At 33.0% G+C, this 72,089-nt stretch overlaps 1 protein-coding gene across 1 annotated transcript; it reads left to right on the forward strand.

Annotated features, from left to right (window-relative positions):
- Positions 1 to 7,447: 7,447 nt before the first annotated feature.
- On the forward strand, positions 7,448 to 40,095 carry LOC120173942 (copper-transporting ATPase RAN1-like). The gene is made up of 11 exons (XM_039180968.1): positions 7,448 to 7,525; positions 7,739 to 7,901; positions 33,990 to 34,345; positions 35,637 to 36,251; positions 36,538 to 36,967; positions 37,163 to 37,488; positions 38,219 to 38,277; positions 38,373 to 38,715; positions 38,820 to 39,020; positions 39,108 to 39,365; positions 39,613 to 40,095. Exons 1-11 carry the CDS (start codon positions 7,448 to 7,450, stop codon positions 40,087 to 40,089), a joined length of 3,306 nt encoding a protein of 1,101 aa, XP_039036899.1. The 3' UTR covers positions 40,090 to 40,095.
- The last annotated feature ends 31,994 nt before the right edge of the window (positions 40,096 to 72,089 follow it).

Below are 72,089 nucleotides of genomic sequence, written 5' to 3' on the forward strand. Positions count from 1 at the left end.
TCATTTTTTCTTTCAAGAACACTTATTGTGCTCAATTTTATTATTCTTGAGTGTTCTTTCTTAGTTCTAGAATTGTGCAAACATCTTGCCTTGAGAGGTTTTTTGTAACTTTGCGAAATTTGTATTGTTCTCTTTGGGAGAGAGTGTTCTCAAGAATTTGGGGTATAATTCTTGAGGGATTTGTAAGGTTACTCTTTTTCCTCAAAAGAAAGACAAATTAGTGAATTTGTGGAAAATCCTTAGTGTGGATAGCTAAGGTAGTAGACGTAGACTTTGGTTGAGAAAGTCGAACCACTCTATATTGCTGTGCAATTATTTTCTATTTTCTGTAAAAGTTTCCACCAAAATTTTTATTGTCAATTCACCCCCCTCTTGGCTTCTTCGTTGATCTATTAACTCAACACATACTATTGGTATTGATACCCCTAGTATCGATACTACCCCTTCAGTATTGATTTTGTTCCTCCGATTTATATAGTATCGATATTGTTCTACTAGTACTGATACCCTTTCCCAGAATTCACCCATATCACTTGGAATTTTACCCAAAACTCACCTAAATCTCATATTTTTAACTCAATCAAACCCTTAAACATACTATCACTTATCACACCCAACTTATATCCATTAAATCCCCTTTAACATCTAAAATTTCCACTAGAACACTTAAAACTAAAAATCACACCCACTCTTCAGACATATTTCCAATCCTTTCTAATACTTCAAATACCTTATTTAAACATTTGACAAATCAAATATGCCTTTAGAATCCAAATACTAATCAAATTTCATCAATTCCCTTAAAAACCCATTTTGCTAATTAACTCATTGATCCCATAGTTTCTAATCATCTTTAAGCTTTCTTAAGTTTCTATACAACCTAAAGAATCAAAACCCAATAAAAATGCATTAAACTACGAACTTAAAATTTTTCTCACCTTGAAAATGGAGTTCACGGTAGAAAAATGAAGAGAAGATGAATATAATGCTTCTTGTTATACCTTAATTTTTCTCGGTCAACATTGGTCCCTCTCCTCCACGTGAGCAGTCCCAACCGAGCCTCGTCACCAATATTCCAAAAGCTCCAATGGCCACGGATTCCTCCTTATCAGCAATAACATATATAAAAACAGAGAAGGGAGGATAAAAACCGAAAATAATGCAATTTAAAGAAGGCCCCTATTTCTTTCATTCGGAAAAGAAGACCGAGAGGAATACAAATAAAATCATCTCTAAAAAATGGGAGATTTTTGGGGGGAGCAACCAGAAATTGAGGGAGCATTCATCAACAAAAAAAAGTACCAAAGGGATGTAACAGTGAGGGGGAACCAGGGAAAAAAAATTGTAAGGGTCGCTGGCACACATCTTCCTTCTGTAAATCGGGAACTTAATTCCACATTTGAAAATCAATGTAAACACAGAGGTTCCTTCTTTTCAAGGAACCGAAATAATACCAACATTGGAGAAGGCTTTTTTCTCTCTTTTTCATATGTTTTCTTTTTGTGTTTTCGAAGTAAACAAAATAGGAAGTAGAAAAAGAGTTTTAGTCGGTTTACCTTACTCGCCGGAAGTGTTGTCGTTGGTTTCGTTAGAGTAGAGAGTGGGGACCAGTCATGTGAGGCTAGAAGGGATGAGAGGGTTAAGAGAGAAGCTGAAGTGTTTTGGTTCATTTGGGTTAGCATGTGACCTTCTCTGGTCAATGTTGGGGGTCGTTGAGAGGAAGAGCGCCACAAGATTGTGGCTAGAGCGGCGAAGTGAGTTTTGGCCATGGTTTTTGGGGCCTTGGTCGAGTGAAAGAAAAAGGATATAAGGGAAGATATGTGTTTTAGGTCCTATAGACCTTTGGGTTACGTTCACTGGTTGTTCTGACGTCGACCGAGTAGTAGAGCGCCACCATAGGAGCGGTGGCCGGTGAAGTTTGGTTGTGGATCGGTGAGGACAGCGACTGCGTAGGTTGAGAGATTTCAGGCTTATTGTAAGTTTCAGGTTGAAATTGAGGTGAAACAAAAAATGTGGCGTAAATACTTAAACTTTAGGGTTTAATTGTTATTAGGTCCTCATACATTTATCGCTTTTTTACATTTTAATCACCTGCAAATAATCTTTTGGTCCTCCTTATTTTCCCCGTATTTTTATAAAGAGGTCACATATTTTCTTTTTTTTATTGCGATTTGGACATGCTGATTTCTTTCATTTTCATTTTGGCCCATGTTTGGTGACTTTTAGAATTCATGATCTTGCCATCAAGTTCTGTGCGTGTTACACTTTAGTCATTAGACTCAGTTATCTAAAAATTTCATTTATCGCACATTCGGCATGCTATTTTGAAGACTTTTATTTTAATCCTATGGATGTTTGGGGTTTATCCCGGTTCTAGTGCTCACAGTTTGGTTAAGTTCCATTTTAATCCCTCAGTGTATTTATTTCATTTGTTTATCATTTGGCATTGTGGTCCATTTGTCTTTAATATTTGATGCTTCAATCCTTTATGACATCAACAAATATAAGCATGATTTATTATTTTGTACACATTGATTGTGTATGTGCTGTATGTTGTAACTTAGGATAAAATTATATTATTTTACTAAATATATATGTATGTTGCGCAAATATTTTATTTCGTGTGGTGGTTACCCTTTTTTGCGTAAGTTAATATTGCTGGTTACATGATATCATTTTTACATGAGATGTATGTTATCCTCACGAGCATAACTCGACTCATATCAAATAATTGGATAAAGGGTAGTACCATTTCATTTTAAAGTCGTTATGAGGTGATTGTCTTAACTTATTAGAGAACCACTTCCGATGATTTTAACTGAAAGTGTATCCCAACATGAAACCCAAAAAAATGATTCATCGCCTAAAAATTGGGAATGAGAGAATAAGAAATATTCGTGCATTTAAATTCTTCAAAGAAAAGATTGTTAGAACTTATCTAAGGTCTGATCTCGACATTTTTTAAATAATCGAATATTCTTCTTCTTTCTAAAAAAGATTGGTACTTTTTAATTTAATTTGTTTTTGTGTATTTGAATATTACGATGGAACTGTAATATTTCTTTATTTTGATTGGAGTAAGAATTGATTGCCTCAAGGTATGAGGGGTCGTTTCTTATCGATAGGAAATAATTAAATATTATTAGGTTTTATTTTAAAATTCATAAAGTGTTGTTTTATGAGATCATATGTTAAATTAAATTCGAACTTGTGAATTTCAATGCAAAGACAATTAATTAATTGATTACGTACCAATTTAGGATTTGTGGGGATACTAATCTTTCCCACGCATAACCGAAACCCGAACTCGAATTTTGGTAACGCATACCATAAATTTGTCGTTTTAATTAATTTTTATTTAAAATGACAAAATGTTTTTGGGTACCCAATCACACCCTAATCAAATATTGGTGGCGACTCCTCGAACCATATTTTATTTTATTTAAAGGGAATCCCAATTTTTTCGAAACAATAGATTTTTAAAATTACATTTACTTTTTTTAATTAAAAATTAAATATAAAAGGATTATTAAAAATGTGTTTTTTAAAATTCTATTTGAAAGATGAAAATCGTTTAAACATCTTGGCGACTCCACTGGGTACTTTTTTAGAGAGTCAGACCGATAGTCGATTATTTAATTATCTTTGCAAATGAAAATTACAAGTTTGTTCTAATTTTGTTTTTGATCCCTTGTTTGGTTTTAAATAAATCTTTGTTTGCATTTTGATTTGTAATTTGATTAATTACTAAATAGTTTTATTGACTTGTGTGTTAATGTTTTCAGATTAATTGTGTATTGTAAAAGGAATTTGAGGATTGATTTGTGTGATTGTTTGTTTTTCGCTTTTCCTAACACACTACACAGTTGAATTATCATAACATAAGCTAAAACCCTTCTCTTTCCAATTTAAGTAGGAGTGAGAAATTACTCCCTCGTGTGGTTTTCACCTCCGCATGGGATAGTGAATCCCTCTTGGAGCTCACGCCTTATGGTCCTCGTGATGGTATTCACCTCTGCACGGACATAAGGAGGTGTGTTCCCTCGAATTGAACTTGATCCAAAAGCTTGTGATGGGATACTATTGAGGGTCTAGTAGCCCAAGGGGGCACTGGTAAGGTCAATTCAAGAACATGCTACTCTAGAGCCGAACCCATCATATAGTGAACTTAGAACCCGAACCTATGTATAGCCTAGCCTGAACCTTAAGAGTCTTGTGAGGAGGGTACACAAGGAAAAGATTTTTGAGTCATTTAATTTTGCTTTCCAAATAAATGTATACGAAATAGAAATCAAGCGGTTCGGTTTACTTTTGTCGAATAAGCAACCGAACTAGATAGCATGAGGATAAGTTTTTCATGTTCAAACAAAGCATGGGGGTAGATATCATGTTTGGGTAGGATTTGCTAAAGCATGATTGGGTAGCCAGCATGTGAGTGTAGGATTTATTAACAAATTACTATCCATCATTAATTTCTTTATGTTTACTAATTGATTTTCTTTTGTCTTTTGTTTATTTCATTTTTTCATTGCACTATCCATTCCATGGTGTTGATTCGTGATCTATGTCCATATACAAGGCCAGTAATATGGAACGAAAGGTTCAAAAAGAGGTTAAAGATAATGCAGATGTGCTGAGATAGTCTGAACAGTCCCAACTGACCAATGGAGATAGTTTGATGCCAGGATATGTGTCAAATTTGTTTGGTTACACCCATATTAATGTACGTCAGAATGATTTGAGCGAGCTACAAGAAATTTGGGGAAGATGGGAAGCAGTTGATAACCAATTGTTTTATTAGTTATATGACGATATCTTTTATCTCTTAGATGTTCTAATTGACCAAAATATGTTTAGATCCCTTGCGCAATTATGGAATCCTGCTTATAGATGCTTTACTTTTGGAAGAGTGGATCTGACACCTACTATAGAGGAGTATCGAGCTTTGATTCGTTGTCTGAGGTCCCAAATGAAAAGAATATACACCAAATTTCCAAACACTCATTCTTTCAAGAAGAAATTACTCCTGATGACTAGAATGAGCGAAGAATGGGTTGTCAGAAACATCAAGATGAAAGGAGGCAGCGAGTACATCTCTTAGACTGCTCTGAAAGAAGTAATTGATCATCATCTTGATAAGAGAAAGAAGTTTTATTTATTTACTTTAGGGATTAATGGGCTCATTATTTTTTCGAAGGTACTGGGGTATGTAGATGTATCAGTTGTCGACTTGTTTGAGAGATTAGATAAACACGTAGATCTTGTTCCAATCATTTTAGCCGAAACATTTCGTTCTTTAAGTTCTTATAGACGAGAGGGAGAATGACACTTTATAATCTGTGCACCCCTGATGCTAGTATGGATCCTTAGTCACTTCAAGCATGTTGAAAGAGCATCAGTACGAGTGTTTCTAGATGGGTTTTCACCTTTGAAAGATTTCCTTTCCAAAGAATGGTCTGGGGGTTTCACCAAAGATAAATGGATGGTTATCTTCAAGGATATCAGAGATGGTGACATATTGTGGTGAGCTTCATGGAATGTCTCTTCAGATATACTATACAAGTGTGGAGAGCGAGACTGAGTTTGTTTTCTATGTATTTAGGGTTTTGTAGCGTATGCACCTCTTCTAGTTTCTAGGCAGTATGGGTTAAGGCAATTCATTCTAGAAATATGGGATTTGTCAGGGTTGGAGTTTGCATTCAAGGGAGAACAATAAAAGAGTAAAGTCAAAAGAGTTGCTGATGCATGGAAACAGACTCGTCGTGTAAATCTCTTCACCTTTGGTCTGAAGTTATCTCAGGAGTACGAACAATGGAGAAGCAATCGAGTAAATGATAACATCCCAATGGTTAATCCCTGAGAATATTCAGCCTACGGAAGAACATATAAGAGTGGTGACATCCCCGCTAGAGCTAGCTAGGCACGACTTCGAGGTGGAAAGAAAGTAGTGGAGAGAAATCTTGCAAAAGTTAGAGGATGAACTATATCAAAAATAGGTGGAGATTGACATTCAAAAGAGTCGAGCTGATCAAATTGAAAAAGTTGAAAACAACTTTGACTGGACTTCGATGATCTTCAACTATCCTACCAGCAAATGATGAAAGCTCATATGGCTTCTAGCTCAAGTAAATCACCTCCTGAATAGAGACAAGAAGTAGAAAGCCTAAAGAGATAATCTTGAGAAAGTAAAGAAGAGTTCAAGCAAAGTAGGCATCAAGTTAAGATTCTATCGAAAGAAAAAAGTTCCCTAGAGCAACGATTACAAGAGAATAAAACCAAAAATGAGAAGCTAAAGGGGAAGATTTTGAGTTTAGAGGCTGTATTACGACGATATCGAAGTTGGGAATGTAGCTCGAGCTGTGGAGAGGTTGAATGTTTAAAAATGAGCTTGAGGCTATGGTTTAAGATTTTTAGAGGCGGGTAAATATGCTTCCGATAGTTCCTTATGAGAGGGTTATACAGTGGCGTTATCATTGGAGCAGGCTTAGTCTAGAGTTAAACAAAGAGATGACTTCATCGCTAGTTACTTAGAGCATGCTCAAGGAATAACTCAATATTTAGTCAACTTGTCTCATGAAGCTGCTACTGTAAGTGAAGGACTGGAACCCGAAACTGAAGAAGCCCATAGGATCATGGAATTGCTGGCACATATGCAACAGTTCCGAGAAGTAATGAAGATCTATATGTGATATGTTCCGACCTTGTAATTAAACTTTGTTTCTAATATAAAAAGTTGTTCTAAGGAGTCGTTCCAAGATCAACATCTTGCATTTTGCATATGTATTTTTATTTTTCACAATACATCTCAATTTCTGCACCACATTTGTATTCATTCATAGTCATATATTTCATATTAATTAATAAAATATCATAATTAACAAAGTATGACAGAATACTAGAAATTTCCTAGCATCCATATAACAACATAAAGAAAGCCATGGATGACAAAATCGCTCAAATTCAGAGAACTCAGCTAGAGATACAAGACAATATGAGAAAGATGCAAGAATATATGTTCAATGCTCAGAAAGAGATGTTTGCTAAGTTTGCTAGTCTGCTTGAAGAAAGGAGTCCTGAGCATGGAAAAAGCCATGTGCCCGAAACTGTAACTGAGGGACCACTTTACCCACTTGGGTTCACCCCGGATAAATCTCAGAATATTCAAGAAACACCCGTTCATACTGGGAAAGTACACATCAATCTAGTCAGTGCCTCTGTGAACTTATATCCTGGATCTAGTTCACATCATGAAGAACATCAACATCACCAAGTTCCAGATCTTGATGAAGAAGCTAGGTTAGAGCAAAACAAAAAAATGGAAACAATGGAGAAATCTCATGAGGAATTATAAGATTAGTTGCAAGAAAAGTTGACTAAGTTATAACAAGATATGAGGAATCAAACATCTAGTTCTTTACAAGATGTATCGAATTAAATGATCTAGGTGATGGCAACCAATGCTGTTGATAGAGAGGAAATTATTGTTAAAGGATACCAATGTCATCAAAATAATATGTTAAGAATGGTAAACTACCTTGGAGCGTCCCACCCAAACCTAGGGAGGAGCCTCATTAATCATGAGCAGTTTGAAGCCTCATTAATGCCTCTCACAAAGAACTAGAAGCAAGAGAACTCATCATGATCCCTGATTTGGTCATCCACATGAATTTAGGGTGCCTAATTTTGAGAAATATGATGGCACTAGTTGTCCTCTAATTCATCTGAATTTTTTTTGTAGAAAGATGAAAGGTATTTAAATGATGATAATCTTTTGATTCATTACTTCTATGATAGTCTTACTGGGCCAACTGTAGTATGGTATAACTTTTTGAAGAAAGAGCATATCAAGATATGGGTCGATCTAGCTGATGCTTTTTTGGGACAATATCGATATGTCAAAGGTTTAGTCCCAAAACATCAAGACCTTCAAAGAATAAGGATGAAGGCTACTAAAAGCTTTAAAGAATATGCTCTAAGATGGAGAGGAGTAACATTACAAGTTCAACCTCCCTTGTTAGAAGAAGAAATATCATATATGTTTCATGATTCTCTTCCTACTCCTTTCTTTGAGTTGATGTTGGCAAATTCAATGAAGGACTTCAAGGATCTTGTGACAAATGGGGAGTTAATTGAAAACGTAATCAACAAAGGAAACTTAAAAGTCCTTTTAAAAGCCTAACTGAGCAAGAAGAAAAAACTGTTGAGGTGAATGAATGTCACGCCCAGAGCTCGCACGGCCGTAAAAGAAAAGAGCAGCTAGTCGCTCGAACCGACCAAAAAAGTCTCACGATTGAGAAATACTCTAAAAGGGCTCCAAACCTTTATATTAGATTGTACCCCCATTTTATTAAAGGTAAATACCTCATACCGAGGCCGGTGAAAGTGCCACCAAACCCTTCTACCCATAGTTATGATCAAGATAGTGTATGTGATTTCCACTTGGAGGCATGGGGGCATTCTACGAGGAATTGTAGGTAGCTGTTGAAGGAGATAGAGACACTTGATGAAAATGGGACGTTGACAAAAGAATTGGTAGATTAGTGGATGACAGATATGATTAAGGCATCAAAGGACAATATGTAGTACCCGTTTGGGTCAGGTGCCACTGCATTAGATATGTAATGGGACATCCTAATTAGGAAGAAGTCGTTTCATCCATCATAAAACTTTATTCCATTTGCAGTATCTTGTTTGAACTTATGTTACTTTAAATATGGTGAGCATTGAATCAAATTTGCAACTGGAAATTCTTTGAATATCAACTGAATTAAATTTTTTTAAAAATGATTAGTGGTATAAATCTTTGACAAGGTGACAAGATTGAAAACTGTATAGAGCAAGGACCCTGGATCTTACCCCAAAGATACACTCGAACACCATACCATTCTCTTGCAGGGAAAGATATAGTATTCTCCTCTCATAAGGGAATAAACAAGAGGCTTGGCATTCGTGTATGCATAGGAGTGGACAACATGAGGCATCTTTTGTGTATGACATTACAAAACTGACTAGACCACACTTTTATTGAGGACGTTCAATGATGATCATAATCTTCACAGATAAAATAGTCGAGTAGGTAAATATAGTTTAGGTTAGTTACTTGGAAATTAAACTCTAAAGTTGAGATTTTTTTACTTTCAACAACACCTAGTCTATAACAGGTTCTTCTTAACAAGCTTAAGAAATTGAATTAGTATACCCAGAATGTAATTATATATATACAATAAAGCTTATATATTCCACTAAAGCAATTGGTTATAGAGAAAACTAAAAAGCCCTGGCTTTATGAATAGATTGCATTCAAACCATGACATTGCTCGGGTACTTGGCAGTTCGGTGTTTGCTCCATTGTAATTGTCAAGTCGAAGACTTTGTAGTAAGATGAACCCTTCAGCTAGCCCGATAAAGATGATTATAATATATATATATATATACAATAAAGTTGAATTCAGCTAGCCAAACAAAGGAAAATTAAATCAAATCTAACTAAATAAGGAGTTTCGGTAAAGAGGGACTAAGGGAGTTAAGGAACACTTGTTATAGTCAATTTCACACGAGCACTCAGGAATTTCATTTTTAGACTGATATTTTTGCACTGCCTTTGTTAGAGGAGTCTACAAAGCTTAAACAAATGAAAGATTTCAGAGAACGAAATAGAAGTGTTCTAGAAAGTCTAGTAATTGATTATGCTAGTTGCGTCATTTTGTCCGCATCCGATTAAAATACCAATCCAATAAAGAGGGGCATGTTGCAATATTCACAAGGACCGAGAAGGAAATGACATTTTGGTGGCCAAAACCTTAGAAAATAGGAAGCCAACCCATCAATTATGATACTTGTCAAAAAGCTATAACTCTGAAAACATTAAAGAGCTATTGATTATTTTAATATTATGTGAACTCATGTTTATAATTTGATTCGATTATAAGACTGAATTAAGGGCCAATACTTTATAAAATTCTTTCATTCTTTGATTTCTAAAATAAGAGAAAAGAGAAAAACATTTTCAAAGAGGACAAACTCAAATGTGAAAGTCCTTGGAATAGGTGAAACCCTTTTTGCCTCAATCAGGGAGAGAGAATAAGCGATGCTAGAACATGAAGCACTCCACATTCTTGAAAATAAATAGTCCAGAATATCAAAAGGGGTAGAAAATAAAACTTGTCTTCCTCATGACATTGTTTGTAATTCATCTAGAAGAAGATGATTGTCTTATTTGAAAGATGCACATATCACAACTCATATAAAAAATGCAAGACATTTTTGTTAGAAGCATTAATCACTACTTAAATGTTCATAATGTTTGTGGCATCACAAAGAGAAGTCCTCAATCTATTCGATAACACTACTGTTTAGTGACACCAGATTGAGACATTCAAGATTAAGATATGTTAGCACGAAGGGAGCCATGAGTACCCACTTTAGGGCATGACTAGAAACCCAGATCATGCTGAGATGACGAGATTCATACCAAGAAGACATTGAGAATGAGTCTCACAACTTGGATTGTTAGGTGAAGACCATGAATTTGAGTACAGCTTAACTTGTAGAGGAAACCAGTCGAGCATCAATTAAGAGTAGAGTCCTGGAAAAATAACTCTAACAGCGTAATTGAGTCAAGGACAGAAAGGGCCATCAGAGTCATATTTCCGACCATAACAAGAATTCGAGAGAGAAAACACTTCTTCTAAAATCAAGACAGAAAACAAAGGCCCCAAGATGATTAGGAAGATCTTCATAAGTTGCAAGCTTAAAATTATGAGTTCCTACATTGATATCTGAGTAAACCCTAAAGAGAAGTGATCAAGTGGAACAAGACCGAGTTCCCTACTTTGAAATCAAAGAAAATTGAATCACCATTTATGCATTCATACGACATCATTTGCATTAAAGAAAATGCACTACATTGATACATTTAATTGCATTCGCATTTCACATATAAACACATGTCTCTTATAGATATTCTAGTGAAAAGAGAAGATTCATGATGTCAAAATCCCCACAAGTGAGAGATAGAACTCAAACCTCATATACAGGGAATCATATTTAGAGAGGTAGAACCTGAGGAACACAGGGGGCAATTCACAGAAGAAACATTACTTTGAAGGGCATGTTACCCGACCATTAAGTGATATTAAAAAAATGAGAAAGACATTTCCAAAGTTTCCCATTTAGTATTTTAGAAAATGAAATTTTTGAAAAGTAAGAAAACGATTTCCAAAGTTTCTTACTTAGTAAGGCCTTCGGGCCATTAGTAAGTTATTCTAGCACGATGATTAAATCATTCGGGTCATATGTAAGTCTTTCGAGCAAGATGATGAGTTCTTCGTGCCAACCACAAGACCTTCGGGCAGGATGTTTTCAGGTGATTTTCAAAATGATGAGAAAGCGATTTCCAAAGTTTCTCATTTAGTATTTTTAGAAAATGAAATTTTTAAAAAGTAAGAAAGCGATTTCCAAAGTTTATTACTTAGTAAGTCCTTCGGGCCATCAGTAAGTCTTTCGAGCAAGAAAATTAAATTCTTCGGGTCATCTGTTAGGCTTTCGAGCAAGATGATAAGTCTTTCGGGCCATCCGTAAGACCTTCGGGTAGGATGTTTTCACATGAATTTAAAAAAATGAGAAAGTGATTTTCAAAGTTTCTTACTTAGTAAGTCCTTCAGGCCATTAATAAGTCTTTCGAGAATGATGATTAAATCCTTCAAGTCATTTGTAAGTCTTTCGATCAAGATGATAAGTCTTCGGGACATCCATAAGACCTTTGGGTAAGATGTTCTCACGTGGTATTCAAAAAGATGAGAAAGTGATTTCCAAAGTTTCTCATTTAGAATTTTCAGAAAATGAAATTCTTGAAAAGCAAGAAAGTGATTTCCAAAGTTTCATACTTAATAAGTCCTTCGGGGCATCAGTAAGTCTTTCGAGCATGATGATTAAATCCTTTGAGTTATTTGTCAGGCTTGCGAGCAAGATGATAAGTCAATCATGCTATCCGTAAGACCTTTGGGTAGGATGATTTCACATTAACTTTTAAAAAAATGAGAAAGTGATTTTTAAAGTTTCTCATTTAGTGTTTTTAGAAAATGAAATTTTTGAAAAGTAAAAAAGCAATTTCCAAAGTTTCTTACTTAGTAAGCCATTATCAGTACGTCTTTCGAGCATGATGATTAAATCCTTCGGGTCATCTGTAAGTCTTTCAAGCAAGATGATATATCCTTCATTCCATCCATAAGACTTTCATACAGGATGTTTTCACGTGATTTTCAAAAAGATAAGAAAGTAATTTCCAAAGTTCCTCATTTAGAATTTTCAGAAAATGAAATTCTTGAAAAGCAAGAAAGTGATTTCCAAAGTTTCATACTTAATAAGTCCTTCGGGGCATCAGTAAGTCTTTCAAGCATGATGATTAAATCCTTCGAGTTATTTGTCAGGCTTGCGAGCAAGATGATAAGTCAATCATGCTATCCGTAAGACCTTTGGGTAGGATGATTTCACATGAACTTTAAAAAAAATGAGAAAGTGATTTCCAAAGTTTCTCATTTAGTGTTTTTACAAAATGAAATTTTTGAAAAGTAAGAAAACAATTTCCAAAGTTTCTTACTTAGTAAGCCATTATCAGTACGTCTTTCAAGCATGATGATTAAATCCTTCCGGTCATCTGTAAGTCTTTCAAGCAAGATGATATGTCCTTCGTTCCATCCATAAGACTTTCATGCAGGATGTTTTCACGTGATTTTCAAAAAGATGAGAAAACGAACTCCAAAGTTTCTAATTTAGTATTTTCAGAAAATAAAATTTTTGAAAAGTAAGAAAGTGGTTTCCAAAGTTTCTTACTTAGTAAGTCCTTCGGGCCATCAGCAAGTCTTTTGGGCATGATGATTAAATCCTTCGGGTCATCTGTCAGGCTTTTGAGTAAGATGATAAGTCCTTCAGGCCATCTGTAAGACCATCAGGTAGGATGTTTTCACATGAATTTAAAAAAATGAGAAAGCGATTTCCAAAGTTTCTCATTTATTGTTTTCAGAAAATGAAATTTTTGAAATGTAAGAAAGTGATTTCCAAAGTTTCTTACTTAGTAAGTCCTTCGGGCCATCAGTAAGTCTTTTGAGCATGATGATTAAATACGTCGTGTCATCTGTAAGTCTTTCGAGCAAGATGATAAGTCCTTCGAGCCATCCATAAGACCTTCGGGCAAGATGTTTTCATGTGGTTTTCAAAAAGATGAGAAAGTTCCAAATATTCTCATTTAGTATTTTCTTAAAATGAAATTCTTGAAAAATAAGAAAGAGATTTCCAAAGTTTCATACTTATAAGTCATTCGGGGCATCAGTAAGTCTTTCGAGCATGATGATTAAATCTTTCGAGTCATCTGTTAGGCTTTTGAGCAAGATGATAAGTCATTCAGGCCATCCGTAAGACCTTCGAGTAGGATGTTTTCACATGAACTTTAAAAAAACTGAGAAAGTGATTTTCAAAGTTTCTCATTCAGTGTTTTTAGAAAATGCAAAGTAAGAAAGCGATTTCCAAAGTTTCTTACTTAGTAAGTCATTTGGGCCATCAGTAAGTCTTTCGAGTATGATGATTAAATCCTTCGGGTCATCTGTAAGTCTTTCAAGCAAGATGATAAGTCCTTTTGGCAATCCATAAGACCTTCGGGCAATCCATAAGACCTTCGGGCAAGATGTTTTCACATGATTTTCAAAAAGATGAGAAAGAGATTTCCAAAGTTTCTCATTTATTATTTTCAAAAAATGAAATTTTTGAAAAGTAAGAAAGTGGTTTCCAAAGTTTCTTACTAAGTCCTTCGGGCCATTAGTAAGTCTTTCTAGCATGATGATTAAATTCTTCGGGTCATATCTCAGGATTTCAAGCAAGATGATAAGTCCTTTGGACCACCCGTACGACCTTCGGGTAGGATGTTTTCACATGAATTTTAAAAAAATGAGAAAGTGATTTCCAAAGATTCTCATTTAGTGTTTTCAAAAAATGAAATTTTTGAAAACTAAGAAAGCAATTTCCAAATTTTCTTACTTAGTAAGTCCTTTGGGCCATCAGTAAACCTTTTGAGTATGATGATTGAATCCTTTGGGTTATCTCTCAATCTTTCGAGCAAGATGATATGTCCTTCGGGCCATCTATAAGACTTTTGGGCAGGATGTTTTCACGTGATTTTCAAAAAAATGAGAAAGTGATTTCCAAAGTTTTTCAGTTAGTATTTTCAGAGAATAAATTTTTAAAAATTAAGAAAGCGATTTCCAAAGTTTCATACCCAGTAGACTATTTCCAAAATTGGTAAGTCCTTCGGGCAATCAGTAAGCCTTTCAAGCATGATGATTAAATCTTTCGGGTCATCTGTCAGGCTTTCGAGCAAGTTGATACGTCCTTCGGGCCATCTATAAGACCTTCAGTCAAGATGATTTCATATGGTATTTGTAAGAAAATGAGAAAGAGGTTTTCAAAATTTCTCATTTAAAATATTAAAAAAATAATAAAAAGAAAAAATAAAATAATAATTAAAAGAGAAAGAGAAAGAATAATTAAAAAAATAAACCTTCTGACATGCTACTTACTAACAGATGTGTCTTTCACAGGACCATCACATGTAGGAGGAAAGCAAAGATTCTTGGGTGTGGAGAAGCACATCAATCAATTAATAGGTTTTGCACACGTGAGATTGGGGCAAATCAAACTAGATTTAGTCTTTCTTAAGAACAACGAATCAAATTAAGTTCAATTCAATCTTCCCTGGAAAACAGCGAAGTGAATCGAAATTTTTCGAGATATGATTACCCGAAAGGGTGAAGCAGATTAAGTCCGACCTACCTTGAAGTTGCAGTAAAGATGACTAACCTTTCGAATTCCTTAGAACCGAACCCAATAAAATTAAGCTATCTTTTGTATTTGCTTTGTTATTGTTTCATAATAACAAGCAAAGAGGGGAAGCTATTATACCTTAATTTTACCCAAGTCAACATTGGTCCCTGTCCTCCACGTGAGTAGCCCAACTAGTCTCAACCTAGCCTCATCACCAATATTTTAGAAGTTCCCCCCGAGCTGGCACTGATTCTAGAAACGCCAGTTGTCCCTTCCCTCAACAGCTCCAATGGCCATGGATTCCTCCTTATCAGCAATAACATATATTCAAACAGGGAAGGGAGGATAAAAATCGAAAATAATGAAATTTGAAAGAGGCCCCCATTTCTTTCATTCGAAAAAGAAAATTGAGAGGATTACAAATAGAATCATCTCTAAAAAAAGGGGAGATTTTTGGGGGGAGAAACCAGAAATTGAGGGAGAATTCATCAATAAAAAAAAAGTACCCAAAGGGATGTAACTGTGAGGGGGAACTGGGGAAAACAATTGTAAGGGTCTCTGGCACACATCTTCCTTCTGTAAATTGGGAATTTACTTCCCCATTCGAAAATCAATGTAAACACATGGGTTCCCTCTTTTTAAGGAACCGAAGCAAAACCAACATTGGAGAAGGTTTTTTCTCTCTCTTTTTTATATGTTTTCTTTTTTTGTGTTTTCGAAGCAAACAAAATAGGAAGTAGAAAAATAGTTTTAGTCGGTAACTCGCCGAAAGTGTTGTCGTCGGTTTTGTCGGAGTAGAGAGTGGGGACCAGTCGTGTGAGCCTCGAATAAATGAGAGGGTTGAGAGAGAAGCTGAAGTGTTTTGGTTCATTTGGGTTAGCCACTGACCTTCTCCGGTCAATGTTGGGGGTCATTGAGAGGAATAGCGCCACCAAGATGGTCGCTAGAGTGGCGAAGTGAGCGTTGGCCATGGTTTTTGGGGCCTTGCTCGAGTGAAAGAAAAATGATATAAGAGAAGAGAGGTGTTTTTTGGTCCTTTAGACCTTTGGGTTACGTTCACCGGTCGTTCTGACACCGACCAAGTGGTAGAGTGCCACCGTAGTAGCAGTGGTCGACGATGTTTGGTTGTGGGTTGGTGAGAATGGCGACTGCATGGGTTAAGAGATTTCAAGCATTTGTTTTAAGTTTCAGGTTGAAAGTGAAGTAAAACAAAACAATGTGGCTTAAATACTTAAACTTTAGGGTTTAATTGTTATTAGGTCCTCATATGTTTATTACTTTTTTACATTTTAATCACCTGTAAATAATCTTTTGGTCCTCCTTATTCTCCCGTATTTTTACAAAGACGTCACAAATTTTCCTTTTTTATTGCGATTTGGACATGATGATTTCTTTCATTTTTATTTTGGACCATGTTTGGTCTCTTTTAGAATTCATGATCTTGCCATCAAGTTCTATGTGTGTTACACTTTAGTCATTAGACTCATATATCTTAAATTTTTATTTATCGCACATTCGGCATGCTATTTTTGAAGACTTTTATTTTAATCCTATGGATGTTTGGGGTTTATCCCGGTTCCAGTGCTCACAGTTTGGTTAAGTTCCATTTTAATCCCTCAATGTATTTATTTCATTTGTTTATCATTTGGCAGTGTGGTCCATTTGTCTTTAATATTTGATGCTTCAATCCTTTATGGCATCAACAAATATAAGCATGATTTATTATTTTGTACACATTGATTGTGTATGTACTGTATGTTGTAACTTAGGATAAAATCATATTATTTTACTAAATAAATATGTATGTTTTGCGCAAATATTTTATTCCGTGTGGTGGTTACCCTTTTTCTGCGTAGGTTAATATTGTTGTTTACATGATATCATTTTTACATGAGATGTATGTTATCCTCGCGAGCATAACTCGATCATATCAAATATTTGGATTAAGGGTAGTACCCTTTCATTTTAAAATCATTTTAAGGTTCTTGTCTTAACTTATTAGAGAGTCACTTCCAATGATTTTAAACTGAAAGTGTATCCCAACAGTGAAACTCCAAAAAAATGATTCCTCACCTAAAAATTGGGAATGAGAGAATAAGAAATATTTGTTCATTTAAATTCTTCGAGAAAAGATATTTAGAACTTATCTAAGGTCTGATCTCGACGTTTTTAAATAATCAAATATTCTTCTTCTTTCTAGAAAGGATTGGAAATTTTTAATTTAATTTGTTTTTGTGCATTTGAATATTACGATGGAATTGCAATATTTCTTTATTTCGATTGAAGTAAGAATTGATTGCCTCAAGGTATGAGGGGTCATTTCTTCTCGATATGAAATAATTAAATATTATTAGATTTCATTTTAAAATTCATAAAGTGTTGTTTTATGTGATCCTAGGTTAAATTAAATTGAACTTGTGAAATTCAGTACAAAGACAATTAATTAATCGACTATGTATAGATTTAGGGCTCTGCGGGGGTGCTGATCATTCCCCACGCGTAACCGACTCCCAAACATGACTTTTGATAATGCAGAGCATAAATTTGTCATTTTAATGAATTTTTATTTAAAACGACAAAATGTTTTTGGGTGCCTAATTACACCCTAATCAAATATTGATGGCGACTCCTCAAACGTATCTTGTTTTATTTAAAGGGAATCCCAATTTTTTGAAGTGATATTTTTTAAATCACATTTACTTTTTTTAATTAAAAATTAATCATAAAAAGATAATTAAAAAATGTGTGGTTTTTAAAATTCCATTTGAAAGAAGAAAATTGTTTCGACACTTCTAGATTTTTTTTCCTTTTCCTCTATTTCCCCCACATGTTATATTAACATTTAAAATGAATTTTAAATTTATTTCATGCCAAAAGACCAATTTCCCTTATATCCTTCAATATTTAATAAAATGTCCTAAACAAAAATTTCCTAATTAATCATTGAACATTTCAATTTATTAAAACCAAACCACTAAATTTTGAATTCTTACGCTTTAGTCACTGACCCGATGTTTGGGGTATTACATGGATTATTAATATTTTCTTTTATTGATGAGTTGTTCTCTTCATTAGATGTATTTGTTTTAGTTGTTTCTGAAACATTTATAGCTTTTATAACTTATGAATTATTTTTAGAACTAGTACTACAGTATGTAGTATTGTAATTTAGTATATAATTGTAACACTTATTTCCCGTTTACCCATACGTATACGAGGTACAAATGTCACATCACTAATATTATTATTCTTAAATTCGAAATCCCGTAAAATTTTGTTTCAATTTTATAAACATTTAATTTACTTAAAAGAAAACACATATTAACTGAAGTAGACAAACAAAAAGAGTTGTTCAACCAATTCATCATTTTACAATAGTTTGATCTACATACTGATCAGACTGTTTTTACTAAACCCTATTCCATGCCGACTAAAATATGACAAAAATAGACTGACATGTCATAAGGCGACTCTGACTGGATGTCCAAAGATCTCCTTACTTAGTTGTATTCAACCTACACGTGAAATAACACCTATTAAGTATTACTTAGCGAGGCATAATTAATCACAACTAAAATTCTAAACACCAATTATTTTATTATACTTCCCTTTCCAATAAATTTTTAACTCCAATAGTTATTCTATAATTTGCATCATTGATGCTATTAACCTCATCTATCAACCATTATTAGAATCTATAAATTATGTAGGGAATTCATATAATTAGTATGATTTCCTTACCATTTTTGCACACAAAGTGCCCGATCTGGAAATTCATACACTTAGTATGATTTCCTTACCATTTTAGCGCACAAAGTGCCCTATCTAGGAATTCATACAATTAGTATGATTTCCTTACAATTTTAGCACACAAAGAGCCCTATCTGGAAATCCATACACTTAGTATGATTTCATTACCATTTTAGCACACAAAGTGCCCTATCTGGAAATTCATACAATTATTATGATTTCCTTACCATTTTAGTACACAAAGTGCCCTATCTGGAAATCCATACACTTAGTATGATTTCCTTACCATTTTAGCACAAAAATTGTCCGTTGGTAATCACCATACATATATCAATAAATCATACCATTAAGACTATTACAGCATATATGTACATAATTAAATGCACTCACCTGATTCGCCTTGCTTAAATATCCTGATTGGAAAGATGATTACTTCAGAACTTGACCCTTGTCTTTCGCCTAACTCGACTCAGGACCTTGATTTCGATCTATCCCTTATTTATTTATATACATGCATAATATCAATTGTTAGAGTATTTCCTAACAATTATAACTTAACAATAATCAAAATACTTATTATTAACCTTTCTACAACAATATCAGCCCAACTTAAGATTTTTGGCCCTTCAGTATCGATACCCCCTTCCAGTATCGATACCAAAATTAGCTTCGATCTAACCTGGTATCGATACCCTCACCATGGTATCGATACTACTATGCTATGGTACCGATACCCCCACCAGTATCGATACCAAAATTAGGTTCGATATTTCCTGGTATCGATACCCTTACAATGGTATCGATACTAATCGTTAGTATCGATACTGATTTAATCAGTATCGATACTTCTCATATGATTCAACCCAATTTTTTCCAATAGTATCTGTACTGTTCTATCAGTACCGATACCCTTGTCCATATTTTCTAGTTTTCAACCCAGAATTTACCCAACATTAGCTAATTTTCCTCTCATATACCCCTAATCATACTATATAACACTTCTCTAATTGGCCTACTATCGTTCCTTCATTTAGACACTTAAAACATCTATTATTCCACAAGAGCATTTGATTCCAAGAATCACACCACATCTCTAACTTGTTATTTCACTCAACCAATGCTTCTAATATTCCATTTACCTTGTTGACAAGTCAATTTTACCAACAACCATTAATAAACCTTCATATATTAACATATCATTATTAAACTAATTTTCTTAAATCTTATTTATTTCCCTTATCTCATTATTTTAATCCCATCTAAACCTTCTTTAAGCTTCCGTCATATACAAGAATTCAATAACTAGCAAAAATTGAAGGAATAAACCATTAACTTAAAAACTTACCTTTGAGCTTGTGAGAGAACTCTTCTACGGGGAAATAGTAAGAAGAAGAAAGAGAAATTTTGTAACCTAAACCCCTTTTCCTTGTATTAATACCAATTTAAAATACCTTTAAATCTCTTCCCTTAAAAAGACTAGAATGCCCCCTTAGTAATCCATTATCACAATTTAGTCTACAACATTAATCTTAATCCTTCTCATCTTTCATTATTTAATAAAAATAAATCCTAATATTTTTTAATCCTTTCAATATAGTCCCTAAATCAATATTTGGAGCATTACAATTCTCCCTCTTTAAAAAATTCGTCCTCGAATTTTAAAGAAGTACCTGAAGCAAAGAGATGTGGAAACTGCTTTTTCATATCCTCTTCTCTTTCCCAGGTAGCCTCTTCCACCTTATAATTCTGCCAAAGCACTTTGACCAATGGAATCCTTTTGTTACACAATTCCTTGGTTTCCTTAGCCAAGACCCGTATGGTTCTTTCTCATAAGTCAAATCTGATCGGATTTCTATCTCTTCATTAGTGATAACATACGAGGGATCCAATCTGTATCTCCTAATCATCGATATATGGAAAACATTATGGATCTTGTCCATATCTGGAGGCAAAGCTAACTAATAGGGCCAACGTTCTTCAATATCTCATACGGTCCAATAAATCTCAGACTTATTTTTCCTTTTCACCCAAATCGTAATACCTTCTTCCAAGGTGATACTTTTAAAAATACTTTATCCTCCAATTAATACTATATCTCTTTCCTTTTTAAATCTACATAGGTCTTCTGGCGATCCTAGGCTATCTTTAAATTGCTCTGAATAATTTTCACTTTATTCACCATATCTTTCATCAAATCCAACCCTATTAGATCTCGATCTTTCAATTCAAACTAATTTAACGGTGTTCTACATTTCCCCCCATATAGAGCTTCATACGGGGCCATCTTAATACTCGATTGATAACTATTATTGTACGTGAATTCTGCTAACGGAAAATACTTATCCATGATCCCTTAAATTCAATCATACATGCCCTCAACATATCTTCCAATATATGAATGGTTAGTTCCGATTGCCCATCTGTTTGTGGATGAAAAGATGTACTAAAGTTCAATTGAGTACCCAATGACTCATGTAAGGACTTCTAAAATCTTTAAGTAAACCTTGGGTCTCGATCAGAAACTATCGACATCGGTACTCCATGCAGTCTCACTATTTCTTTTATAAACAACTCCGCAAACTTATTCATCGAATAGTCTACTTGAAACGAAATGAAATGAGATGTATTGGTCAATCTGTCCATTATAACCCATATCAAGTCCTTTTTACTTGGTGATAACAGTAACCCCGAAATAAAATCCATTGTTACCCGTTCCCACTTTCATTCAAGAATAGATATAGGATGCAGTAATTCAGATGGCACCTGATGTTCAGCTTTCACTTACTAACATGTTAAACATTTAGCACCAAATTCTGTTACTTCCCTTTCATGCCAGGCCACCAATAACGATTCTTCAAATCATGATACATCTTATTTCTGCCTGGCTGCATAGTCAAAGGGCTATAATGGGCTTCGTAAAGAATATCTCTCCTCAGATCAATATCTTCAGGGATACAAAGTCTTCCTCGGTAATATAAGCATCCATCATTCCTTATTTTAAAATCTTTACTCTCTTCTTTTTCAACCTGTGCCAATTTCATCAAACATTTCTTATCTCGCCCTTGCATCTATTTCACATGATCCAACATTATCAGTTTTAACTTTAATTCTACAATCAAAGCACCATCTTCATTCAGAGACATATGTACGTCTAGGGCCCTTAAAGCTGCAAAAGTCTTTCGACTGAGTGCATCCACTACTATATTAGCCTTGCTCGGATGATAGTCAATAATCAAATCATAATATTTCAAGAGTTCCATCCATCTTCTTTGTCTTAAGTTCAGCTCTTTTTGAGTCAACAAATATTTTAAACTTTTATGTTCTATGTAAACCCGGCAACGCTCACCGTACAAATAATGGTGCCATATCTTCAAAGCGAATACAATTGCGGCTAATTCTAAATCATGTGTCAGGTAATTTCACTCGTGATTCTTCAATTGTCTGGAGGCATAAGCCACAACCTTCCATTCTTGCATCAACACACAACCCAACCCATTATGGGATGCATCACTATACACTACATATTCTTTACCCGACTCAGGTTGCACGAGTACTGGAGCCTTAGTTACAATTCTCTTTAGCATCTTAAAACTCTGTTGGAACTTCTCTGTCCAAAAGAATGGTACATCCTTTCGCAACAGCTTAGTTAGCGGCAGAGATAACATTGAAAAATTCTTCACAAATCATCTATAATAACCAGCAAGCCCCAAGAAACTCTGAACTTCCGTAATATTCTTTGAGGACTGCCAATCTACTATATCTTGAATCTTCTTAGGGTCCACTCTAATGCCTTCTGCCGAAACTATATGACCAAGAAAGAAAATCTCAGACAACCAAAATTTGCATTTGGACAACTTAGCATATAACTTCTTGTCATGAAGTTTCTAAAGGATTACACGAAGATGAGAATCATGGTCCTCCTTTGTCTTGGAATAAACCAGGATATCATCTATAAACACTACTAAAAATTGATCCAAGTATGGTTGAAACAATATGTTCATTAAATCTATAAACGTTGCAGGAGTATTTTTCAATCCAAACGGCATTACCACAAATTCGAAATGTCTGTACCAAGTTCGAAAAGCCGTCTTGGAGATATCATCTCTTACAATCATTAACTGATGGTACCTTGACCTCAGATCTATCTTAGAGAATACAACTGCTTATTTCAACTAATCAAACAAATCATCAATCATCGGAAGAGGATACTTATTATTTATTGTTACTTTATTCAACTGGCGATAGTCAATGCATAACCACATAAACACATCATTTTTTTCAAAAATAGTATAGACACTCCCCATGGAGACACACTAGATCGGATGAACCCTTTATCGAGTAGTTCTTGCAACTGAGCCTTTAATTCCCTTAACTCCGTTGGATCCATCTAATATGGAGCCATGGAAACAGGTCCAGTACCCGGATAGACCTATATTCTAAATTCAACTTTGCGATCTGGAGGTAAACCCGGTAACTCTTCAGGAAAAACCTTTGGAAACTCTCTAACTATGGGAATATCATGTAGCCGCACACCCGGTAATCGAGTGTCTATTACGTTAGCAAGAAAAACAACGCATCCTTTTGATATCCATTTCTTTGTGGTCATATCGGATATCATATTTGACAGGGATTTTTCTTCTCTTCTATCACTACAATTTCAAAGCCTTCGTATCCTTTAAAAATAATCGCTTCTAACGACAATCTACCCATCGATGGTGTGAAAACAACCAATCCATGCCCAAAATGATTTCAAACTCATCAAAGGGAAACTCCATCAAATTTGCCAAGAATACCACCCCTTGAATCTTAATTGGACATTTTATACACACCCTAGTTACCTTTGCACTTTGACCCATAGGATTAATCGCTATCATTTCATTAGCAATTGGTTCTAAAGTAATTCCTCTAGTTCTAATCAATTTGGTACTAATATATGAGTACGTAGAACCATGATCAATTAGAACAAAAACAGGCTCATCCAGAAGGTGAAATATACCTGTTATGATCTCCGGATCATCCCGATCATTATTAGTCTTTATATTATATACTCGGGCCACTCCCCGAGTTTCTTATCTCTGGCTAGCCTTAGATTGACCGCCTGATCTTCCTCTCCCTCTACTTCTATTAGGTGTTGATATTGATCTCTCAGACTGTACGGATCCATCACTATATTTCTTCAGGCAATTTCGCCATATTCCCCATAATTGAAACAAATACCGAAATCGCCTTACATTATCCTCCTTGTAGCTTGCCATAAGTCTTACATCGAGGTTTTCTCTCCATGAGCTAGCAACATAGGATTGGGACTGCTTAAAAAACTGTGAAGCTACAGAATGATCAGTTCTAATGGTGAATTAAGACCCTGAACCCTTTCCCCCTTTTTACATACTGTGCATATGAAGACAATCCGATCCTTTTTCTCGTTGCATACTCTACTCCGCAGCTAGAGTCTCCTCTTGAGCCATTTCAATCACCTTCGCTCTATTTATCACTTTTTGCGGACTAGAAAGATTTAACGCCGACATCCTTTCTTTAAGCTTAGGCCTCAGACCCTTAATGAACCAATCTCAATGAGCTTTATCATTATGAACAACTTCTGTAGCAAAACGGCTGAGCTTATTATATTCGGCCTCGTATTCATGCACCGCTCGATCCCCTTGTTTCAAGCTCAAAAACTTCAGTAACATTGATCTCATGAAATGCTCCCCGATATACTTATTTTTGAACTCCTCCTAGAAGAATTGTCAGTTCACTTGATCTGGCGCATACATCGTCGTGTTTGTCTACCATACTCTAGTCGAACCTAGGAGTAATGACATTGCTCTGCCTAGCTTTTCATGATCGGAGCACTGTAGACTTTCTAACATCACCTTAACGTCATTCAGCCATAAGTCTGCATCCATCGGGCCTTCACTTTCTTCTCCCTTAAACTTAGGAGCTCTCAAACTTCTTAACTCATTTGGGATTAGCATTCTCAACATTAAAGGAGCAGGGGGAGGCGGAGGAGGTTGAAATCACGTCATAATAACATCTAAAGCTTCCATAAAAGCTTTGAACTCTAGAACATGCATGCCTTGAGGTGTCGGTACACTGGCATTATCGGACGGAATCAGATGTTCGCTATTCTCTTAATAGCTCTCACTATCTGATTCGTCTCTACTCTCTCGACCAACATCTCTTTTGGAGTTCGTAGAATATGACATCTATCATATCATCATAAAATAATAACTACATTAGTAAGGAGAGACATCTTTCTGAGTTTACATAAAAACATTTACACTTGATTTGGCCGAGAATCGGCTAAACCTATAGCTCTGATACCAATAAATGTAACACCCATCTCCCGTATACACATACGTATATGAGGTATAGATATCACATCACTAATATTATTATTTTTAAATTCTAAATCCCGTAAAATTTTGTTTTATTTTTATAAACATTTAATTTGCTTAAAAGAAAACACATTTTAACTTAAGTAGACAAACAAAAAGAGTTGTTCAACAAATTCATCATTTTACAACAGTTTGATCTACATACTGATCAGAGTGCTTTTACTAAACCCTATTATATACCGACTAAAATACGACAAAAATAGACTGATATGTCATACGGTTACTGATGAGGCGGCTCTAACTGGATGTCTAAAGATCTCCTTACTTAGTTGAATTCAACCTACACGTGAAATAACACATATTAAATATTACTTAGTGAGGCATAATCAATCACAAGTAAAATTCTAAACACCAATTATTTTATTATACTTCCCTTTCCAATAAATTTTTAACTCCAGTAGTTATTCTATAATTTGCATCACTGATACTATTAACCTCATCTATCAACCATTATTAGAATCTATAAATTCCATAGGGAATTCATACAATTAGTATGATTTCCTTACCATTTTAGCACACAAAGTGTCTTATTTGGAAATCCATACACTTAGTATCATTTCCTTACCATTTTAGCACACAAAGTGCCCTATTTGGAAATTCATACAATTAGTATGATTTCCTTACCATTTTAGTACACAAAGTGCCCCATCTGGAAATCCATACACTTAGTATGATTTCCTTACCATTTTAGCACAAAAAGTGTCCTTTGGTAATCACCATACATATATCAATAAATCATACCATTAAGACAATTACATTATATATGTACATAATTAAATGCACTCACCTGATTCGTCTTGCTTAAATATCCTGATTGGAAAGATGATTACTCCGAAACTTGACCGTTGTCTTTCGCCTTACTCGACTCGGGAGCTTGATTTCGATCTATCCCACATTTATTTACATACATGCATAATATCAATTGTTAGTGTATTTCCTAACAATTATAACTTAACAATAATCAAAATACTTATTATTAACCTTTCTAGAACAATATCACCCCAACTTAAGATTTCTGACCCTTCAGTATCGATACCCTTACTATGGTATCGATACTACCCTACTATGGTATCGATACTCCCTTCCAGTATCGATACCAAAATTAGCTTCAATGCAACCTGGTATCGATACCCTCACCACGGTATCAATACTACTATGTTATGGTACCGATACCCCCATCAGTATCGATACCAAAATTAGGTTCAATGTTTCCTGGTATAAATACCCTTACCATGGTATTGATACTACATCGTTCGGTACCGATACTGATTGAATCAATATCAATACTTCTCATATGATTCAACCCAATTTTTACCTATGGTAACGATATTGTTCTATTAGTACCGATACCCTTGTCCAGATTTTCTAGTTTTCAACCCGAAATTTACCTAACTTTAGCCAATTTTCCTCTCATTTACCCCTAATCATACTATATAACACTTATATACTTGGCCCTACTATCTTTCCTTCATTTAGACACTTAAAATATCTAATATTCCTCAAGAGCATTTGATTCCAAGAATCACACCATAATCTCTAACTTATTATTTCACTCAACCAATGCTTTTAATCTTCCATTTACTTGTTGACAAGTCAATTTTACCAACAACCATTAATAAACCTTCATATATTAACATATCATTATAAAACTCATTTTCTTAAATCTCTTTTATTTCCTTTATCTCATTGTTTTAATCCCATCTAAACCTTCATTAAGCTTTCATCATATACAAGAATTCAATAACTAGCAAAAATTGAAGGAATAAACCATTAACTTAAAAACTTACCTTTGAGCTTGTGAGAGAACTCTTCTACGGGGAAAGAGGAAGAAGAAGAAAGAGAAATTTTGTAACATAAACCCCTTTTTCTTATCTTAATACCAATTTAAAATACCTTTAAATTTCTCTTCCCTTAAAAAGACTAGAATGCCCCCTTAGTAATCCATTATCACAATTTAGTCTACAACATTAATCATAATCCTTCTCATCTTTCATTATTTAATAAAAATAAATCCTAATATTTTTAATCCTTTCAATATAGTCCCTAAATCAATATTTGGGGCATTACAATAATGATACTTAAACAAAGCAAATAATTCTTTATGTTCTTCATAAAGTTTTTTTTATTAATTTCAAATATTCTACTTTTTCATTCTTATCCTTAGTAGTTGAAAAATTTAATTTCCAATGTTCCATTAATTCTTTATAAGATTGAAAATCATATTTTTGTTAAGGTGTATACCTCTTTTGTTTTTTCTTACATTCATCCTTTTTAGATGAACTTTCAGATAAAGTTTATTCTTCATCTAATAATACTAATATAGTGTTTCCATTTCCATAATATGAAGGACCTAAATCTATATCATCTTCTTATTTAGAATATATCACAACTTGATCTAATTTATTGTTAATATCATATAATAATTTTTTAGATTCACCATTTAAATATATTTCAGTTACATCTCCAAGATTACTAATTTTTTGTTCTATTTTATTAACTTTATTATACATCTTATTTAAATATATATATGTCATATCTATTAAACTATTAAAACATTTACTAATATAAGTAATATTATTTTCGTTCTTAGAGTCTGTATGCATAATATGATTGCAATTTTTATCTTTAAATAAACAATATGTTTCTTCCATGATTTTATCTTCGGTACTTAAAACCTTCCGTCATATGAGAAAATCACAAGCTTTACAACAACAAGGCCTAAACGTCACTTCAACAGAGTGAGAAAAAAGTAAAGCATAATAACAGATATATGGGTTTTAAGATAACATATTGAACTGAACTGAGTGCAAGATAAAGATATAACTTACATTAATACTTGTATATTATTACTCCAAAGATCGAAAACTCCGGGGGGTTGATACCAATTACAAGGTCATTCGGTCTCAAAATTCATGGGTCGGTTCGTCTAAACCCCATGAGTCCAAATTTGGTGGTTATTTCATCGAAAAAATATCTCAAAATCAGTGAATCTTGATTCAAACGTTTCAGCTTCCTCATTTTTAATCTCCAATTTGTGGGCCTCGTAGCAAGTTCTGACATAATGGATGTCGGATTTGTACTCAAGGTGTCGAGGAGAAACGACCCATGGAATTTGTGACCGAACGTCCACCATCTACAATGGTCTAAGGCGGTGACGGTGGCATCCGACCAGCTTTTGTTTTTATTTTATAGTTGGGCAAGCAAAATAGGAGTGAGAGTAAAGTTCAGTGAGGAACAGTGTAATTTATACTTTTTATTTTATAATAAAAAATGACACGCCATCACACCGTTAGAGAGTTAACAGCAGAGTGAGCAAAATGATTCAATTTATAAAGTTTAATGAGCAAAATAGAAAAATTAAAAGTACGGTAAGTAAAATAAGAGAGAGTAAAATTCAGTGATGAACGATGTAATTTACCCTAGTTAAGTATTGGGTTGATATTTAAATCAAACATGATTGATTATCAATTTTAAATTTAAATTATACTTAAAATACATTTTTATTAAGTTCAATTTTCTGTAATAATATTTTTATTTTTTAAAATTATAAAACAATCTAAAACATGAAGGAATATGTCGACTCTTGAAGTTTGAAAGGGTTGGATGGTGATAATAAAAATAGGGTTCCCCACTTCCCAATTGGAAGTGGTGAAGGATATCCATTAAACTCAATGTTGGCCTTTGTGTTTGCTTTTGATGTATAAAAGTTGTGGATGATTGTTGTGTCTTTAGGACGTTTAGTGGAAGTCCAACAAAGAAATCTATTAAGTTTGGGAACTCAAAATCTGCTCAAAGTTGCAAAAAGCTATTCTGTTCTTACACGTACGTTTCAACACTTCAATATTATTGCACACTAATTGGCTGCTTTCAAGGCCTCCCTTCCCACCATACTATAATTTAAACCCAACAAATCTATGGCGTAACTAAATATATTACATAATTACTTTTTAAAAAATCTAACATAGTACGAGAAGGCTTAATTGGAGATTTAAATGCATTATGCAGCTGACAACTAAGTAATGGAATTTGCTTGCCGTGATGGGCATTTTAGTCATTGTATTAATTAGAGAAAGAAGGAATTTTTTTTATCTAATATCACCTAAAAATAATTAATTACCGAAATAACACCATGATGATATTGTCCAATTCTATTACGTAGATAAAGACGCATTCTGTAGGAGACGTGTTTTGTTGGAAGCGTCTTTTGCTAACGTGGCAGAATGTGCGTTTTTGTAAGAAGCACCTAATTTAAAAATTATGACTTTTTTGTGTCACGTAAACAGAAGGTATTTCCTTCATAAATCATATTCCGACTATGTGGTATAAAAAATATTAGATTAAAAGATAATATGAAATATGTGTTAAAGTGATAAATAATTTTTTTGGGTAAGGTTTAGATAAAAAAGCTGAAAAAGAAAGGCTAATGAAAAAGATGAACAAAGGGAAAGAAGTTTATAGTTATATAAATTGTAAGATATGAGATAAACTTGAAAATCATATGGAAACAAATATATAATAATTAAAATAAAACATAACATGAAATCGATAAAAGAATATGAATATATTAAAATTTACATCAAATGAATTATTAAGTGTAAAAGAATTCATCAAGTGATTATTGTTGTAAAAAATATTGTTGTTTTTTTAGAGATTACATATTTTAGTAGTTATGTCTTGCAAAATCTATACACTTTGTCAATAATTAAAAGATAGTCTAAACATATACTACCTTATATTGATTTCACGCTATTAAGAAAAATCCATTAAGTGTAAAAGTTTATAAACATTCATAATGTTTTAAATATATTGAAATACATACACAAATACAATATAATAGTCTTATTTTTTTGTTACATTAAATAACTGTTAGCAATTAAAAAAATGTGAGATACATGGGGATGTCTAAAGAAAGACAGCCTAATATAAGGTTAAGAAAGACGCTACTGAAAATGTTAATATTTTTTAACATTTTTGGCCTAAAATGTTATTTTTTTTTTCTACCGAAAATTTTAATATCAAGTGCTACGTAAAAAATTATTTTTTATACAAGAAATGTTAATATCGGAAATATTTATTTTAGGTAATGAAATCAACATTTTCAGTAGAAAAAATAACATTTTAAGTAGAGTTCTATCAGAAATGTTAAAAAAATATTAACATTTCTTATAACGTCTTTCCTTAACCTTATATTAGGTTGCCGTACAACAGAACTACCCAAGATACATTGACACACAAAATAATAACACAAATCATTCTTGATATCTTTTATTAGTATAATTATTTTATTTAACGGTTTAAAACGTCCTCGAACTATTCTAAAAGAATCAATTATGCTTCTATTTTTTACACTCAATTAGGTAATCGAACTGGTAAAATAAATCAAATAAACTCTTTGATCAATGTTGATTTGTACTGTGGTAATGTGATTGTTAAACTTGTTGATGTGGGAGTTAACATGGAATGATGATGTGGAAGAATGGCTTGATTGATTTTTTTTTTCTTGAAAAATTTAAGAATTTGTTTGATTTAAGGAAAAAAAAGTAAAGATTTATTTTGTTATTTTAGAAAACAAAAATTTAGAAATATTAAAAAATTAAAAAATTGAATAAATTAAAATTAATTAAAAACCATGTTAATAATTAATAATAATGATTATTTTAAATTCATTTAAAATATAAAAGTTAAAAAATTCGAAACCAACAATTTTTTTTAAAATATTAAAAAAGTATTAAAATATTAGAAATATAACATATTTTAAAAAATTAAGTTTTTTTACTAGACTAGTCTTTACTCTGACCAGTTTGAGTTTCTTATCATTCTTTTTATTAATAGAAAAAAATATATTAATGATATTATTTTTAGTGCTATTAATGACTCCCTTTATTAACAATTTGTCAAACTTATGTAAGGTAAATTTAAAATAAGCATAATAAAAAAGCTCTCATTCTTTTTTATAATTAAAAACAAGCAAAAGAGGAATTGCATATTTTTCAATCAAGTTAAATACATGGATGTACTCAAAAAATTTAGCTTGAGAGATGTAAAACCTCAAGCCATACCAATTGACACTTATACAAATATTAACAAATATAATGAAGATAAATGTATAGATGTTAAGTTATATAATAAAAATAAATTTAGATTGAATCTTAAATTTAATATTTACTTGTGTGTTAAATTTCAATCATACCATAAAGAAACAAAGCCATTAAGACGATCTTTATAGACCTAGAGACACTCATAGTTTAGGATTTCAATATCCTAGACATTTTATCTTTAGCTTGTATACTTTTTTGGATATATATTTTGGAGATTATAAGTTAAATAAGAAAAATACACTCAGTGCACATCAATTCATTGGTAATGTGTTGGCTAGAAAAATTAAACACACCATGAGAATTTTAAGAAGGATGAAATGTTGGGTTGGTTGCTTTGTTCTTGAGGGTTCTTTTTGATTGATTTTTGTTGTTCAAGAAATATTACACATTCACTGTATCATTTTTTATGGTGAAATATATGTTGCGACAATTGTGGACGATTCATCCCTTATAATTTGAGTAAAGAGCTACAAGTGATGATTTTAGGGAGAATGGTAAGTCGAGAATGATGAGTTATGTGTGGACGAGAGAGAGAATTCTAATCCCATTAGTCTTGCATGATGAGTTTATATAATTACCCTTAATAATAGTGTCAGGTCTTAGGTCATAACAACTATTTATAGATTGATAGAGTGAAAATATATGATCGTCTGGCGATAAATTTGGCTCTGACAGATCATGTTAAAAGATTGTGATTGATCATTTAATATTAGTTTTCGTAGACTTTGTTATGCGAAAGAATTCTTTGTAAACTTTAATAAGCAGAAAAATAATAACAGAAACACAATTTATTAAAAAATCTAGAAAAGATATCACATATAAACATATAGGATGAGTCTACATTGAGTGACACACACCGTGAACTATGGAAAAAATTTAGAAACGATATCACCAGTAATATAAAACTATAGTAAAATTCATAAATGATCATTAAATTTATTAAAATAATTTCATTTGTTATCGAATTTTTAAAAGTTATAAAATAGACATTAAACTTCAAATTTTATTAAAACATAAGTAACGACTATGAACTATTGTTAAGGGGGTGACGTGAGATACTAAATTAATGAGAAATACCTTATTTGACATTTCAATTATAACTAAAATTTCTTTTTAATATATTTTTAATATTGTGAAGTAATAATTTTAAAAATATAAAAACTACAATTTTTAAAATATATGAAAATAATTTTTTTTAAAAATAAAAGTTATAATTTTTTGAAAATTTTCATTCATCGAATTATTTTATAACTAATTATTCATTAATCGTGACTGTATTTATAAAATTTAAATTTTATAATTTTTGAGATTTAAAAAATTGAATTATCAAACAATATAGTTATTTTTATTAAACAACGTGGTTCAAATATTTGACTTTTGTTTAATAATTTTAAACATAATTTAAAAAAACACATCTAGAAAATTCTAATATCATATTAATAATAAAAATACATGTAAACTTAAATAAAAATAATCAAAATAGTCATTAACTTTTAATAATGTATGAAGTAATTTTTATGGTATAAATTCAATATTTAAAGATGACACTAAAAAATAATATTTAATTTATTATATCCATTTTGTTTTCAATTCAACGAACATAATAATAATTATTTTAATTAAAATTAAAGATAAAATGAAATTTTAATCACAATTAAAAGGTCAAATGAGACATGTTCTATTAATTTAACATACCATATCGCCTCTTTAATGATAGATAATGACTCGATAACCGTTTTGTAACAAAATCTAAAGTTTAATGTCTATTATATATATATTTTTAAAAAAATTAGAGTCTAAAAAAACCATTTTGATATATTTTAATATTCATTTATAAATTTTACCTTATAAAATTAATAGTGAATATCAATATTTGACATCTATTTTAGAATTTCGCTATATATATATATATATGTGTGTGATTATTGGGTAAAATGTATTTCTAAGTCTCTTTGAAATCAAATACAAATGGATATTTTTTGTTCAAAGAAGCATTATATTTAAAGAAAACTTGTGCTTGGAGTTTGACCTTAGAAAAGTCACCCCGTCCTACCACAGGAGACCAGAAACCAAAACGTTGAGTAATGCGGTGGCGGCTGCCTGCCTGCCTTGTAGGAATATATATTTTCTGTTCACAACAAAGGGGACGGCTAAGCGCTTAAGTTTTCTAATCTTGACCTCCCCACTTTTCCAAATTACACAACTGCCCCTCTTATTTTATATTACTATATTTTCTAAAACGAGGTTGGTCAAGTGGTTAATTATGTCAACCAACCAATAGCAACATAAAGTTGACTTAGTCAAAATACTGCTATTAAACATCATTTGCAATCTGTGTTAAATTTTATTTCATGGTTTAAAGTGGTTAGAAAATAATATATGAGTATAATTTTTTTTAATCGTTAACAATATATATATACATATATATTTTTATAAATATAACTGTTTGAATTTGAAATCTCTAAAAATAATATCTTTTTATTACTAAAGTGATTTATTAGGTTGTAGAACTAAAATCTTGAATAAGATTCTTTTAAATTTATACTTAAAATTGGATAGTTTATTACTTTAAAATTTTATGGACCGAAAACGAGTAACTCAGTAATTTGTCCCATCTACATATATGATATTATACGTCAATTTTAACACATTTGTTTAATTTGATTAGTTGGGAAGATGAAATAGAAAAGGGCGATTATGTTGTGTTTTGTTACGCGTAGTACAAAAAGCGGTCTAACTGTAAATCCACATAAATGGCAGGGGCAATTTGGTAGCAAGCCAAAGCCAAAGCCAAGCCAGACTTCGTAGTTGAAAAATGGCTGTTTCCACCATCTCCCTCGGAAATCTCTCATAAATCTTTTTTTTTTTGTATTCTCATTCTATAAATATATATTACAAATTTCCTTTTCTTTCCCTCTGATTTCCTCCCTCTAAGCTCAATTCTCATCCCTCTTTCATTTTTTCTCTCCTCTTCCGGACATGCAAATGACGTCGCAGGATGCCGGCGGCAGGAGATCCTCCTATTCCTCGCCTGTACGCGCTGACGATCCCGTCGACATAGAGGAAGGCACGCGACTTTTGGATTCGTTCGACGCTGGAGATTTTAAGTCGGTAAGTATCGATGAAGCTGCTAGTATGCGGAGAATTCAGGTCACTGTAACGGGGATGACGTGTTCCGCCTGCTCCAATTCCGTGGAGGGTGCTTTGAAGAGCATCAATGGGGTTTTCCGAGCATCCGTGGCTTTGTTGCAGAACCGTGCTGATGTTGTTTTTGACCCGAATTTGGTTAAGGTTACTGCCCTTACCTTACCTTACCTTTTAATTAAGTTTGTTGGGTTTTCTTAATTAGATAGATGTAGATTCATTTCTTTTATTTCACGGTTGACTTTCGATTATGGTCCTGGGTTCGTTTAATTAGTGAAAATTAGCTTGATTAATGTCGGGTGAAGTCGATTGGTTACTCTCTTCATTTAAGTGCATCTTTTGATTTAATGCGTAATCTTATTTCCGCACTTTTGGTTAAGTATAGTGTTGTTTGGTCTTTGGCCTTGAGCTTTCCCGAAGTTTAATTTTCATTAGCTTTGTTAACTATTTATCTGTATACATATTGCATTTGAAGTCTGATTTTACTGTGTCTTATCTGTAACTGTATCAAATTCTTTGCGAAAATGATAGCAGTTTCTGATTTTGTCAATGTTTTATCATGATCGCTACATCCATTTGCAGCGTGTAAATATTAGTTTATCTATTTCACTGGACCGAAAAAGACATTCTAATGAACGTTGGTGTTTCATCTCTTTCACTCTCAATCAAACGTACAGCATATCACATGTTTTGCTGTATCCATGTTATTTGCTTTTCATCCAGTGTTGTAATCATATTAGCATTTTTCTAAAGTAATATTGGCTCTAGATTAAATTAATTAGCATTACTCTTACCGCTTCATCTGGTGTTTATGTTAGGTTCCCTTTATATACATATACATATACATATACATATACATATACATATACATATACATATACATATACATATACATATACATATACATATACATATACTTTACATACATTACATGTTGTCATGTTAATACATGTACATGATGTACATATACATATACCTATACATACATATACATATACATGTACATGTACATGTACATGTACATATCTTTCTATTTAATTGATCGCTCTCTCTTTAATTTTTTCATGGGGAAATAGTTTTTTTTTTTTTTCTTTTCTTTTGAATATGTGAAGATTTGTACTATTGTTTCACCTATTTTCTGTCATGAGGTAAATTTTGGTTGAAATGCAACTTTCCAATAGCTTTTTTCCTCTCGTTCTTTATTTTTTATTTAACTATTTTTATTATTTTTTTGGAGGGAGGAGGGGGGGTTAGGGTTCAGAACTTTTTCTTTCTTGAATGTGGTGCCTGGATTTCTATTGTAACCTTTATGTCTGGTACTTGAAAGTTGAAACTCCTACTTATCTTGGGTACAGTTTATGAGCTTGAGTCATATATGTACCTCAAAAATGGAGCTTTTTTGTGAACAAATCATCTCTAATACTCCCTTGAAATTCAGGATGAAGACATAAAGAATGCCATTGAAGATGCTGGGTTTGAGGCTGAGATTCTACCTGAACCCAGCAATGTTGGAAAAAAGCCACGTGGAATGCTTGTGGGGCAGTTTACAATAGGAGGTATGACCTGTGCAGCCTGTGTCAACTCCGTTGAAGGCATTCTGAGAGATCTTCCTGGTGTTATTAGAGCTGTTGTTTCCTTAGCCACTTCATTAGGGGAAGTTGAATATGATCCTACGGTAATTAGTAAAAATGATATAGTCAATGCGATTGAAGATGCTGGTTTTGAAGCCTCACTTGTACAAAGTAGTGAGCAGGATAAAATCATACTTGGGGTTTCTGGTGTATTTAATGAGCTGGATGTACAGCTTTTGGAAGGCATACTTAGCATCTTGAAAGGGGTTCGACAATTTCGTTTTGACAGAACTTCTGGAGAACTTGAAGTTCTTTTTGATCCTGAAGTTGTCAGTTCAAGATCCTTGGTTGATGGAATTGAAGGAGAAAGTAAAGGGAAGTTCAAACTGCATGTTATGAACCCATATGCAAGAATGACTACTAAAGATGTGAAAGAGGCCTCAATTATGTTCCAGCTTTTTACTTCCAGTTTGTTTCTCAGTGTAAGTATTCTTTTACCTCTCTTCTTTACTAGTAGTCTAGTTTTGAGATATGTTGTAAAGCTAAAGGGGATAGATGATAAGAATCTGTGTTTGAAACCATATAACCTTTTACATGAACATGAAAGCAAAAGGACACTTTGCCTTATGGCCTCCAAACAGTAGCATTTTTCTGGAATCTTACAACACCAATTGTTGTCTGTGTAATGCATTGTTTAATGAAAATTGTTAATTGGTTCCCCCTCCCTTGTATTTGTTTTGAACTAATTGTTGGCCTGTTCTGATCCAGATTCCTGTCTTTCTAATTCGAGTAGTTTGTCCACATATACCCTTGTTCGATGCCTTCTTGCTTTGGAGATGTGGACCTTTCTTAATGGGTGATTGGCTGAAATGGGCACTTGTTAGTGTTGTTCAATTTGTTGTTGGGAAGCGTTTCTACATTGCTGCTGCCAGAGCTCTTCAAAATGGTTCAACTAACATGGACGTTTTGGTTGCATTGGGTACTTCAGCTTCTTATTTCTACTCTGTTGGTGCACTTCTTTATGGTGCAGTAACTGGGTTTTGGTCACCAACATACTTTGAAACAAGTTCCATGCTGATAACATTTGTATTATTGGGAAAGTATTTGGAATGTCTTGCGAAAGGGAAAACATCTGATGCCATCAAGAAGCTAGTAGAACTTGCACCAGCTACTGCAGTGTTGGTGATTACAGACAATGGTATGGTTTCTTAATCTTTGCTTTATTTTGGTAAATGCTGTTTGAAGTGTATATAGGACTTTACTTTTGTTATTTATGCCATCAGTTCTTTCATATTCAGATAATTGATAGTATTATATGGTTTTAAACTGCATCAAATTTAGTGCCAAAAATGAAATTGAAGCACTAGATACCTTGTATTTATTCTTTCTGCAGTTGGAAACATTATTGGAGAAAGGGAAATCGATGCTTTGTTAATTCAGCCTGGTGACACATTAAAAGTTCTTCCCGGTGCAAAGCTTCCTGCTGATGGTATTGTTGTATGGGGTTCAAGTTATGTAAATGAGAGCATGGTAACTGGTGAGTCTGTACCTGTCTTGAAAGAGGTTGATTCACCAGTTATTGGGGGAACGATTAATTTACACGGTGCTCTTCACGTGAAGGCCACCAAAGTTGGTTCTGAAGCAGTATTGAGCCAGATAATTAGTTTGGTTGAGACTGCCCAGATGTCCAAAGCTCCTATTCAGAAGTTTGCTGATTTTGTAAGTTTTCTTTATGGAAATTGATTTTTTGGTGTCCTGAAGAAAAGACAATGCATGCTTACCTGGCTTGAAAATTATTATTTTAAAATCTCCTCAAGGTCTTGGTTGATTAGGTAGTAATATTGATTGCCATCCGAATGTGTGAAATGTTTAAATGTTGGTATTTGAATCAGTTCATGGGTTTTTTATGACTAATCTATTCTGTATTATCAGTGTACTATCCTAATATCATCTGTTTACATGGATGAAGTGAAGATGATAAATCTATCTCTAGAATAATTTTTTTTGGTTAGAATATGAAATTGAAAGAATTAACATTTTAGGAGTGTGGGGAGATGGTGGAAGAGAAGTGGGAGGATTTTTGTTGTAGGAGAAACTGGTCGAAGTAGCTGCAGTAAACTACTTGTTTCTTCTTTTTGGTAATATTAATTTCAAATGATGATTAGAGCCTGTAAATTAAGTAGTTTCTATTTAAAAATATCGAATGGTTTATGTTTAAGTCTGGAATGGCTGCGACAAAGTTCAATGCAAAAATACTGGAGGTTCCCTTATTAAATGAACACCCTTGGACACTTACTTTTTACTATATTTTCATATTAAACATTTATGTTCAATGTTGTAGCACCTATGAAGTCATTACTGGAAGAAACTATTTGTTTACCGGCAATTTTGATACTTGCTTGCACATTTTGTTTAGTCCTTAATACTACTAGGTTTTTGCGGCTTGCAGGTAGCAAGTATCTTTGTTCCTACGGTTGTTACTTTGTCCTTGATCACATGGTTGGGATGGTAAGATCTGAACGGCTTATTTTGTTATATTTTCCTTTTTGTGTTATAAAATATGTGACCATCTTATAATGAGTACTTTTATTGATTGATTGCAGGTATGTTGGTGGAATTTCTGGAGCCTACCCAGCGAAGTGGCTTCCAGAAAATGGCAATTACTTTATCTTCGCCCTAATGTTTTCAATATCTGTGGTGGTAATTGCATGTCCTTGTGCTCTTGGCTTGGCTACTCCAACCGCTGTCATGGTTGCTACAGGAGTTGGAGCTAATAATGGTGTGTTGATAAAGGGAGGAGATGCGCTGGAAAGAGCTCAGAAGGTTAAGTATGTTATATTTGACAAGACTGGAACTTTAACCCAGGGCAAAGCTAAGGTCACAACTGCAAAAGTTTTCTCAGAGATGGATCGTGGAGAATTTCTTACTCTGGTGGCTTCTGCAGAGGTAATCTATTGTACATACTTACATTGAAGGGCAGAATAGTCATGCCTCTTTTTTAAATGCATTTCTACAGTCATTGAATTCCCCCTCTTCTTCTCATTACTTAGGGTAGCAGTGAACACCCATTGGGCAAAGCAATAGTTGAATATGCACGCCATTTCCATTTCTTTGATGAAAATTCACTGACCGAAGATGCCCAAAACAGCAGCAAAGGATCCCCTCCTCCTGCATGGCTTCTTGATGTTGCAGAGTTCTCTGCTGTGCCAGGAAGAGGAATTCAATGTTTTATTAAAGGAAAGCGAATACTTGTGAGTGCTCGGTCATAGCTATTTATAAATTATGAGGCTTAAGAAATTATCTTTATTACTCTTACCAAACATGGTATTTGTGAATAGGTTGGTAACCGGAAGCTGCTTACGGAAAGTGGAGTTTGCATCCCTCCTCATGTAGAAACATTTGTAGTTGATTTGGAAGAGAGTGCCAGGACAGGCGTACTTGTAGCCTATGATGGTAATGTTATTGGAGTTTTGGGAGTAGCAGATCCATTGAAGAGAGAAGCTGCTGTGGTCATAGAAGGCCTAGGGAAAATGGGCGTCATACCTGTCATGGTTACTGGGGATAATTGGAGGACAGCTAAGGCTGTTGCTAGGGAGGTTTGTATACTACATATATACATACATACACATGCATTGCATTATTTTTTTCTGGGGTTTTGTTGAAATACTGCTTACTCAAATACAATGATCGAAATTGCATCGGTTGTGTAAGCTGTATTGGGATTTATTTGTTTGATGCAAGTTGAAAGCTCATCTAATCTTGTGCTCATTAACAATAATACGATTACATGACTCGAGTCTGTGGGGAATGTAGATTGAATAAACTGTACTTTTATTTGTACAGGTGGGCATTCATGATTTTAGAGCAGAGGTAATGCCAGCTGGAAAAGCCGACGTGGTACGATCATTCCAGAAAGATGGAAGCATTGTTGCTATGGTGGGTGACGGGATCAATGATTCTCCTGCTCTAGCAGCTGCAGATGTTGGTATGGCAATTGGGGCGGGGACTGATATTGCCATAGAAGCCGCAGACTATGTTTTAATGAGAAATAACTTAGAAGATGTGATCACAGCCATCGATATCTCCAGGAAAACATTTAGCCGGATAAGGTGGAACTATGTGTTCGCAATGGCGTACAACGTGATTGCGATTCCAATCGCTGCCGGGGTATTCTATCCTTCATTGGGGATTAAGTTGCCGCCGTGGGCGGCTGGTGCCTGTATGGCTCTTTCTTCTGTTAGCGTAGTGTGCTCTTCTTTACTTCTGCGGAGATATAAAAAACCCAGACTTACCACTATACTAGAAATAACTGTGGAGTAGAAAGAATTTGAGCAAGTATTTCCGCCTCCTTTTTTATTCATACGGAATTGAGGGTGCAAGTTTGACACCCCACTAAATGTAAATGTAGTTGTAAAATATATGGTCATTTATGCGTTGTTCTCTCTCTTCTTTAGCCCAAGAGTGCTTTAATATCATAAGGATGACTGGGTTGTGTAGTAAAACATATTGTTATACCACCTTGCCACTGTTACATTGGGTCAGGTTCGGGATGGATGACTTGGGATGGTCCTTGGCATGCATTTTATTTTTGAAGTACTTGACCTGAACAACGGTCGGTCCGCCAACATTACAGTGACCATTGCTTTTTTGCTGAAGATGAGGTCATTAGTCTTAGCGGTCTTATGGATAATAATAAATATCAATGTTTTTCATCAACATGTTTTTAGACTACAACACCCTTTTATCTTTCAAGTTTAGCTTACATATATTTGCAAAGTGCAAATCATGAGTAACCCGTTACCAACACATTTTCTCCTTCCTTTGTTGGGTTTGATACAATACAATTTTTTTTTTTTGCAAGATTGATAGAATAAAATTCAATTTTAAATTTTAATTCCTCTAATGTATTTAAGGAATTTAAGCAGTTTAATTTAATCATCAACTACTGTGTTCTTTTACCGCATACCAAAATTACAAGGACATAAATGACTAACATTAAAGTAGAACTAATTAATGGTAGTAAGAAAATGACAGAATAGCATATCATCAAAATTAATGATGGAAGCACATGACTACTAACGATTAGACTGGAATTCTCGAACCAGTTTAGAATTACTTATATTAAAATAAAGGGATTAATCCTACACAAGTATTAAGACAATTCATATAAATTGACCATGCATTTATGATGACAATGGCATGGCATGGAATAAGTCAAGTTCCCATTGATGTCTGATATCATCCTTAGACCTTAATTAATTGGGTCGTAATCCTATAAATGCATAGAAAAGACAATGTGGAAAAACAAGAATATAGAAGCTTAGTCATTTATGTACCTACCAGGTAGGTAGGCAATGGCGACTTTTCAAAAGCTAGAATTTCAATTCTTGCATGTTGCTTGGGCAAACTCATCCATTGGTAATCCAATCCAATTTAGCCCGATAACATACGTATCGTCATGTTATGATGTATATATTCACCTTAATGGAGAAGAAAAAGAGGAAAATCAGCCGAGATTTATTACAGTTTCAACAGGGAAACCCGCATTTAAATGTTTTCAATCAATAAGTTGACCGAGAAGAAAAGACCCGCCAAAGGAAAAGAATGTCCAAATTTAGCCTACACTAATGTGCTAGGATGGTGACCCGTTTGATGATATTAACCCACGAGATTTCCAGGAAGCTCCTGTGCAATGGGCTCAAGCTACTGTATATCTTTTACTTTGACCTGGAGATTTGTCACTATTTAAACAACTTGAAGCTGAAGTTGTTCATTTCTATTACCAAAGAACAAGAAAGCAGCGAAAATCACTCTATCTTATTGTTCCATTCCATGAACACCTCCGCTGGAAAGATGCGATTCTATGAACAGACTGATGATGAAATATCAACATCGTCTCTGGGATTCTCTGATGCCACAAGTACCGCTGTCTCTTCCTCAAAGCCAATAAGAAGGCGGCCTAGAGTTTCCAAGAAAAAGCCCATCACCCTTCTCAATGCTAACACCGGCAATTTCCGAGCCTTGGTGCAACGATTTACAGGTTGTCCTGCAACACCCCTTTCAACCAACAGAAGATTATCAGGCACAATTAACTTGAATTTCGCTCTTGGGACTCAATATAATCGAAGCGGTACCGCAACTTCCATAATGCCAGCCGATGGAAACTCCTACTATTATCAGCAAAGTCGTCAAGAGAACGCATCTCAGCAGCAGCAGCAGTCGTTTGGCATTGTTGAGCCTGATGCCTTGTTTAACACTAGCAGTAGAGCTAGTGCAGATCAGATCATGGACCAATTTGGCTTGGATAATATTTCATTTTAGGCGTTTAATAGGGACGTCCCTCACTCCAAACAAAATGCACATGATGGAAATTACTTCTTGTAAGGATGTTAACACCTAGTTTTGTTGTTTGTTTACCTGTCTGAATTTCATTAGCAATATGGAAAAGATATCCTTATTCAGGTGCTTTATTTATACAGTAGTACATTTTTCCCATAAAGGGTTTCATAATTCCTTCATCAAAATTTTAATCCATCTAGCTACAATGCATATAATAGAATCCATTAGGAGATCTCATTAGTAAAAATTAATATTATTCTTCCTAGAGATCTTGAATTTAAACAGATACATTTACAAAATATGTGGACATTATCAATAGAATAAAAAGAAATTATATGAATCTAAAATGTTACATTAATCATAACAGATACCAATAATAATTTTTAAAACCAAACATATAACATATTCAATTTATTTCAAACGATATCACAGTATAATCATACTCAATCATGTTAAAAGCATTAAAAAAGAGAGGCTATCATGCTATCTAAGCATCCAATTATGAACCTCGTACTATTATCATGCATAGTTACCCTTAACATAGGTTAAAAAATAATTTTGGACCTTCAGTATCGATATTATCTAGCTCAGTATCATCATTGCAGGCAAAACCTTAAAACAAATGGAATATTCTGTCGTTGTAAACAAGTATTGATATTGCGTGGAGAATATTAATATTAAACAAAGTAGTATCCATACTACAATCAACCAATACCAATATTGAATCATTCAACATCGATATCATGACAAAAAAATAAAGATTTCAAGCAGTTGGAAGCCTAAAATTCAATCTAAATCAGCTGTAAACCATACCAACATGCAATTAACATATTATCAAACAATTCAAGTGACTAAAATCATATAAATTCATTGATTTATTATGCTGGAACGCACAAATTGCAACATTTAGCAAGAGCATAAATTAGAAACTTTATTTTCATGATTTTCATAGAAGTCATCAACCCAATTTGCATTCTAAGGCACATCATTCTTACCTAATGACTCATAATGAACATAATGACCATTTTTTATGGAAACGATAATATTAGAACCAGCAACAAACAGTGCCAAATAAAACAATAAGAGGAAGCTAGCAAAGGAAAACAACACGCTTGTACTAAACTAAACATTATTCACCAAGCAACTGTTGGAAAAAATGTGATAAATTAGAAACTTTGAGGCATATTTTCTAAGTGTAAAGATGGAGAATTGAATAATGAATATACTGATTCATATCCTACTCCGTGAGATCTTTACAAAGGTATTTTATATGCTTAAAACGGTTGAGCGATGAATGATAAATTAATACTCAAAGTAGGGTACTTATAAATTATGTTGCGTAAGGAAAATGAGAACTCATATCCTACATTGGTGGGATATCAAGCAAGGAAATGCTTTATATACACAAACCAACTTGTTAATTGTTGAATAATCCTGGTTGAAATTATGCCTTGTGTGTAGGTCTAAGGGTTGAAAATCCAAGCTCTTTATATTCCATTAGGGTGGATATTCTCGCCCACTACTAATTAAATGTGGCATACGTTTTTGAATATGAATTATTAAAAGATTATTATATGATTTCTTTTTAATTTGAATAGTAATTTGATATGACTTACATTTCACAATTATATTTTAATTAAGGCGATATTAATTGATTATTTTTTATTTTATTCAGATACTAATTAATAATCAAATATATTATTTCCAATTTTCTCCTTTGTGAAAACACTATAAATATCATGTAAACCAACTAGGTTTTACAAAAGAAATTGCGTAATTGCATGCCTCAACTCGTATCAATTAGTACTCAAGTTATGTATTCTCAACTATACTAATTAATGGCCAGAATATATTATTTTCAATATTCTCCTTTGTGAAAACACTATAAATCCCTTGTAAAATAACTAGGTTTTACAAAAGGCAATTGTGTAATTGTAGGTCTCAACTCGTATCAATTATTACTTGGGTTATGTACCCTCAACCATATCTCTTCTCCTTTACTAATAAAATTCTATTTTATTTTATTTTCATCTCGACATTAACATACTAATATCATCAACATATTTCACTTAACAACATTGTGATTATATATGCAATGTTATAAATAATAGCATTCACTTAAGAAATTAGGATCTATGCTATATATAAGAATTCAAGACGATAAAAAGGAAAAATATATCTAAAAAGAACAATATAGAAATTAATTCACAATTGAGAAGTAGTTGGGGCATGTAGCTACATAGGTATTTATAGTAGTTTCACATAGGAAATTTATTGGAAATATATTCCAAAATTAAGGTATTTCAGTCCCATCGAAATATCATATTTCAATCGAATACAAATTGTTGGGAAAATATGGTGAATTCATTGACGAATTTGATAATTGAATTTTCTTTAAATATGAAATATCTATTTGAATATTTTAAATTAAAAAGATATTGTGTGGATTCTTTGAAATTCGAATATTAATAGGATAATGTTATATTATTTAAGGATTTATATTCAATTAAAATGTGAATATGTTATTACATATTTATATTAAATTGAAATAGGAATATATTATTTATAAATTCATATTTGATTAAATACAAATATATTATATATGAATCTATATTCAATTAAAATACGAATATATTATTACAAATTTATATTCAATTGGAATACAATATTGTAGTTCCGAAAGGATTATTTTTCCTTTGACAATCTCCTATAAATACTAAGTTAACCTACTAGGTTAAACACAAGTTTAAAAGGGTTTTTTTTTTTACAAGTTCAAAAGGAGAAAAAAAATTTCTCCATTAGTTTTTCAGTGATAAGTGAAGGCAAGAGATAGTTCTTTGATCTCCACAGTTGTACTACTATTCGTTATCTAGTTGTTATATCTTAGGAGAGAAACAAGCAAAACATCTCAAGCCCCAAGGAGTGACCGAAAAAGTTGTCTTAAGGAAACTATGTAGAGACATGTCTCAACTATTTCAATCAATAAATTAATCGAAAAAGAGTATTTTTCTTTCAATTTAATTTTTATTTATTTTTAAGAAGTTTAACTTCTTTTTATTTTATTTTCTCAAGTTCGATTTTATCTCGGATTGTTATTTTGTGTAACAATCATAATACATATTTTATATTTTTAATCCGAGAAGAATTCGACTTTTGAGTTTATTTATAACCATATATATATACAAGTATCAAAATGCAGTATAACAAGGTGATTTGAAACATTGCTTAGCAAAGTTGATGGTTCAAGCTAGTTGGTATCAAGAATGACGAAGATGAGTTCAATGCGAACTGATTCAACGAATTCTAAAAGAATTCAAGTCAAGGAAAGTGCTCCATTGATTCCCAAAATCTATTTATGGGCTATAATTTGTAGTTATTATTTTCTAGTGAGATGCTAGCTTGCATATTATTTTATCACTGTTACCATTTTATTTTTGTCTTTAAGGTTGTCACACGTTGGTGTATAACTTACATGCAAAGGTCAAACTAAATTGTTGTCCAAAATAATTTTTAGGTTCGAAAAATTTTGATTAAGAATTCAAGTTGAAATTTGTCACTTTGCTTTTTGTGGGGGTGCACCTTAAATCTTGATGGTTCAAGTTTTTGATTGCCAACGATGAAGTTAATCATGTAAGTGAAATTTTAGTATTTCCCTTCAATTTGAGATGATTCAAAAACACTTTGTTCTACATTTCTTTAATCCAATACGATTAAAAAAATATGGTAAAATCGAGATAACAAATAAATTTATTTCGGGATTTATCCTATCGTCTTAAAGAGTTTACTTAAATCTCAAAGTGGACAAATATGTTTAACATAAATTGTCATTAATAACTTTGGTTACTGAATTTGTTTCAGAAATTTGATTCTGTCCGATAACAAAATAAAAAATTAAACGAGAATTAATTTTTTTGTTTATTGGAATTATTACTAATTTTGGTTCTGTTTTGAAATCAATTGGGATTTCAGTTCTATCGTGTAACAGAATTTATTTGATTACTATTCATAATAGAAATCGTTTTAAAGTAATAACTTTGTTACTGATTTGATTTAGAATTTTTAGTTTCTAACTAAATTCTGTTGTTTAATAAAATCGGATGGTAGACTAAATAAAAATTTAATTTTGATTTATTGTTAAAATTATTATTAATTTTAATTTCTTGTCTTAAACGAAAAATGGATAATCCCATCTATTCATCAAACTCACAATATGAAGTATTGGTTATTCTCATGCTTTGAATTTAAATTCAACGGTGTTAGTGATCATAGTCACAAACGAGAAACTTGTGAAATTTTGTAGATAGAATTTCAAGATGTGACAACATAATATGTTATCTCATTTGGTATGTTGAATTTGACCAAATATTGAATGTGCCCATGGTATGCATATACTGTGACTAGCATATAATTTCAAGTATAATAGTAAGTCAAGACATATGGTCACCGATATAATACCATAGATAATTAATCTCAAATGGAGTTATCTTTGTTAATTTTGTAAGATCAAAAGATAAAAGTGTGGATCCACTAACCAAAGAGTTAAATCGAGATCAAGTTGAGAAAACATATAAAGGAATAAGACTAAAGCCCATGAAATTTAAGGCTTTATGTGAAGGAAAATCCTACCTTGTCAAGTGAAGATCCCAAGATCTAGGTTCAAAGGAACAACCTAGTTGCACAAATCGTGTACGATCATTATGGGGGTCTCTCATCCCAAGTCCATTCATATGACGTAAAAATCGATCAAAGTGATTTAGGCTAAGCAAAGCTTTTAATGACCATTGTGTACTTCAGTGAACAGAGCAACATAAGTCACATATTTGAGAGTGAAGTGGGCCCGCTTCAAGGAGACTATTGGTTATAGTTCTTTCAAACTCTTGTAGAACCACACAATGCTCATGGTTTTAAGGACATACTTATGAGAACTAAAATTCTTGTCAGATGCATAGTTGTGTGAAATATATCATCATTTACACAAATGATAGAACAATTCAATGACATTGCATCTACTGGTTAATCAGTAAAGTAAATATATCGTTATAAGGGAAGGTTCAAAAGAGGACATCTAGCTATCCTATAAAACTATTGATCATAGAGTCTATCATCAATTTCATTCATGTGGGGATTATTGGGAAAATATGGTGAATTCATTGATGGTTTTGATAATTGAATTTTCTTTAAATATGACATATCTATTTGAATATTTTGAATCAAAAAGATATTGTGTGGATTCTTTAAAATTCGAATATTAATAGGATAATGTTATATTATTTAAGAATTTATATTCATTTAAAATGTGAATATGTTAGGATTTTTTATAACTCCGTAAAAAGACTATATTTAGGGCATTTGCACTTAAGTTATTTGATAATTGAATTTTCTTTAAATATGACATATCTATTTGAATATTTTGAATCAAAAAGATATTGTGTGGATTCTTTAAAATTCGAATATTAATAGGATAATGTTATATTATTTAAGAATTTATATTCATTTAAAATGTGAATATGTTAGGATTTTTTATAACTCCGTAAAAAGACTATATTTAGGGCATTTGCACTTAAGTTATTGGTTGTCTAAAATCCCATATAGGATCATATAGATGCATTTAGGAGCATTTACTTACATGTGGTGGATATATTTTTCCATGGCATTTTATTTTGAAATTAGTGTTGCGTTATGGGAAAGGTGCTTTGTTTGATGACATGTAGGATTTGGGAGCAAGGATGCGCAAGGAGAATTGCCATGACAAATTGGATATGCTGAACAAAATGCAAATGTCATGACAACTCAGATGAAATTTCTAGGAAGAAAAGATAAAAGAATATATTTTTAAAAGAGCCAGTTGTCCTTGTCTACACGTGCTCTCTGTTGCAGCCACCTAGGAGGTGACCACTGCCACCTGTGTATCAACCCTCACGTGAAGGCAATAAACCTTAGGGTACTATAGGAATTTTGATACAAATCTCTAGGTTTATTCCCCCCACTATAAATAGGATATGAGGTCACTATATTTGGTAGACTTGATTTTCATATTTAGAGAGCAAAAATTCTTGAGAGGAGAGGCGACTGGAAGAAAAGTTCCACCTTTTTCCTTCTCTTCATCTTTACTTGGTGTTCTTTCATTAGCAAGCTTGAGGGAGTGGCGAGCTAGGCGTCCGAGAGGAGCTAGTGAGCTATGGAAGTTTGTGGTGGCCAAGGGGAGCTCCGACACTGCACGTCATAGGTTTTTCCTCTATCCCTTTGTTATTCTTTCTCATTTATCACATTCAGGTTGTAATAAACGAATGGATTTTATGATTTATTTCATGGATTATTAGAACCCCACCATTAACTAGCTTTATTTGGTGGGAGTTCATTATGGATGTTTAACTTTTTTTTTCTTTAATAGATGGTTGTTCTTTTTCTATGTTTCTATTTTTCTTGTTTATGATGCTTAATGACTTAAGGTTGTAGAAGCTATGAGAGTAGCCATTCATTAGGAAAATACTTAGTGTTCGAGAGAAACTAAGTAGCTCATTTTTAGTGTTCGAGAGAAACTAAGGAGGATCAACATAAACAAAGGGTTTTAGATAGTAACTAGACCTAATCCACCCTTAGACATAAGGGTAAGATTTCAATCGACTAAAAGGAGTTGTGCTTAGTTGAGAGGTTAGATGTTAGTGCTGATCCTGAGTAGTCCGTGACATATTTTGTTGATCTGAACCAATAGGATCCCTGCACTTGCTAACGCCTAGAGGTATTGCCATGGAATTCTCAACCTGTCGAGCCCCTTGACTAGAGATTAGGGCCTTTTCGCAAACTCTGTCGGGCAAAGAAGACATAGAAGCAAGAACATCATGAGAAGATAGACTTAAGTTTCCTAAGTGACTCATATCATTCATTCCCGTAGTAGCTTGTTTTGTGAGGATTGTCAAGTCGTTATATTCAAATCCAGTGTTTACATTTTGTTTTGTCTTTACATTCACATTTGATTACTCTACACACTATCTATTTTGCCACTACATCTCCACTTCCACATCAAACTATCATTCTATCCCCACCAACATACATTTCATTTTGCCTTAGTATTCTCATTAGTACATACCATCACACTAGCTATACTTAGATTAAGTAGTTATTTGATTTGATTGAACTTATAAATTTCCTCCAATCCATGTGGATACAATACTCACTCATCACTGTATTACTTGTTCGATTGTGTATACTTCCATAGATTTTGTGTCCATATTTAGTACTCACAAAACGCAGATAAGTTTTTGGCTCCATTGCCAGGGATTGACAATTGGAAGTTTGTAATATCCAAAAAATTTAGACAATGACCAATATGAAAATTTGGAAAGTTTGATGGTCAAAGTAGAAAATTAGGAAAAAGTTTTGGGAATTAAGTGATAATTTCCTAAAAAGAATTTTATTCCATAAATAGATGGTTTACTCTTGAGAGTGGGGTTTTATGGAAATCATTTTTTTTTTGAATTTGAATTTTAGTAAAGAAAAAGTAGAAATGGTTAAACTCCGATAAGGAATCGGTAATTCCGATCGAATTGGAATTTTACAAAAATTTGAAGGATGTTATAAAATGGTTGGAAATATTATTTTAATATTTTAGATCAGACAAATTGGTATGGATATGTGCAATTTTTCATATTTAATCGAAACAGTGGAATTTAGTGACTAAAACACAATTTTTAAAAATTCAAGGGGAATTTCATAAATGAAAGTCAAATTAATTCATATTTAACTTTGTAATATGATAAGGATCAGATGGCTTGGTTTTATGGTAAATAGGAAGATTCATTAAGGGTGACTTGGTCTTATCTCAAGTAAATGAATATTTTATTCATTTAAAGTTAGATTAAATGTAAATTAAGATGAAATGTACCTAACATTTCATTTCACATGCTCATATTCTTCTCCAACCAGACGTGAGCTTCTTCAAAGGTGAGAGAAAGCTTCAATTTCATTTTTAAGCAAATTCATTTGGATTTTGAGTATGCTGAAAATAAAAAATTGTTATATGCGAAAAACACTATCATTTGGTACCAATATTGCATAATAATATTGTTAGTGTTCAAGTTCATCTTGAATTGATGAAGGGGATGTTGATTTCTTTTGTTTTATGGGTTATGAAGAGTTAAGTGATTTTAAAGAATTGATTGTAAGAATTGATGAAGAACCTAAGGATGAGGTTAAAGAAAATAGTTTCTATTTTGAATTTAGCAGTGGGTTTGAAAATTCACCAGAAATTATATAAAAATAATTTAGAGGTTATTTTTATATATTTGTGTTCATATATTGATCTAGTTTTGTTTAAAACAAACGGAGATCAATTTCAATGTGTGTACAAAAAGATATGAACTTTTAATCAAGGAAAGATCAGAAAAATCGGACAGCAGATTCTGCAAAGCAGATTCTGTTGGTCAACTTTGAAAATTCACCATAAATTGTACATAATGAATTAGAAGGATTTATTTATATGGATAGATTTGAATTCAAGTCTAGTTTTCAACGGAATAAACATAATTAAATTCCAGTATGTATATCAATACAAAATACTGATTCTTTAAAGGTAGTGTGAGTTGTCTGAATATGGAAAATTGATGGGTTGTTGTGTAAGTGTTGTATAATTGATATACTATGCTGGAAAATGTTTTTTTGGAACTGAAATGAGTGTTAGATGTGAAAAATGACTATTTTGGGAAGTTTAGAAAGCTTGGTGATTGTAATGCAAATTTTGAATTGTTTGGTAGTGGTTATTGTAATTATGCTTTTGTAAAAGTATTTGAATGGTAATAATTTCAATGTTGGAATTATTGGTATTAAGAATTTAAGTGGTAAAATGGAAGGACCATTTTGAGTAAATTGGAAAAGTTGGTTTCAATTAAAAAGAATTAATAAGTGTTAAAGTAGTTAGTGGTGAATAGTTTGAAGTATGATTATGGAATTTATTTTGGAAATATATTTATGTTAGTACAATACTAACATATATATAGGTATGAATCTATATTTTGTACAGATCGTGAATTATTCGATGTTCAAAGTGATTCGAGTCTAAAAGAAAAGGGTTATTGTGGACAATAGTGAGGCACATATTTTGAAAGATATAAAGTGTCAAGGTGAGTGCAATACATGCATGACATTGTACATGGATGTTTTATACATCATCAGGAAGACTTGTGATAAGTCAACCTTATTTATATCAGCATAATATTATGTCATATTTTTTATAAATTGACATGACATTGATATGTCACAGTATGAAATTAAAATGCATTGATTTTGGAAAAATGTGATATTTTACCATGAATGTTATTTCGGGTATGAACTGCCCAATGTTAAATATTGATGATATACTTTGCCATGGAGGAATCAAATAAAATAGACTATATGCCCAAGTAAGTCATTGAGGGACATGGTATAGTTGGCATGTCATAGAGTATAGGAGATGTAGGTTTATAATAGAACTATAGTGTGTAAGGACACTAAGTGCAGGAAAGGTGGATACGACCTTATGTATCATGTCTGGATTAGCACTATGGCATAAGCTTAGTGTAGGTGGTGGGTATGACCTTATGTGTATTATCCGGATTAGCACTATGGTGTAAGCTTAGTGCAGGTTTAGCACTACGGTGCAGGTATATTACTCGAATACCTAGGGTCCTCAAGGTTGTATATTGGGCTATTGTCTATTGTTTATGGCTATTGTCTATGGTATATGGTTATGGAAAAATGGAAAGTGTATTGGTAAAATAAACTTACGAGCTTATGGAATAAATGGTAAGCACATTGATAAAATAACCTTACGAGTTTATGGAATAATGTAAAATAAGCTTACGAGCTTATGGATTAATGGTAAGTATATTGGTAAAATAAGCTTACGAGCTTATTGGATTAAATGGTAAGTATATTGGTAAAATAAGCTTACGAGCTTATGGAATAAATGGTAAGTGTATTGGTAAAATATTGGATATGCATTTAATGATTTTATGGCATTTTGATTTGGACATTGAAATTCATGCATGAATTGTATTGCACTGATTATTGTTTTAATTGCCTCACTAAGTATATACTTAGCGTGTGATGATTTTCACGTGTAGGTAAAAAGCCAGTAGTAGAATAAAGAGTTCGAAATGGCACCAAGCATCGAGGAGTATATTTCAATATCAGTAAGACATCCTATGGTGTAATGTTGATTTTATTTGTGGCATGTATTTATTAATGTTCAATTTGTTTTGTTGAATAAAATTTGGAAACAAAATGGTAAATTTATAGTGATGAAAGGTTAATTTTTATGAATTTATATGTATTTTCGGAAATTACTATAGCAGTTATTGTAGCAGTGAATAGTGATGAACAGTAACAATGCTGAAAAATTTCTAGATTTCTTAAGGGGTACCGATTCCCCTGCTACAGGAACCAATACCCTCAATGTTCACTGTTCAATATTCATAAAAAAATATTTTGAATTAAATTTGTTATAATGAAACACAATTAATATGATATGATATTTTCGTAATATCATTTATCATTTTAAGTAAATAAATTTTATATCACTTTTGAAATGGAAATGGTTTTAAAAATTCGGGTGACATCTATCATCTATATAGGTATAATTATACGGGTTATGGGTGTTACATTTATTGGCATCAGAGCTACAGGTTTAGCCGATTCTAGGACTAAACCGAGGTTGTTTTGAATTAAAAAATGTATACATGCCACTAGGATGTCAAAAGTTACTTATAGTTGTATATATAATGTGATGATGCTTATAGGGAGTAAAGTTACTCTTTAATAATGTATGATGATTCTGACTATGTTCAGATGTTGGAACTAAAGACAAAGGTAAGAAAGTCGAAATTGTTGAAACGAAGGTCGAGATTGATTAAAAAGTTTATGAATTGGAAGAATTGATTAAAAAGTTTGAACGACTTACAAGAAAAGTCGAATCGGATAAGGATCCAGAGGAGATTTCTTAATCTAGTGATGCTTCTGAGGTTTCTCCAAGTAAGCTTAAATAAGTGAGAAATATTTAAGCTAAGCATTAAATTGTTTAAAGTATTGTTGATTTGAGTAAGAGGAATTGAGTAAGCGGTAAATATGATTTCCGCTAAAAGTTTAAAGAAAGTTGAGTTAATAGTGAATCAAATGGTTATGAGTTGAATTGAGAATAAATATCAAGTCCATAAAATTGGATAAAGTTACCTTGCGAGGGTAAATATGCGAGAATGGATTGTCTAACCATTCCATGCTGCAATGAATTATTGTTTAGATCGAGATTGATTCTCAAGAACTTGAAAAGTGTTAGATTCCTAGTGAGAGGAAAAATAGTAAATTTGTTTACTAGTGTGATTTAGCATTAACTGCTATGAAGTTATTGCTACAAATTTATCAAGTTTTCTTATTGAACGATGTGAACATTGAGACTTTCATTTGAGATTGAAAATATTTCAATTGTTCGAGAATAATTTCTATGGATATGGATAAGTTATGCAGATTTCTTTAAGAATGAAATAAGGAATTTCAAACTAGAAATATTCAATTCTACTTGATATTAAGTGATATTATAGTGGGAAAACCTATGGGCCATGATGCAAGTGTTAATCGGATAAATAGTAAATGTCCGATAAAGATTCAGGAGTTTATGTTAATGGTGAATCTTATGGAATTATCATTGGAGAGTTTTAGATCATTTTGATCATGAGTTGGTTGTCTCTGCATTATGGTTGGGTTAATGGTCGCAGGAAGCGATTAATTTAGAAAAATGCGGAGAAATTAAAATTTTTAATGATTGATGAAAAAGTGAAATCATCATTAACGTGATATCAACAATGGTTGCGATTAAGATGATGTAAAAATTATGCATAGCTTTTCTAGCTAAAGTGATAAATACTCAAGTATCTGAAGTAAGATTATATGATATTCCATAACTTGGGAATTTTCATATGAAATTTTAGATCTATTATTTGGATTACCTCCAAAGTGAGAGGTGAAATTCAATATTTATAGTTATCAGGGCATTAATCATGTATCTATGGATTCGTATCGAATGGTTGCAATTGAGTTAAAAGAATAAAGAACCAATTGCAAGAACTGCTAGATTAAGGATGCATTAGACCGAGTATTTTACCTTGGGGTGAACCGATATTGTTTATAAAAAAAATGGATATATGCAATTATGAATAGATTATTGATAGTTAAACAAAGTAACTATCAAGAACAAGTATAATATTCCGGGGATTGATGACTTGTTTGATTAGCTTAAGGAAGATGTTCCAAATATAGTTTTCAGAATACGGTATAGACACTATGAGTTCGTAGTAATGCCATTTGGTTTGAAAAATGCTCTGGCAGCATTCATGGATTTGATGAATTGAGTATTTCGATATTACTTAGATCAGTTTGAGGTGGTTTGTATTGATGATATTCGGGTATACTCCAATACAAAGATAGGACATGATGTTTATCTTCGTATTGTAGTTGAAATACTTAAGGATAAAAAGTTATATACTAAACTATCAAAGGGTGAACTTTGGTTATCAGAAGTTGAATTTCTTAGTCATGTTGTCTCGGCATATGGCATAAGAGCTAAAAAATATATAATATAAGAAAAATAAAAACAGAAAAAGAAAAAGAATAAAAAGAAAAAGAATAAAAAGAAAAAGAAAACGAAGAAGAAAAAAAGACAAATAGAAAAAGAAAAGAAAAGAAAAAGAGAAAAAATTGAGAGATCAGAAAAAAAATAATATTTCACTTGTGAAAAAAAATGCGAGACTAAAGACTTTGAAGTCAAGTATGATGAATGTCCATTTTATCGAGGAATAATGTGTATTCCTCATAATGATGATTTGAAGAAAAATATTCTTTTTGAGGCACATTATAGTCTACTGACTATGCATACAAGTGGGAACAAAATGTATCAGGATGTAAAGAGTCATTTTGGTCAAAAGGTATGAAAAGAAACATTTTGAGTTTGTTGTTACATGTTTGACATGTCAACAAGTAAAAGTTGAGAATAAAGTGCTTTCGTAATTGTTGCAACTGATTTCTATTCCAGAGTGGAAGTGGTAAAGAGTCACTATGGATTTTGTTAATGGACTACCTTTGACATCAAATAAAAATGATTCCATTTGGGTGATAGTGATTGGTTAATTAAATATTCATATTTTATTTCGATGTAAGTAGACTATGCATTGGATAAATATGCAAAGTTATATATTAAGGAGATAGTTAGAATACAAGGAGTATTAGTATCCATTATATCGGACAGAGATCCAAGGTTCACTTTAAGATTTTGGAAATATTTGCATAAAGTTTTGGGTACTTGATTGAATTTCAGTACGATTTTTCATCCACAGCTGGATGGTAAGTCAGAAAGTACTATTCAGATATTAGAAGATATGCTAAGTGCATGTGTGATTGATTCCAAGGAATCATGGGAAAAGAAAAGTATTTGATGTTAGTAGAACTTATCTACAACAACAATTATTAATTGAGTATCAAGATGGTTTCGTATGAAGTTTTATCTGGGAGAAAATGTCGAACACCATTAAATTGGTTTGGATTAAAAGATCGAAATCTTGTTGGCCAGATTTATTGAAAGAGATTGATGATAAAGTAAAGATAATTCAAGATAATCTCAAAATGGCATTTGATCGACAGAAGTCTTATGTAGACTTGAAGCGAAAAAAGATTGAAGTTCATGAAGATGATAAAGTTTTTCTTAAGGTATCGCATTGGAAAAAGATTTTACGCCCAAAACGCAAAGAAAAACTAAGTGTACGATTCATTGGACCATATAAGATATTAAAAGGAGTGGACTGATGGCTTATCAGTTAGCATTAACTCTAGAGGGAATTGAGAACCAGAGTTGAACAAAGTGCACAATGTTTTTCATGTGTCGATGCTTAGAAAGTATCGATCAGATTCTTCACATGTCATTGTATCAGAGGAAATTAAGATCCCACCAGATTTGATTTATAAAGAAGAACCAATATGGATCTTAGCTCGAGAAATCAAAGAACTGCGTAACAAGATGATTCCTCTAGTCAAAGTGATTTAGCAAAATCATAATGTCAAGGATGTTACTTGTGAAATAGAGAATGATATGAAGAAATAATATCCATAACATTTTCATATCGGGTTGAAGAATTGGATTAAACAAGTTTAAAATCTAATGATTAACATGATCTTCACAAAATCCTCAAATTAAGGAGGAAAAATCAGAATTGAAGAAGTTGGCAAGACTAAAAGAGGTTTTTGCATAAGGCGTAGGCACAACTTCTTCTTCGATAGACTTATTCATCTTGAACTATCGAAGAAGAAGTCTACAGATAAGACGTGAGCAGCACATCTTACCAGTCAGTATAACCATAAATTAGGGTTACGAATTTACAATGGAAAGTGCAATCCTTATAAAAGGGGAGTTAGGGTTTCTATAGAAAGTTTTAAAATTCGAGGACAAATTTTCTTAAGGAGGGGAGAATTGTAATACACCAAAAATTTAGACAATGACCAAAATGAAAATTTGGAAAGTTTGATGGTCAAAGTAGAAAATTGGGAAAACGTTTAGGGAATTAAGTGATAATTTCCTAAAAATAATTTTATTCCATAAATAGATGGTTTACTCTTGAGAGTGGAGTTTTATGTAAATCATATTTTTTGAATTTGAATTTGAGTAAAGAAAAAGTAGAAAGGGTTAAACTCCGATAAGGAATCGGTAATTATGATCGAATTGGAATTTTACAAAAATTTTAAGGATGTTATAAAATGGTTGGAAATATTATTTGAATATTTTAGATCAGAGAAATTGGTATGGATATGTGCAATTTTTCATATTTAATCGAAATAGTGGAATTTAGTGACTAAAATGCAATATTTGAAAATTCATGGGGGATTTCTGAAATAAAAGTCAAATTAATTCATATTTGACTTTGTAATATGATAAGGATCAGATGGCTTGGTTTTATGGTAAATAGGAAGATTCATTAAGGGTGATTTGGTCTTATCTCAAGTGAATCAATATTTTATTCATTTAAAGTTAGGCTAAATGTAAATTAAGATGAAATGTACCTAACATTTCATTTCACATGTTCATCTTCTTCTCCAACAAGACGTGAGCTTCTTCAAAGGTGAGAAAAAGCTTCAATTTCATTTTTAAGCAAATTCATTTGGATTTTGAGTATGCTGAAAATAAAAAATTGTTATATGCAAAAAACGCTATCATTTGGTACCAATATTGCATAATAATATTGTTAGTGTTCAAGTTCATCTTGAGTTGATGAAGGGGATGTTGATTTCTTTTGTTTTATGGGTTATGAAGAGTTAAGTGATTTTAAAGAACTGGTTGTAAGAATTGATGAAGAACCTAAGGATGAGATTAAAGAAAACAATTTCTATTTTGAATTTAGCAGTGGGTTTGAAAATTGACCAGAAATTATATAAAAATAATTTAGAGTTTATTTTTATATATTTGTGTTCATATATCGATCTAGTTTTTTTTAAAACAAACGAAGATCAATTTCAATGTGTGTACAAAAAGATATGAACTTTTAACCAATGAAAGGTTAGAAAAATCGGACAGCAGGTTCTGCAAAGCAGATTCTGCAAAGTAGATTCTGTTGGTCAACTTTCAAAATTCACCATAAATTGTACAGAATGAATTAGAAGGATTTCTTTATATGGATAGATTCGTATTCGAGTCTAGTTTTCAACGGAATAAATGGAATTAAATTCCAGTGTGTATATCAATACAGAAAACTAAATCTTTAAAGGTAGTGCAAGTTGTCTGAATATGGAAAATTGAGGGGTTGTCGTGTAAGTGTTGTATAATTGATATACTACTATACTGGAAATGTTTTTTTGGAACTGAAATGAGTGTTAGATGTGAAAAATGACTATTTTGGGAAGTTTAGAAAGCTTGGTGATTGTAATACAAATTTCAAATTGTTTGGGAGTGGTTATTGTAATTATGCTTTTGTAAAAGCATTTGAATGGTAATAATTTCAATGTTGGAATTATTGGTATTAAGAATTTAAGTGGTAAAATGGTGAGGGACCATTTTGAGTAAATTGGAAAAGTTGATTTCAATATTAAAAAGAATTAATATGTGTTAAAGTAATTGGTGGTGAATAGTTTGAAGTATGATTATGGAATTTATTTTGGAAATATATTTATGTTAGTACAATACTAACATATATATAGGTATGAATCTATATTTTGTACAGATCGTGATTTATTCGGTGTTCAAAGCGATTCAAGTATAAAAGAAAAGAGTTATTGTGGACAATAGTGAGGCACATATTTTGAATGATATAAAGTGTCAAGGTGAGTGCAATACATGCATGACATTATACATGGATGTTTCATACATCATCAGGAAGACTTGTGATAAGTCGACCTTGTTTATATCAACATTATATTATGTCATATTTTTTATAAATTGACATGACATTGATATGTCACAGTATGAAATTAAAATGCATTGATTATGGAAAAATGTGATATTTTTACCATGAATGTTATTTCGGGTATGAACTGCGCAATGTTAAATATTGATGATATACTTTGTAATGGATGAATCAAATAAATTAGACTATATGCCCAAGTAAGTCATTGAGGGATAGGGTATAGTTGGCATGCCATAGAGTATAGCAGCTACAGGTTTATAATAGCACTATAATGTGTAAGGACACTAAGTGCAGGAAAGGTGGATACGACCTTATGTATCATGTCCGGATTAGCACTATATCGTAAGCTTAGTGCAGGTGGTGGGCACGACCTTATGTGTATTATCTGGATTAGCACTATGACGTAAGCTTAGTGCAGGTTTAGCACTACAATATAGGTATATTACTAGAATACCCATGGTCCTCAGGGTTATATATTGGGCTATTGTCTATTGTTTATGGCTATTATCTACGATTTATGGTTATGGAAAAATGACAAGTGTATTGGTAAAATAAGCTTACGAGCTTATGGAATAAATGGTAAGTACATTGATAAAATAAGCTTACGAGCTTATAGAATAAATGTTAAGTGTATTGGTAAAATATTGGACATGCATTTAATGATTTCATTGCATTTTGATTTGGACATTGAAATTCATGCATGAATTGTATTGCACTGATTATTGTTTTAATTGCCTCATTAAGTATATACTTAGCGTGTGATGATTTTCACGCATAGGTAAAAAGCCAGTAGTAGAATAAAGAGTTCGGAATGACATCAAGCATCGAGGAGTATATTTCAATATCAATAAGACATCCTATGGTGTAATATTGATTTTATTAGTGACATGTATTTATTAATGTTCAATTTGTTTTGTTGAATAAAATTTGGAAACAAAATTGTAAATTTATAGTGATGAAAGGTTAATTTTTATGAATTTATATGTATTTTCGAAAATTAATGTAGCAGTGAATAGTGATGAACAATAACCACGCTTAAAAATTTCCAGATTTCTTAAGGGGTACCGATTCCCCTGCTACATGAATCGATACCCTCATTGTTCACTGTTCATAAAAAAATCTTTTGAATTAAATTTGTTATAATGAAACATGATTCATATGATATTATATTTTCATAATATCATTTATTATTTTAAGAAAATAAATTTTAAATCACTTTTGAAATGGAAATGGTTTTAAAAATTTGGGTGACATCTATAATCTGTATAGGTATAATTATACGTGTTATGGGTGTTACAAAGTTAATTAGCTTTGTCATAGCATTTTTATTTTACATCTTCATTTTTTATATAGTTTTACTTGTTATTTTCCTTGTCTTTTTTAGGATTTTGTTGGTGTATGACCAGAAGAAATTCTTACTGGCCATTAGAACCAATTGAACCTGATATTGAGAGACTTTTTAGGCAAAGGAGACATGCTCAAGAAAACATGTATCAAATTAGCAATCAAGGTTTTGGTTAAGAGGAAGATCAGAATGCTGAGGCAATTCCGAATGCTGGGAATGAAGCTAAGCCTCGGGCAATTTGAGATCACTTAAATCCTATCTTGGGTGACTTAAATCTTGGAATTGTGGCACCCGAGATTCAGGAAGCTCATTTTGAGCTCAAACCAGTCATATTTAATATGATGAATTCGATAGGGCAGTTTGGGGGCATGCCTCATGAAGATACCCAAAAACATATTCATAACTTCTTGGATGTGTGTGATTCTTTCTGAAAACAAGGAGTGCACGATGATGTACTAAAGTTAAAGTTATTTTCATATTCTATGCGTGACCAAGCAAGGACTTGGTTGAGTGGTGTTCCAGCTGGCTCGATGCAGTCTTGGTCTGATTTGTGCAAAAGTTTTTTACTGCGAAATAATATGCCAAACATGAACACCTAATTGAGGAATGACATTGCTTCTTTTCGTCAAGCTGATGACGAATAAATGTATGAATGATGGGATTGGTATAAAGGACTAATTCGTAAATGTTCTAATCATGGTTTTCAAGATTGGAATCAAGTATTAATGTTCTACAATAGAGTCAATGCGCCCACAAAGATGATGTTGGATGCCTCGACAAATGGGACATTGCTGGATAAATCACCTGTAGAGGCATTTGATATTTTGGATAGGATTGCCAATAATGATTATCAATTTCCATCTACAAGGGTTGGAGCCGGGCGAAAAGTGTTCGGGAATTTTGAGTTGGATACTAAGGATTCCGTGTCCACCCAACTTTTTGCCATCACCAATATGTTTAAGAATTTACAACAATCAAATAAGGTGAAAGAAGTGAAGGCAACCAACTCAACATGTTTATTATGCCATGGTAATCACTATGAGAGTGAGTGTCCTACCAATCAGGAATCCATCAACTATGTAGGAGACTATAATTGAGGTAATAACAACCCTTATTCTAACACCTATAACCATGGACGACGTCAACATCCAAACTTATCATGGGGAAATCAAGGAACCAACAATGCTAATCAGCCCGCTAGGCATCATAATTTCACTGACTCCCAAAGATTTGAAACGAATATGCCATGACATAATTCTAACAAAGGAGTACCATCCTCATCCAACACATGTTCTTTGGAGGCCACGATTTATGGTTTCATAGCAACCACGAAGATTATGCTGCAAGATCATGCTACATCCATGAAAAACTAAAAAACCTTATTACACAGTCAAGAGGCTTTACTTCAAAGCCACAACTCGTCTTTAAAGGCCTTCGAGGGTTAGGTTGGTCAAATTGCCTCGGCATTATAAGAACGTCAACCAGGTCATCTTTCGAGTGACACTAAAGTCACTAAAGCTCATGGTAAGGAGCAATGTAGTACACGCACTCTCAGGAGTGGCACCCAAATCAATGTACAAGACAAGTTTAGGGGAAGGAAGAAGGATGATTCAACCCCCGTAACCGTGCAAGATGAGCTTGAAATGCCAGAAGAGACACAAGTGGATGAGGGTTGAAACTATTGAGGGAGAAAACAAAAATGCCAATGTAAAAGTTGTTCGCCCTTCATTAGAAGAAGTCAAATCCCCACTACCCTTCCCACAAAGACTGAAAAATCATAAGGATGACCTTCAATTCATGAAGTTTGTCGACATTCTCGACCAACTCTACATTAATGTTCGTTTTCTTGAAGATATAGAACAAATACCTACATATGACAAATTTCTCAAAGATATTGTTACCAAGAAAAGAAAAATTGAGAATTACGAGACCATTGCCACGACAAAAGCATACTTCTCTGCTTTAAGTAAGATTTCGCCAAAGCGACAAGATTCAGACAGCTTTATCATTCCATGATCAGTAAGAGAAAACTATGTTGGGAAGACACTATGTGAATTGGGCTCAAGTGTGAACTTAATTCCAAAGTCGATCTTTTTGAAGCTTGGAATGGGAAATGCAAGACCCACATCCATTATTTTGTAACTAGCTGGCCGTTTTCATGTTCATCCTGAGGGACGAGTCGAGGATTTCATTGTGAGGGTGGATAAATTTGTGTTCCCAGTAGACTTCCTTTTATTTGATTGCGAGGCTGATGCCATGATACCCATAATTTTGGGGAGACCCTTCCTAGCTACTGAGCGTATTCTTATTGATTGTGAGAAGGGCGAGCTCACCATGAGAGTGGTTGACCAATGTGTGACCAAGAATGTCTTTCGTAATCTGAAGTATATGGATGAATATGAAGAATGTCAGAGCATTTTGGAAGCAGATTCAGTGATAGCACGAGAATCTGATCAATTTTGCTATAACAATTTCATTCAGCTGGAAAATTACGAGAGGCTTATTGAAGAGGAAAGCATCGAGGAGCCCAAGAACTATTCTTTGGAGGTGTAGCAGGCTAGCCTTCTTATAGCTAGCCTAGGTACACACTTTGAACCTCTTGATTTTGATGAGTTTGTTCCTCTTAAGCCCTCATTACAAAGTGCACCTACCCTTGATCTAAATAATTTGCCACAACATCTTAAATATGCTTACTTGGATAGTGGTGAAACTTTACCTTTTATTATCTCATCTTCCCTTACTCCTAACCAAGAATGTAGTTTGTTAAGTGTTTTATCGCAACATTAAAAAAGCGTTAGGATGGACAATGATAGATCTAAAAGGGATAAGTCCCACTATTTGCATGCATAAGATTCTGTTGGAAGAATGCCATGGAAAATCCATATAGCCATAGAGAAGACTAAACACGGTGATGAATAAGGTGGTAATGAAAGAAATCCTCAAATGGCTTGATGCTGGATTGATTTACTCCATATCTAATAGTTCATGGGTGAGTCTTGTCCAATACGTACCTTAAAAAGGAGGCATGACTGTAGTGTTCAGTGAAGACAATGAACTATTACGAACACGCATTGTCACCAGATGGCGGATACGCATGGACTATCACAAGCTAAACAAGGCTACCAAGTAGGACCACTTTCCTTTTCCTTTCATCGATCAAATGTTGGATCGATTAATAGGCAAGGCATTTTATTATTTCTTGGATGGATATTCTAGGTATAATCAAATTACCATCACACCAGAGAACCAGAAGAAGACTAAATTCACGTGTTCATATGACACGTATGGTTTTAGGCGGATGCCTTTTGGACTTTGTAATGCCCCAGTAATTTTCAAAGCTGCATGCAAGTTATCTTCTTAGACATGGTTGAGGACTTTCTAGAAATCTTTATGGATGACTTCTCCATTTCTGGAAATCACTTTGAGAAATGCCTAGGCAATCTGGCAAAGGTACTCAAGTGATATGAGGAGGCTGACCTCGTGCTAAATTGGGAAAAGTATCACTTTATGGTGATCGAAGGCATTGTGTTCGGCCATAAGATCTCTCACAAGGGCATTGAAGTGGACAAAGCCAAAATCGAGGTGATCAAGAAGCTAGCATCACCAACATCTGTCAAGGGCATTAGAAGTTTCCTTGGACATGTTGGGTTCTATTGAAGATTCATCAAGGACTTCTACATGATATCTAAGCCATTATGCACCATGCTTCAACAAAACCAACCCTTCGTGTTTGATAAAAATTTCCATGACGCGTTCATTGAGCTGAAATAAAAACTTATCTCTACACCCATTGTGGTACCCCCGACTAAACATCACCATTTGTGCTAATGTATGATACGAGCGATTATGCCGTGGGAGCTATGCATGGAAAACAAAGACGTAAAATTTTCCATGTTATATATTATGCTAACCGTACCTTAAATGAAGTACAATTGAACTATACTACCACTGATAAGGAATTACTTGCCGTGGTATTTGCATTTTACAAGGTTAGGTCATACTTGATAGGCACCAAAGTTATTGTTAACATTGATCATTCTACTACAAAATACTTGGTCAACAAGAAATATGCCAAGCGTAGACTCATTAGATGGATATTACTATTGCAAGAATTTGACTTAGAGGTGATAGATAAAAAAGGTACTGAGAACCAGGTTGCAGACCACCTATCTTGGCTAGAGAACATTTCAAAATGTCATGACAATTTAGACATTCAAGAAGAATTCACTAATAAGAAAATTGTATATGCAATGACAATTCTATGGTACGCTAACATAGTCAATTTTCTTGTTAGTGGTATTTTGCCATATGAATTGAACAGTCGGGGTAAGAAGAAGTTCAAGCATGATGCCAAGTTCTATTTCTAGGATGAGCCATATATATTCAAATAATGCACATACCAAATATTCGACGTTGTGTTCCTGAGGAGGAGCAAAGGGACATTTTGTACCATTGTCACACAACCTCCTGTGGAGGCCATTTTAAAGGTACAAGGACCACTGCCAAGGTCCTTCATCATGATTTTATTGGTCTTCCATGTTCAAGAATACTCATGAGTTTTTCAAAGCATGTGATAGATGCCAGCACACTGGGAACATTTTAAGATGACATGAAATACCATTGCAAAACATTCTGGAGATCGATCTATTTGATGTGTGGGGCATTGATTTCATGATACCATTCCCGTATTCTTTTGGAGACTTATATATCTTGCTTGCGGTGGACTATGTGTCCAAGTGGGTTGAGGCGATTGCAACACCGATGAATGACTCTAAGACTGTTCTCAAGTTCTTTAACAAGAACATTTTTATACGATTTGGAGCCATCACCAGCGACGAAGGCACTCATTTTGATAACAAGCTAATTGCCAAGGCATTGCAGCGATATGGAGGCAAGATGAAGTATCTAACCGTGAGATTAAGCAAACTATAGAGAAAGTGGTGAATCCGAGGAGGAAAGATTGATCCCTAAAGCTTGATGAAGCACTTTGGGCTTCTCAAACGTCATTCAAAATACCTTTGAGAATGTCACCTTTCAAAACGGTGTATGGGAAAGCATGACACTTACCCGTAGAGTTAGAGCATAAGGCATATCGGGCTATCAAAAAGCTAAATTTTTATGCGCAACTAGTTGGGGAGCAAAGATTACTCGACCTGAATGAAATAGAAGAGTTTAGAGTACAAGCATATGAAAATACCAATAATTACAAGGAAAAGACCAAGAATTTACATGATCGAATGGTTTTGCCATTATAATTTCATGTAGGTCAACATGTGCTCCTCTACAACTCGAGGCTAAAGTTCTTTCTCGGTTAACTTAAGTCACGATGGTCTAGACCCTTTGAAGTACACCATGTCTACCCTCATGGTGTTGTTGATATAAGGAACATAAATGATGGGACCATTTTCAAAGTCAATGGACATCATCTGAAAGTATACCAAGGAGCCCCACCATTGCGTGACAAATTGACTCTTTTGGCAAGAAGCATGAGTCTACCTGTATAGCATTTTGAAGATGCCATGACATTTTCGATTTACTCCTGTTCATAAATAAAACGTGAATTTTATTTTATTTTATTAGATATTTAGTTATTTTTCAGTTAAATGAGTTATTTTTAATTTTTTACGCAAATGGCATGTGAGAACATTACGATTAAAGAAAAAGGATTGGGCGACAAGAAGACAAAATAGGAAGGAGTCGATGCCGTTTGAAGAAGGTGTCTGAACGTGAGGAGCCTCAATTCACCACTATCCCTGAAGGACTTAGAAACACCCCTACTGCACCTCCAATGGACTCTGAACACTCTATCTTCACACCATTACGCAAGCGCCTACGTCGTACAGTTGCTGCAACAACACCACTATAAATAGTCAAGGTACCTTACATTGCATTGCATAGCATGTAATATAGTTTTAGCTTAGTTTTTATCAAGCATTGAGGACAATACTTCTCTCACATTTGGGGGAGATAGGGTTATTATTAAATTATTGCAAGATAGTATTAGTAGAATAAATATGTCATGACATTAGTAAGTGTTTAAGTTAGTTTTTTTTTGAATAAATTAATGATGCCCAATGATGATGAACTCTTTATGGCTAGAATTGAATGTACATGACTGTTGAGGATGATAGAACCAACTCTAGGACTTGCTTCTTTATAACTTTTGATACACGATTGTATGTTTTTCATGCTCAAGGAACTTAGAATTTTTTTATAAGAGAACTATTGCATGTCTTGGCATAAAAGTTTGAAAATGACCTTGAAGATGAAAACCCCACATGTTTCTAAAAATATGTGTGATGAAAAAAATGAAATTTCAAATAAATGCTTCGGCATAATTGTAGAGGGACACTCTGCTATGCCATGACATTGCTTGGATACTACTTTTAAATAAATGGCAGCCATGATATATGAGTTAAAGAAAGTAGTCACGGGAAGACTCTACCTGACTAGCTCGGGGGTGGAAGGTATGCTCCCTTTCACCTAGAGTGTGGGATGGTAGGTGTGATGAGTTGACACCCCTCGTAGCAGTTAAAAAAAGAGAGAGAAAGAGAAAATTGTGAGAGTAAACTTGCATTTAAGTGACTAGTAAATGCCGCAGAAAAAAAAATAGAGTTTGCTTAGAAATTTTCTAGATTTATTAAGCATGGACTAGATACATTCACGCACAAACACAAAGGATCTTGCCCTAGGGAATAATAGTTGATTTCTTAAAATAGTCTAGCATGTTGAAGCCGGCTATTCTGAGGGCTGAAATTATATCTTGAACCTGAACTTGCCATGGTATTTTTGTTTTGCTTATTATCATCCATTACTTAAGGATAAACAATAGATTAAGTTTGGGGGGGTGTGATAACTCCGTAAAAAGTCTATATTTAGGGACTTTACACTTAAGTTATTGGTTATCTAAAAGCCCATATAGGATCATACAGATGCATTTAGGACCATATAGTTGCATGTGGTGGATATATTTTGTCGTGGAGTTTTATTTTGAAATTACTGATGTATTTTGGGAAAAGTGTTTTGTTCGATGATGTGTAAGATTTTGGAGCAACGATTTGATACGCAAGGAGAATTTCCATGACAAATTGGATATGTTGAGCATAATGTGAACATTGTAACAACTCAGAAGCCATTTCTAAGAAGAAAAGACAAAAGAATATATTTTTAAAAGAGCCAACTGTCCTTGTCTAGACGCGCTCTCTGTTGCAACCACCTAGGAGGGGACCAGTGCCACTTGTTTACCAACCTTCATGTGAAAGGAATAAACCTTAGGGTGCTATGGGAATTTTGATACAAATCTCTAGGTTTATTCCCCACTATAAATAGGATATGAGGTCACTATATTTGTGATACTTGATTTTTATATTTAGAGAGCAAAAATTCTTTAGAGGAGAGGCAGCTGGAAGAAAAGTTCCACCTTTGACCTTTTCTTCATGTTTACGTGGTGTTCCTCCATTAGTAAGCTTGAGGGAGTAGCGAGCTAGGCATTCGAGATGATCTAGTGAGCTAAGGTGGTTCGTTATGGCCGAGGGGAACTCCGACAGTGTATGTCAAAGGGTTTTCCTCTATCCCTTTGTTGTTCTTTCTCATTTATTACATTCGGGTTGTAAGGAATGAATGGATTTTATGATTTATTTCATGGATTATTCGAACCCCACCATGAACTAGTTTTATTTTGTGGGAGTTTACTATAGATGTTTAAGTTTTTTTTTTCTTTAATGGATGTTTATTCTTTTTCCATGTTTATGTTTATCTTGTTTATGGTGCTTAATGACTTAAGGTTTTAGGAGCTATGAGAGTAGACATTCCTTTGGAAAATACTTAGTGTTCAAGAGAAACTAAGTAGGTCATCTTTAGTGTTAGATAGAAACTAAGGAGAATCAAAATAAACAAAGGGTTTTAGATAGTAACTATAACTAATCCACCCTTAGACATAAAGCTAGGATTTCAATTGACTAAAATGAACAGTGCTCGGTTGAAAGGTTAGATGTTAGTACTGATGCTGAGTGGTACTATCATGACATATTTTGTTTCTGAACCAATAGGATCCCTGCACTTGCTAACGCCAAGAGGTATTCCCATGGCATTCTCAACATGCTGAGCCCCTTGACAAGAGATAGCATAGGGCATTTTTGTAAACTCTGTCTGGCAAGTAAGACATAGAAGCAAGACCATCCTGAGAAGATAGGCTTAAGTTTCCTAAGTGACTCCTATCATTTATTCCCGCAGTAGCTTGTTGTGTTAGGATTGTCAAGTCATTTTATTCAATCCAGTGTTTACATTTTGTTTTACCTTTACATTCTCGTTTGATTACTCTAAACACTATCTATTTTTCCATGACATCTCCACTTGCTTCTACATTACACTACCATTCTATCACCACCAACATGCATTTCATTTTGCCTCAGCATTCTCATTAGTACATACCATCACACTAACTATACTTAGATTAACTAGTTATTTGTTTTGATTGAACTTATAAATTTCCTCCAATCCTTGTAGATATGATACTCACTCATCACTGTATTACTTGTTCGATTATGTATACTTGCACTTATTTCGCGTCCATATTTAGTACTCACAAAACGCAGATAATTTTAGGCTCTATGAATTAACCAAAAATATAACCAAGATGAGGTGAATTGGTTTTCTAAAAATTTGGGATTTGAGGAGAAATGATAAGAAAAGTATGCATAATGATTTATAGTGGTTCAACTTCCTTAATAAAGTTTACATCCACTACCTTAGCCCCACACTAAGGATTTCTAACAAATTCACTAGTTTGTTCTTTCTTTCTTTAGGCTCAAGAGTAACCTTTTACAACTTCCCTATTTTTTCAATGGCTAAGATAGAACCACTTCCCTTTTACAAAGAATAAAATATGTATAAACAAGAAAACCTCTAAAAGGTAGGTGTTTACAATTTAAACTCACAAAAACACTCTGCATAAGAGAAAAGGGAAAATAAGATTTAAAGTGTTTTTCTCTTGATGTGGATTGCTTGGATAGGTGTTGTAACCTTCTTCAAGTGTCTTCAACTTGTTTTTATATGTCGAAATGTGTTTGTGATCATTTCTATTCGTTAGAGAAAGTATGGAGCCATTGGGGAATACATTTTTTGCAAAACAAATAAACCCAGACTAGTGAGTATCGGTACTCGGGCTAAGAGTATCGGTACTTGTCTTATAACTTCTAAATAAAATAGTCATTAATGACTATTAGACTAGGAGAGTATCGATACTAGGGTTATGGTGTCGATACTACTATATAAAGCAGTATCGATACTCCTTCGAGTATCAGTATTGTTTTTGCCTATTGGAATATGAACATCTTGAAAACAATAGGTAATATCAGTACTGCCAGATGAGTATCAATACTTCTCTTACCTTTGATATCGATACTGCAAGAACAATATCGATACTATTCATGCAGTATCGATACTGTAAGAATAATATTGGTATTGTTCATGTAGTATTGATATTGCAAGAATAATATCATTATTATTTTTGCCAAAAAATTGTTTGTGTTCAAATTCTTGTTTAATGGACTTTGAATTATTTTTGAAACCTTTGAATAAATTCAATCAAGTAGAAAAACATTTTGCCTTTAATTTTTTTAATCAAAATATGTTCAACCTATACTTTTGATAAATATAACAAAGCATTTTAAAAATAGATTTGACAAAAACTCCCCCTTGATAAATATGTAATGAAAAAGACATATATTTTGGAAAATATTTAAGCTCCCCTTTTCATTATTGAAATTTAATTTTTTTTCAAACCTATACTTATTCCCCTTTTTGTTATATAAAAATTAATTACAACTTTGAGGTACAAAATAACAATACAGAGTAAGTAAAAAAACTTTAACATAAAGTCATTTGAAAAATAAAAAGCTCTCCCTTAACAAAAGCATTCCATGAAAATTTGACCCTCAACAAGACTATTGTATTTCAGAAAAGATAAACAAACATGTTAGTAACAAACAAATTCAATATACATCCAAGTCTATTATACTTTATGCATCCTCATGAAATAGACTTCATAACTCATATGCATAATGCTTTACAAAATGTTATGCATTTGAAAATTGATATCAATTGTGAGAGAGATATCATTTAAGTGAAAAACATATGCATAAACATTCAAATTAAGGTCAACAAAATTAAGAAAAATTTATTAAAAAACTGAAAAACACAACTTGACCAAAAATCATTATGATAAACAAAAACGTTAAAAAATATTTAACCAAAATAAATGTTCATCATAACATTATTTTCAACATATATGAGAGAATAAACAACATGTAAACATTTATGCTCACCATTCATGCATGCGTCAAAACATAGAATAGAGAATAAAATTACAAAATAAAAAAGCTAAGTTAGATATTACCCATCCTTTTTCCTTGTGTGACTAGAGCATTTGAAATTTTGTACCTTTATCACCATTTTTCCAACACACACCTAAAAGAAACATTCATTTAGATTTTGATACCTAAATTTCTTTGTGTCCTAGAGGACTAGTTCCAGTGTCTCTAGTTCCTTTAGGAACGTATACTTGTGTAATTTTAAAATGTTTTCTTTTCTTTATAAGACAAGTATGTGGACTATGACCATGAAAATGGTAATATGAGCATTTTTCCATTTTTAAAATAGATGAATTGTTTTGAGAAATTATTTCTTTTTCTTTTGTTAAGCATTCAAGCTTAACTTTCAAATTAAAATTTTCTTTTTCTAAATCTTCAATTTTTATTTTTGAAAGCTCAAAAATATTTTTCAAAATTTCATTTTGTTTTTCAAAATCACATTTTGCTTTCAAAACCAAATCATTTTCATTTTTAAATTTAGAATTCAAATTCTTATATTTGGAATTCATGGTCTCAGATTCCAAATAAAATTCATCATAGGTTTTCCTATAGTTTTTTAAATGAATAAGAATTTAAATCACAAGAGTTAGAAGTTACCCTGGAATCTTCTTCAATGGCCATGAGACGTAGGTTGGCTACTTTATCTTCATCATTTGAGTTGTCTTAATCTCTCCAACCAGCCATAAATGCCTTATTTTTTCTTGATCCCTACTTCTTTGGGCTAGGACACTCATACTTGACATGTCCCTTTATTTGGCATTCAAAGCACACCGGGGGACCTTTCTTTTTACTTTGTTCATGCTTCACTTCTATTTCTTTGGAAGATATGTGTGAATCCTTTGAAGAGCTTGGTCATCTCTTTATCTTCATCCACCTCATTACTTTAGTCTTGATTACTCTCATTTGTGGATCTGAAAGCAATTCCTACCTAATTCTTTTTCTTGTTTTTATCTTCTTCTTATTAATTTTTTTTAGAGTCTCGTCTCATGGGTGAGTAAAAAACCAATAAGCTTATCAAGAGTGAGCAACTCCAATTCCTTGGTTTTTTCAATGGTATTGACCTTTATTTCCCAATATATTGGCAAGGAAAAGAATATCTTTCTCACCACTTCTTTAATGGGATAAACCTTCCTAAATCCTTTAAGCTCGTTGATGATGGAAGTAAACCGATCGGATATCATATTTATATATGTTCATTAGGCTTTATCTTGAAGTTATCATAGTTTAGAGTGAGAATGTCAATCTTGAACTTCTTCACTTGGCTTGTTCCTCCATGAGTCACCTCTGACTTATCCCAAACATCCTTAGTATTAGGACATTGATTTGGGAAAACTTCCTATCTTCACTTATCCGTTTTGATTGAGTCCTTGGAGGGGTGAGAGAACCTTCAACGATAGCATCCCAAACTAAAAGGTTGGTGGATTGGATAAGCAACATCATCATATTCTTCCAATAGGAATAATTGCTCCATTAAAGTAGGGAAGCCTAGTGATAGAGTGAGAGTCCTTATCGTAGTAGGAGTCGGATGTGAAAGTCATCTCCTCGATTATATCGTGAATTGAGAGAGCTTTTTCAAGGAACGTCTCAAGAGGTTGTAAGACTTTCAAATGACTCAAGCTCTAATACCAATTGTTAAAATTTTAGGCTCTATGAATCAACCAAAAATATAGCTAAGAACGGGTGAATTGGTTTTTTGCAAATTTGGGAATTGAGGAGAAATGATAAGAAAATTATACACAATGATGTATAGTGGTTCAACTTCCTTAATAAAGTTTACATCTACTACCTTAGCTCCATACTAAGTTTTTGTAACAAAATCACTAGTTTGTTCTTTCTTTTTCTAGGATTAAGAGTAACCTC

The sequence above is a fragment of the Hibiscus syriacus genome, unplaced genomic scaffold (genome assembly GCF_006381635.1).
Source record: "Hibiscus syriacus cultivar Baekdansim isolate YM2019G1 unplaced genomic scaffold, ASM638163v2 tig00111993_pilon, whole genome shotgun sequence".
Classification (NCBI taxonomy): Eukaryota; Viridiplantae; Streptophyta; class Magnoliopsida; order Malvales; family Malvaceae; genus Hibiscus; species Hibiscus syriacus.

What these genes read in the sequence shown, in the direction of transcription:
- LOC120173942 (XM_039180968.1), top strand. Translation starts at nt 7,448, where the DNA reads ATGGCAACCAATGCTGTTGATAGAGAGGAAATTATTGTTAAAGGATAC. An exon ending in GTTGGTGATTACAGACAATG is followed by an intron (nt 36,968 to 37,162) that starts GTATGGTTTCTT and finishes TTCTTTCTGCAG; the next exon opens with TTGGAAACATTATTGGAGAA. An exon ending in TTCAGAAGTTTGCTGATTTT is followed by an intron (nt 37,489 to 38,218) that starts GTAAGTTTTCTT and finishes TGCGGCTTGCAG; the next exon opens with GTAGCAAGTATCTTTGTTCC.